The 72,089-nt window shown below is 32.9% G+C and overlaps 5 protein-coding genes and 1 non-coding gene across 6 annotated transcripts; 4 read left to right on the top strand and 2 right to left on the bottom strand.

Annotated features, from left to right (window-relative positions):
- The first annotated feature begins 7,552 nt into the window (after nucleotides 1-7,552).
- On the top strand, nucleotides 7,553-13,575 carry LOC132060813 (ferrochelatase-1, chloroplastic-like). The gene is given in 10 exon segments (XM_059453730.1): nucleotides 7,553-7,616; nucleotides 8,119-8,453; nucleotides 8,564-8,707; nucleotides 8,819-8,920; nucleotides 10,914-11,044; nucleotides 11,140-11,266; nucleotides 11,378-11,437; nucleotides 11,439-11,537; nucleotides 12,269-12,369; nucleotides 12,999-13,575. Coding segments are annotated over 10 exon segments (1,575 nt in total). The 3' UTR covers nucleotides 13,411-13,575.
- A 12,662-nt stretch (nucleotides 13,576-26,237) lies between these two features.
- Nucleotides 26,238-26,350, bottom strand: LOC132031788 (small nucleolar RNA snoR97). Its single transcript, XR_009408348.1, has one exon. It is a non-coding gene; the product is annotated as a small nucleolar RNA snoR97 (small nucleolar RNA).
- An 11,301-nt stretch (nucleotides 26,351-37,651) lies between these two features.
- On the top strand, nucleotides 37,652-39,510 carry LOC132052816 (UDP-glycosyltransferase 75C1-like). Its single transcript, XM_059444544.1, has 2 exons — nucleotides 37,652-38,039; nucleotides 38,337-39,510. Exons 1-2 carry the CDS (start codon nucleotides 37,667-37,669, stop codon nucleotides 39,407-39,409), a joined length of 1,446 nt encoding a protein of 481 aa, XP_059300527.1. The 5' UTR covers nucleotides 37,652-37,666; the 3' UTR covers nucleotides 39,410-39,510.
- Nucleotides 39,511-50,870: 11,360 nt separating this feature from the next.
- On the top strand, nucleotides 50,871-52,410 carry LOC132052726 (UDP-glycosyltransferase 75C1-like). The gene has a single exon (XM_059444431.1). The coding sequence runs from the start codon at nucleotides 50,934-50,936 to the stop codon at nucleotides 52,347-52,349; it is 1,416 nt and encodes a 471-aa protein (XP_059300414.1). The 5' UTR covers nucleotides 50,871-50,933; the 3' UTR covers nucleotides 52,350-52,410.
- An 8,377-nt stretch (nucleotides 52,411-60,787) lies between these two features.
- Nucleotides 60,788-62,466, top strand: LOC132052643 (UDP-glycosyltransferase 75C1). Its single transcript, XM_059444317.1, has one exon. The coding sequence runs from the start codon at nucleotides 60,979-60,981 to the stop codon at nucleotides 62,368-62,370; it is 1,392 nt and encodes a 463-aa protein (XP_059300300.1). The 5' UTR covers nucleotides 60,788-60,978; the 3' UTR covers nucleotides 62,371-62,466.
- A 1,793-nt stretch (nucleotides 62,467-64,259) lies between these two features.
- Nucleotides 64,260-65,929, bottom strand: LOC132052562 (UDP-glycosyltransferase 75C1-like). The gene has a single exon (XM_059444197.1). It carries the CDS (start codon nucleotides 65,744-65,746, stop codon nucleotides 64,334-64,336), a length of 1,413 nt encoding a protein of 470 aa, XP_059300180.1. The 5' UTR covers nucleotides 65,747-65,929; the 3' UTR covers nucleotides 64,260-64,333.
- Between the last annotated feature and the right edge of the window lie 6,160 nt (nucleotides 65,930-72,089).

Here is a 72,089-nt window from a genome sequence, read left to right as displayed (position 1 = left end):
AAGGGGACGGAAGTGGCCGGAATATGCTTTAAGGTATTTTACGACCTTATATTCCTCCGCCACATAATCAGTTACATTTTTGTCCATTCTTTCAAAGCACTTGACTGCATGAGAACATGGCATGTGGTACGTTTTCCACTTACCACAAGTGCATGATTGTGTACGCTCAGTAACGATATATTTGTTTCCTCCTTTACCGTCGCAATAATCCATTCTAACTTCATACACTTGTTGAACGACGTCATACTCGGTCATTTGGTGACCCTCTGCCTTTCTTCTATGGTGCTCCATCTTTTTGTAGGGCTTTGGCATCATGTTCTCTCGACAAGATTGGGGGCTAATATAGCCAAAGAGAGACCCTATTTTTATTAAAATAAAAAATTGTGATATATATGTTTATGTAAAGTCTATTTTTAAAGTTTTTTTAGATGCGAAATCATTAATTAATATTTTATAATCATCAAAAACAATACAAAGTTGTTAACAATTTTTTTCGAATCAATTTATTCTAAAAAATATTCTGACCAATATAGCCTCAATCACCATAAAAAATTCATTTTTTTAATTTTTTTTTTTATCAAAAACATATGCCTCTTCACTCAGTTTTGTGACACAATTTGAATTTTTAGGAGCCAAATTTTATTATTTGTATCCGTAATCGGACATACAATCTTTAAATTTTTTGAAATACAATTTACATATTTAAAACTACATATAAAAATATTATAAGTTTATAATTTTTTAAATAATTAGCAATAAAATATGATGTTTGCAAATTAGCCTTGGTGGCCTTGCCTTAAACATTTATATCGATGGTAAGCCGTATGGAAATCGCACCCTTCCAAAAGTTAGTCTTACCATATTGTGCATATATGCCTTTATGAGGATCCATTGAAAGACACATATGCCCGTATCTCCCGACACCCCATAAAACGTCCATTTTTTTGTAGACGAGTCACCAAACATATTCCCCATGTCTCCATTTTTGCGGCCCATTTTCTTTGTTGATCTTGCGAAAGTAATTTGAATATTGATTTCCCCATTGTTTCCATACCTAGCCTTTAAATTAAACAATATCATACAATAATCCTTCTACAAAGATTTAAAAATGGTTATAGGACACAATACACGACCCTTAATAAACATGAGTTTGTAGATGAGTCAAGAATAATAATGTCTCGTTGCTCTCGTTGGCATATTTACCAAGTTTGATTTAATTGACCAGGTTAGATTTCCATACCTCCGCAATTACCAATACATACAATAATCCCTACAAAGATTTAAAAAATACCCCGTAAGAACAATATAATAAAAATCTCCAAGTTTGATTTAATTGTTGGGTTAGATTTTCTTGCACGGTACTCGTTCTTATGGGACCTCTCGGGGTATCTTTTCAACATATATCTCAAGAACATTAAGGGCGACTAAATGTTTTAATTCTTCTGGTGCATTCAAATAATCTCTCAAAGAATCATCATCATTGATATAATGCCTACCATAAAGCACTATACCATTGGAAATCGATCATGATATGTGGATATCTGCTGTTATAGAGATTTCATACTCATCTATACTAACCTTCATTTTTTCATATATGTAAGTGACTAGTTATAAGACATTCAAGTAACATGAACGTTTGGTCTTTTATTGTAACGAACTGTAGTATTGTCATCAAGGATAATACCATCCCAATGTATTGAGACCTTAACTGGTGGAATATCTTGAGCCATTTTTTGTATGACTTAAGATAGGTTTTTTTGAATGACTTAAGAGACTTAAACTTATGAAATGGATGAGTTTTTACCTCGTACAACATTCTTCTTAAATAGATTCATACATGTTCTATTGCGCACAAGAACATTGCGTAATATGAATTAAATTCAAATAAACGGTCAAAAATGCAGTATTGTGTTGTCAAATCGATCCTTTACGTGTCATAAAAAAACTGAAATTGGCATGCATGATGTGTTGTCAAATCATGTTCTATTGCGCACAAGAACATTGCGTAATATGAATTAAATTCAAATAAACGGTAAAAAATGCAGCATTGTGTTGTCAAATCGGTCATTTACGTGTCATAAAAAAGCTGAAATTAGCATGCATGATGTGTTGTCAAATCATGTTCTCTTGCGCACAAGAACATTGCGTAATATGAATTAAATTCAAATAAACGGTCAAAAATGCAGCATTGTGTTGTCAAATCGGTGCTTTACGGGTCATAAAAAAGCATAAATTGGCATGCATGATGTGTTGTCAAATCATGTTCTATTGCGCACAAGAACATTGCGTAATATGGATTAAATTCAAATAAACGGTCAAAAAATGCAGTACTATATATAACATGATTGACAAACAACTAGTATTCACTTTAAAACGAGTTATCATGACATTCTACAACCAGTTTGGTAATCTTGATTCTATTACATGTTTTACCCCAGCAAAAATATAAGAAGCAATGGGTAGGACATGGGAACTAGATGATGATGATTTTCATTATTCAAATAACCCTAACAAAAGATTCAATCAAGAATATAATAAAACAATGAGAGAGAGTGGAATTGGCGTGTTAGGGAGGTCAAGCACCGGAGCAAAAGTTAGCTTCAATAGGGACTTAAACGCCCAAAAAATGTCTTATGTCAATGCCTCGCTTAAAACTCCACAAGAGTTTAATTTTGGCTCTTAATCGTTTTCACGAAGAGAATAATCGGATGCAAATACGTTACCATAGGGTAGAATATGGTATATATGGTAGCACAAGATTTAGATCCAAGTGGGATTCGGACTGTGAAATGTCCGATGAAGATTAATATTTTTCTTATAATAAGGTAAGTAGGTAGGGTCATAAAGACCCCCCCCCGCTCCCCAAGGGTACTTGGGGGTTTGCAACTATATAAGTAACTCTTTCTTTTGTTATTAGACTACAACATATTCAATGTCGAGTAGTAGAAATTCAGCTTGGTCTTTACTCTTCCAAAAGAACCAAATAGCGGTGATGATGAGAGTTCAAATCATAGCGGTTTTCGAGTGATACTAGTGATTTCAAACTAGACGAGCTAAATACGCACCTTCTTATAGAGCGTAATGATGATTTCTGCAGTGTCAAATATTCAGATCCGCGAGAATATTATTGTGGTTTACGCAAAGAATAGTCACATCGGATTGCCGAATCAGAACGTCTTGTTCGTGACTTGGAAAATCTCAATGCTCCAATCCCAACAAGGTACTCAATAACCATGCCTCGAGTAGATCCAGCAACTTGCGAGATGGCCGTACAAAGGATTAGAAAAGAAAACAACAGAATGTTGGCAAGACGTTGTAGATTTTACATGCTAAAGTTGGCTGAAGAACAAGCAACATCAACCGGTAGAGAACTAACATCTCGAAAAAAAGATATGTGTTAGAGACGACAATATCGTTCGAGGATGATATTGAGGACTTCTATTCGATGACGATTAGGGTTTATTTAGGCTCACTGTCTTAGATTATGAGTCATTTAAGTTTCGGACTAAGGTTGTTAATTTGTATTTTTATTTTATGATGAAGTCATAAATTTGAATTAGTTTGGCGTGTTTTTAATTCTTCAAAGTTTATTGTTAAAGTCTATTATTAATTGACAATTTCACAAAGAAACACAAATAAATTAGTACATAAAGGGTGCGGATTACATTATAGGGGAAAAGGTACGACTAGTAAAAACATAATCCATAGAAATATTAAACTTAATAAACAAAATACATATAAATAATGAACAACAACAAAATAGCACAAATAATCTTCCACAATTTAAGTTTTTCTTTCAAAGCTATTTTCTCGTGTTGAGCCCCTCTAAGTTTAGCCTTCAGCAAAATTTATTTTTTTCGGAATCGGTGAGCAACGCCTCCAAACGTTCAATTTTTTCTTCAGCTTCCACAAGCTTAAATTGCGAGTCCAACTTAGCGCTATCTCTATAGATACGTGAAGTTGCGGTATCTCTATCCAAAAGTGGATTTTTAAACTTCGCCGCCACCGTTTTATCCACGTGAATGGTATCTTCCCTCCGAAAGTGTTTGCAACCGCCCATATCCTATAAACATTACAAGAAAATTAATTTTTTAAAGTAAAATATATGGATAACGTGAAGAAACAAATTACTAAAAATGTAAAAACACTTAATTCGAGCACTTTACAACGCCAAAAACGGCGACTCGGATTATCTTGGGTCTTTGATGTTTTTCATTTACAGTAATAACTGCATTCACAAATATCGGGTTGTATAGCAAACGTTGAAGTTTCAAAACTTTGGGACTTGTTTTTGGAAGTGCAAAAATGTGTTGAAAGGGTGAAGATGGAGGAAGTGAAAGAGAAAAGCATGAATAAAGGTTGGGGTCGGGGGTTTTAGGTATGGGTTTCACGCACAGATTCTGTGCGTGAAGCCTAGTTTGGTTCTTTCTTTTTCTTTTTTTTTTAATGAGTTAGTTTGATTCCAAATTTTTTTTTTTTGGGTTACAAATGTGCCGGGCTCATCTTGGTCCAAAATATAGTTCTACCTTTTTATCCAAGTGAACCAACCGTGTTATAAATTAGATCCTGTTTATATGTAATGCGTTTCACCTCTCAACCAACACATATTTCCTTTCAATTAGTTCAATTTCATTAATTTCCTTTATTAGCTTTCTTTAGGTTCCTAATAATATCGGTAAAAACTCACCCAGGGTATTTTCACCAAACCATACTAATTACCATTCAGTAATAAATTGAGATGAAAATGGGTTGATATTAACAACGTTATAGTGATAACTATGTTTATGAAGACATGTGTCATGTATTTATACTTTACTTTGATGTAGACAACACAAGCACTCTCTTCCTTGATAATCTGAAGATAATTTATCCTCGAGCATTACAACAAAACAACACACAATTTTTCATCAATCACTCAATAATAGTACTTCTGTTATATCCTATGTTTTTGAACTGCATTTTGCTCCAAGTTATCCTCAAACGTTGACAGGTTTAACAAACAACTGGGTAATCTTGTGCGAATCAAAACTTTAAATGCTTATTCGATTTCTTAACGGTGAATTCGAAGAGAACATTAAAAGCATCCTATATTAACAATGTAAACAACGTAAGAGAAAGACAAATCCAAGAACTACATACTCCCTCCGTCCCATATTAATTGGTCACATTACTAAAAGTATATGTCTCGAATTATTTGTTCATTTACAAAATCAAGGTAAAATTAATTAAATCTTTCCCATCTTACCCTTAGTATTAAATGTTTTTGAAAATAGTCAATATTGATTTGAATGTATTTATTGGAGAGAGATAAGGGTAAAATAGTAAAATATATCTTTTATTTATAATTTCTTAAGGGATGTGTAAAAGAGAAAGCGGCCAAATAATATGGGATGGAGGGACGGAGGGAGTACTAATCATAAAACATCTATAATATCTAAGTACAAAGTTCATTAACAAAGTGATGCTCGTACCTCCCCATACCAGAATAGAAAAAGAAAGTCTACAAACCCGTTTGGCCATAAGAATTATTCACTTTTTTTGGGGAATTTTTTCTTTTTTTTCAAAAATTAGTGTTTGATCATAAAAATTTCAAATACAACTTAAATTTGTATTTGGAACTTGAGAAACAACGAAAATCTTGTTTTTCACGTTTTTCATTTTCTGTTTTGGTCCATTACGTTTGTTTTTCTGTTTTTAATTTTTACCATAAAAGTTTTATTTTTATAAAAAGGACCCTCATTTATATTAGCCAACAACCAGGTAAGTATACCCAACTACCGTATTTAGAGATGCTATATTTTCTATTCCCTTAAAGAAGCAGGTGAAATTTTGCAACAAACCCATAACTAGAGACGCTATATTTTTTGTATACACCAGTAAGTCTCTCAGTTGCTGTCTTTTGATAGAAGGAAACTATCAGTTTTGAGCCCTCCATAAGCTGATCTCGAATATCGTTACTATATTTCTGGCACTGGTTAACCTGCCCATGCCCCCTACTAGTATTTAGCTGAGTACCCCTCGCCCAAAACCCCTCCTCCGTGATACCATCGCAACATTTATATATATCATAATGGTATAATGGAGAATTAAGAGAAAGATTGAAGCAGTCATCCATGATAGCATCTCAGTATATTTATATACCATGATGGTATCATAGAGGACTAAGAGAGTGTCTCATTGAAGGACTGAAGCAGTCCTCCATGATACCATCTTAGTATATGGTGTATATTTTGATGGTTCATGGAAGACTGAGGAGTGTCTCATTGAAGGATTGAAGCAGTCCTCCGTGATGATACCATCCTAGTATGTGTATATAAGATGATAATATTATGGAGGTTTTTTTTTTTTTTTTCCAGAAAAGTGTGTATTCTTAATCATGTCAGTATATTACATATGTCTATGTGTTTCATAAAAGGTTGATGAGTGTTTTTGAAGAAATAAAAGCCCTCTCTAATACCATCATGTTGGTGTTATATTTTTTGGAAATTTCAGGTGAATAGTTTTGGGAGTATGAAAGTAAGGGAATATGGGCCAAAAGAATAATTTGGTTGAATTTCTTTATATGAGCTAACAGAGTAATTTATTTTTTGTTGAGAAAAAAAAAGGAAAAAAAAAATTGCCAAAATTTCATTTTGTTTTTGCACGGATTGTTCTTCAAAGGCACTGGTCTAACATGGGATCAACCCCATTCCAACTTCCAATTTCAGTTCTTACTCTTCCATGTAAGATTTTGCTTCATTTTCATATGCTCTTATATGGGCTGCCGTCTAAATTTTGATACTTAGAAGTTGATTACATGGAGCTGTCTAAATTTTGTTTCTTTAATTTTTGGTCCTCAAATTGCTCATCTTTAATTTTTGCCTTTACTCAAAAAAGTGACCGAAATATCTCGAGATTTTGGATTCGAATTCTTGCTCAATCAAAAAAAAAATTATAAGGTAGAGTTTGTCTTATGCGTTAAGACAAACTCTATCCTTATAAGGTAGAGTTTGAAACTATGCCTTAAGGTAGTTTCATTGCCCCTTCACCGTTCTAGTAGTTTTCTCTAAACCACAGTTCCTCTTCGATCTCTTCTTATACATTCTCGTTTGTAAAACGTTAAAATCTTCCTAGTATAAAACAAATTTATTTGAATTTTATTTTGTCAACTTTGACTCTCCTCTTTATTTAATACACGTTTCCAACCAATTATTTCCCATAAACCCTTACATTTCTTTGATTCTTGTCAATATAATACTAATATTTATTAACAACCCCCTTCTTTTCCTAACAAAAATTTCCCATAAACTAGACATTTTGCTTGAAAGGTTTGGCAAACTTTCAGACCCATAAAAAAAAAAACTACACTAGAGATCTCTTTGTGGAAAATTTGATAGAAGAATATGACATAGTACTAGATGATGGAAACAGGGACGATCTCTAGACTTCCAACTTCCAATTTCAGTTCTAACTCTTCCATGTAAGCTTTTATGTTTTTTCATATGGTCTTATATGGGCTGCTGTCCAAATTTTGATACTTAGAAGTTGATTATATGGGTTTGATCCCAGCGAAATGGGGTTGTCTTTTTTATGTCTGGTTAACATTGTCAATTTTGGTAGGAGATTGAGGTTATTTGGTATGAAGAAACTGCTGCTTCTTCTAATCAAATACTAAGTAGCTTATAAAATGTTTTGCTTAGGAAATTTAGGAAGTTACTCTTTACATTTATAACTTTGCAATGACAATCTAGTAAGGGGCCAGTGGCGGAGCCAGGATTTTCACTAAGGGGTTCAAAATATAAAGAAATAAACACATAAAGAAGCCAAGGGGATTCAACATTTTCTACATATACATCAAGAATAATTTTGATCTTGAACATACTGTGTAATTTTCCGCCCCTTGGCTCCGCCCTTGAAAGGGAGTGTATCAAGTATGAATCAATAGACATTCTTGTTGGGGGGAAAACCATAGACATTCTTGTTGGGGGGAAAACCCTTCTTTTTTTTTTTTTTTTTTTTTTTTGATGACATGTGAAAACCCTTTTAATGAAGAGATGTTTGTTTGAGAAAAGATTTTTCATTGCCGTGCTTTTTTGAATGCAAAAATGAATTACTGAAAGTGAATCTTTGTCTTGGCAGGTGTTGCTCAGACAAGGTTAAATCCTGCTTGCTATTCCTCACATGGTGCGCGAAAAACAAATAATGATGAGCAAACGAGTACAGTTTTATCTTCTGATCCCACTTTTAAGAAAATCAGTGTACTTGGGGGATTGTCTTTACATCGTCCAGTGCACAAGAGAGACATAGTCGGCAAAACGTTTTGCTCTGTTGGATTGTATACATATCCAGGGAGCACTGTTGAATCTTCTTCACAGACAACTCAAGAAAAAAATGGAGTGCTACTTTTGAATCTTGGAGGACCAGACACAGTTCATGATGTCCAGCCTTTTTTATTCAACTTATTTGCCGACCCTGTATGCCACCAATCGTCTAATTCCCTTTTTTCCCCTAATCTGAAGATTCTGAACAATTTAGTTCCATTGTTTGTATATATTAGGCTAATGGTATGAATTTCGCGTGGCAGGATATTATACGTCTGCCCAGATTGTTCCGCTTTCTCCAGCGCCCATTGGCACAACTCATTTCTGTCCTCCGAGCTCCGAAAAGTAAGGAAGGGTATGCTGCAATTGGAGGCGGTTCCCCTTTACAAAAAATAACAGATGAGCAGGTATAGAAAATCCTCTGTTTTATTTATGTGCTCCGTGCTAACAAGTTCTTTCTATTTCACTACGACGGTGTCATTTTCAACTTGTTAACCCTCTTAAGCTCATCATTACAGGCTAATGCGTTAAAAATGGCACTAGAAACAAAGGAAGTTCCAGCAAACGTCTATGTTGCGATGAGGTACTGGTACCCGTTCACTGAGGAAGCTGCTCACCAGGTAGACTTAAAATGCATCCTTTTGTTCCTTTTAGCAGTTAACATTTGTTTTTGTCCTGATCTATTCTTTGATCTTGTCTGCTTCTTCTTTCACGTGCTTACTATAATCTCAATAAGTCATTCAAGCACTAGTTCCATTTATACTTTCAAATAAGTCTAATTTGTTTTGAGAGCTTGAACATGGGCAGAATTCACAGAAGTACTAGCTAACAAGCACATATAAATATATTACTACGAATAAGAATAAAGAATCATAAGAATGGAGGAATAATTCTAAAAGGTAGAATAGAAAATGGTAGGACCATAAGATCCCACACATCTTACAACTATTTTGGCCATATAGTTTTTCTTGATTTCAGTTATTTTGTGTGACCTTATGTCAGAATATGTTATCCGTAGCTCATATGCTACAAATTCCTGCTTGTATAATATTGTATAATGAGTATAAATAATGGTATACCATATGCATTTTCATTCTACATTTATGTTTATATATAACCTGTTACATGTTTGGTGCAATTGTTCTATGTTCTGAGTTGCATTGTCTTATTTAGATATCGAGCTTTACATAGAGACTGGATTTTAATTTATCTCTACTATTCTTGCAGTTTCCAGGTATATATAAATAATATTTTTTTTTTCCTTTTCTGATTCTTAAAAGGTTCTTACGCTTTTACACTTTGTTTCACCCTAAAGCAATATTATCTAGGATCTTGATTGTAGAAATCTTCCTTTTCTACGTACTTCTGGAAAAAACTTTTCGTTGGGGAAAGAAGCAGATTAATAATACTGGGATTAAGTTAGCCACAATAATAACAGATGACGTTTCTACGTAATGGATTTTGAGACGTCTATTTTATTTGAATCTTCGCCTACCCGACAACCCCCCCCCCCCCCACCCACCGCACCCCCATCCCAAAAAAATACCTCCTCCCCTTCATAGAGTTTTAGGGAAGATAATGAGCTAAAGGTCTTGTTATCTATGTTTACCTCCTCCTCCTTTTTGATTGGTACCTCCTTTCTTCTTCTTTCTATAAATGATATTCATTTCATAAGTACGTAAAAGATCAGTTAGATTCTTAACTTGTCGAGGATTATGATGAGGACTGAATTTCAGGTAGGGGTAAGGTCTGTGTACACTCTACCCTATGGGTGTGTGACCCCACTTATGGGATTACACTGGTTATGTTGTTGTTGTAATTGAACTGATGCTTTGAGAGTACTTTCTCACTACCAACTGGTCTCTTTATATGCATGACTGATGGACACATGAAGTTTTAGGTAGTATGGCTAGAGGCCCCTGGAGGGGGGATAAATTTTGGACATTTATCATCTTTACCGATGGAAGCCATGAAAAATATACCGTCTTTTGTTAATCTTGACAGTAATTGAACTGGATTGGAGTTCATATCTAACTTTTGAATAGGCAAGTCAAATAGCTTCTTTGGGCTTGATTTGCTTTCAAATAAAGATCCATTAGCACTACCAACAGTTGAATTAAGGCTTAGTCTTCTTTGTACGTCTCCAATTTGCAATTTTGTGTCGTGTTCTGGTTACATTGTTTGGCAACATTAGCTGAAGAAAATTCAGTATGCTTTTTTGTCATTAATTTATCTGGCTTTGATAGTTTTGGCTTCTGGTTAGCGCAGTCTTCTTAATGTGCTCTGTTTTTCTTAGCAAGCTTGTAATACAACCTCACTGCTTTTATGTGCAGATATAGTCAAAAAGGTATATGCTGAGAATATTGATAAACTGCCAGCTGTTTATTTGAGATCCTTTATTTTTCTTTTTTATTTAAAAAGATTTCATGTGTTGAAATTTTGGGTGGAACATGTTTTCTGCCCCTAGTTGATCCCAGCCAGCAGTTACCTTTCAAGGACACCCAATTGAATAGTTGGGATTGAATGGGACCGAAGAATCACTCATCTCCTGTGAGCTTGAAATTTCATAAGTGTTAAGTTTGACCTGAATTTGAGTTCCCTGTTGTGCTGCAGATAAAAAGAGATGGGATCACAAAGCTTGTAGTACTGCCTTTGTATCCTCAATACTTGATCTCTACAACTGGTTCAAGCGTCCGTGCCCTTCAGAATATTTTCAAATAACTTCTTTTTTCCTTTTCAATTTGGTTATTGCATTACGGATTGTCATGTTCTTAACTTGAAGTGTATGCATATGCTTGTTCCCGACTCTAATTAATATCTTAACTTTGTGTACTCTCAGGGACGACTCTTATCTGTCCAGACTGCCAGTTGCTGTCATTGAATCCTGGTACCAACGACAAGGTTACATCAAGTCCATGGCAGACTTGATTGAGAAGGAATTATATAGTTTCTCTAAGCCTGAGGAGGTATCTTATCTTATTCCTTATGCTTTTTCGTTTGCTGATGAATCTTTCTTTATTATCACTAGGAGTTTGTTACTCTTCCTACTCAATCCTAAGTTTCTGGATGTATTTTAGGTCATGGTTTTCTTTAGTGCACATGGAGTGCCAGGTAGTTATGTTGAAGATGCTGGTCAGTGGTGATCCATATAGAGATCAGATGGAAGAGTGCATTTTCTTGATAATGAAAGAGCTCAAAGCTAGAGGAATCAACAATGATCATACCTTGGCTTACCACGTTTGTCCTAAAGCCTAAGTCCTCCAAATCACTTCTTTGTGTTACCCATAGTTGAAGACATTCTGCAATACCATGTACATTCAGCTCTTCCAAATGGCGCCCTCTAAGTAACTTATTATAGATGGAAATAAATGTATCTTTCCACGCTGCAATGACTAAAAGTTTAGTTTTGCCAAACTAAATGTGCTTATACTGCTTAGTTCTAGTCAAAGTGGAACTGTTCCATATTTTCTCCTCTTTTTCCTTGCTATTTTTTGGAACAATCTTTTCTTGTGAGAAGATTGGGATGGAGGAAGGGGGAAGAAGTAGGGTCTTTTGGGGGGGGGGGGGGGGGGGGTGGAGGGGGTTTGAGACAGAATATGACTCCCCTTTCCCCATTTTACCCCTATTTCGGTCTGTTCCATAAAATATGTCCTCTTACCTAAAATTGGCAAAGTTTATCCCTCAACAGCTTAGGTTAATATTAATTTTATTTATTATTTCAAATTTGATATGACATCTTTTCAACCAACTTTATACTTCTATACATTTCAGATTTTCTAAACTCTTCTGCTCCGAACTCGGTATAATAATCCTTCATAACGTTTTACTCTTATACTGTGTAAAATGAAGAAAAGTAATTTCATTAATGTGTGAAAATTCATGCATACAAGAATACCAAAAATTAAATATACTGGGATGAAGGTACTTTTCCCTCTATTTGGTGGTGAATTAACTTAGTATCATTCCAGAGCCGAGTTGGACCTGTACAATGGTTGAAACCATACACTGATGAAGTTCTTGTTGAGCTTGGACAGAAAGGTGTAAAATCTCTGTTGGCTGTTCCAGTAAGGTATGCGTTCTAGCACCTGAATTTTCTCTTCTCAATGAGTTGTTATGGTGTCATGGGATCAAAACTCAGTGCTATTAATTTATCGGGCGATATTTTGTTAGATCAACAACCTGTGTTAAACTTTCTATGGGCTGTCATGCAAGTTTAACATGACTACATTTTGTTGAAAACTATTTCAAGTCTACTATGGTCTCTCTAGCCACACCTGATTTGCTGGATAAGGTAACTGGAAGGCCGCACGACGCATGGGTCCTATTGGTCCAAATAGATAACTTGAATATATAGAAAGGATTGTCACTTGCGGATGCTAATATCTTGTGCTTGAGAGGTTGGAAAATGTAAGATAAGTCGACTAGTTATAGCAAGAAATCTCTTTGATTAGTCAAAAGAAGAGAAATAAAAGGGGTGAGATTGTATTGAAATTCTTGAGTGAATTGTATGATGAGATGACAACGAACCAAGAACTTAAAATGTCACTACCAGTTCAAGAGTGTTAGGCCTTTCTTGTTATGCTCTTCTCATGTGAATTGTCTGTAGGCTTAGTTTTCACTTGCCCGCAAGATAACATTATTTCTTGGGGTTATTCTTGATATCTCACCTTAAATGTATGCATGCTATTGGAATTTCAGCTTTGTGAGCGAGCATATAGAGACTCTTGAAGAGATTGATATGGAATACAAGGAATTAGCACTTGAATTGGGGATTGAAAATTGGGGTCGTGTTCCTGCTCTGAATTGCACCTCCTCTTTCATGACTGATCTGGCAGATGCAGTTATTGAAGCATTGCCTTCGACAATGGCGATGTCTGCGCCCACTGGTACAGAGGTTGACAATGATCCGATGCAATATTTTATAAAAATGCTTTTCGGATCATTATTAGCATTTGTTTTTCTGTTTTCACCAAGGATGGTATCGGCTTTTAAAAAGAACATCCTTCAGGGAGGACAAAAGATCCTTATCAGAAATAATACAGAGATCAACAAGCAACAGTTTACAAGTTATGTTCTTACTACTAAATATACTAGGTATCACTTTTGTTAGAGAGACTGGATACGGCAGTTTCGAACTGCTGGTATTCTGTTTTGGGGACAGGCATAGAACGAAAACAAATCAGAGATACAAGAGTCTTTGTGGCATTTGTTTTACATTCATTCCAGATCTTGTATTTTTGTAAATCTATGAAACTTCATTTTAGTGTACAGTGAATTCTTTTTGTCATCCATTCACAGAAACAATACTTCTAATAGGTTACGGGTGCAAGCTATGGAAACCTCTTACAGAAATACAAGTTAAACTTAATGTGGTGTAGTCTTTCTTAGACCCCAAGCACGTACATAGGGGAAGCTTGGTATTGTGATTTACCACCGATAGTATACATATTTTATGCATAACTAGTGTGTATGTATATATATATATATATATATATATATATATATATATATATATATATATATATATATATTTGGCTAGCGATTGTAATTATTTTTGGCGACCGGTCGGATGTGCAACTTTCCCCTAGTAAAGCATCTCTGCAACCCGCAAATGAGGTGACGATTATTAATGTGAATATGATCCTTAAAGGACAATTTGCTAACCAGCTTATGCCCTTAAAATGAAACTGTCATAAACCGAAGCATGCTTAAAGTAGTAATCCACTTCCGACCGATTAGTATCTCTAATCGGACTTATTTTAAGGGGAACATGTCGACTCAAGATACTCTTAAGCTATCCAAAGAATCTCAATTGGGTCCTTGCACTAGTGAAAACTCAGGAATAAAGTTCTGAAAAAAAAAAAAAAAATGGGGATCTTGGACCTAACTCAAACTCTAAAAACTAATTGGTGAGATAAGATTGACCAAGCTCATATAAAGAAATCATTTTTTTCACTTGCACGCCCAATACTCCATTTGGAATCTGGACAATATAAGATGACGACTCAACACTGGATAAACAATGAATTAGATGGATCTAGCTTTGATACCATAAAAAAAGATGGACCTTGAGCCTAATTTGAACCCAAAAAGGTAGTTTATAAGGTGGGGATTATCCTTTATCATATAAAGCGAACAATTTTCCTCTTTTCCACCGCTGTGGAGTCAACAGTTTCTAACCACCTCAATCCCAGCCTTCACTCTCTTTTTTAGGGAAAATCAAATTGCAATAGGCATACCAAGGAAACCAGAATTGCAATTATCTCATCCGTCAACCCAAACTTGGTAATATCATTCTCAGGATACAAGATCTAGTTCAATATGCAAGAAAATTCTTTTTTCAATTAAACAACTGTAAGACACTTCCAAAAACTATGGTGACTGCACTCATGGCGCTGCTTCGGCATGTATGATCCTTGGTCTTTGAAAGGGGTGAACAGGAACAGACAATAAAAGATAAACCAAAGCGGACATTACAACAACAACAACAACAAGAAGCCCAGTATAATCCCAATTTGAGAATGCAGGGAGGAGTAGAGTGTCTGAGTTCACAACCCCCACCTTGAAAGGTAGGGCTGTTTCCGAAAGACCCTCGGCTCAAGAGAGGAAAGAGAGAGAAAACAAAGAGAAAACAAGACAAAAGGTCGGATAGGGCCAAGCATCGAAAACAATATGATAAGAACGAATACCAAAAGCGAGAAAGTCATGGTAGAACAGTCCGGAAACCAAAGCAGACATTGCGAGAAAGAATCACCCAGTGGTTTAAAAAATTCACTAGTTTGGATTCATGTCAGAGAAACACATTAAGAGAGAGGCAAAATGCTCCCTCCTGAAAGATTATCCATGCCCAAAGCTCAATCTGAGACCTTTAGTTGAGGAAGAGCGATCCCTGCCATCACACACACCCCTCGAAGGTATAAGAATATTATAGTGATAATGTTATTGAAGGAGTAAACTTATACTGGTAATAGCCCTTCTCCGTAGATTAATCTACCAAGCCTCGCAGGACTGATTTTGTTTTCCAGGGAAATAAATGTAAGAAAGAGTGATCATGAATACAACATGCTCGAAGCTGCTTTATTGAAGCAAAAATATGGGGAGTCCTAACTCAGCCTTTGAGATCTATAGCAGAAAGGCTCATCCTCTCCGTAAATTGTACTAGCCAAACACGAAAATTTGAAAATTTGTATCTCGTTGATGCGTGTTATCCCGCACAAGTTAGAGATTGACAACTATCTTTTATCGACAGTGATATGACAACTATCTTTTATCGACAGTGATATAAGTCATTCCTTTGAAACCTAATATTTGGGAAGTTTAGACATAATAACCAGTAATCGTGAACCCTCGTCCTACAATCTCCCCTGCACAAAACCAAGCAAAACATTCTAGCCCAAATAGAGCAGCAATGCCTGCATCCTCAATTTTCAGCTCCTGTCTGTGCTTCCATAAGTTCTTGACATCATTCAATCGCGTGATTCTAAACATACTATATGAAATATTGAGATTAAAGATTTAAAAAAACATTTTTTTTGGAGACTAAAAAGAAAACGGAAAAGAATTGAAACAAATGGAATTGTAAAGATGACGTAGATTTATATCCGTCATTTTGCTTACGTCGATTTATGTCCGTCATTTTGTCGTGCTGTGTGAAATTGCTCAACGTACTCTTAATCTTCTAATCATGAAATCACTCAACTTCTAATTAGAAGATTCAGTTTTCTGACTACAATGTAGTACTTCTTGCTCTTCTAATCATGACTAGATGATGAAAGCCTGTGCTAGCACGGATCCAATATAAAAAATAGTATCACATTTTTCTTTTTAGTCTGTCTTAAAAAGAATGATATATTTTTATGTTTAAAAATCATTTAACTTGAAACTTTCCTTTTTACCTTTAATGAAATGATTTAAATCGACACAAATATCTATGACTTGTTTTAAACCACAAGTTTCAAAGATCTTTCCTTTCTTTTTTAAACTTCGTGTCTAGTCAAATTATGTCACATAAATTACGACAGAGAGAGTACCTTTTAGTAATATAATTATGGAATTTTTATTATAAAAAGTATTATAATTCAATTAATTAAAAATATCAATAAATTATTTTACTTAGTCCGCTTCTCCCATATATGACTTTCCTGGTTTGGTTCTCCAATTGAAAGATTTGAAATACACCTTCTCCTACCGAGTTTCATGCCATAAATCTCTTTCTAACAACAATTTGAAAAGTGTTTTCATGTGTTAGCATCTGTTGTAGTCTTAAATTTTTAAGTATAGACCAACTTCATCATTTTAAGAAAATATGTGTATACATTTTTTGACCGTTTATATTTCGTCTTCTTGATATTATTCCTCATTATTTGTGTGAGACATATGTGTCTAAACTTATACCCAAATGTATAAGTTTTAAATCTTTTGGTTTTATGACTTCTTTAGGGGTTTTTGTGTTCAATTTAAATCGTTATTTCTTTTTTCATGAATTTCTCTTCTTTAAATTTTCTCTAAGCGTACATTTACTATTTTTTGAACTTATTATCATTATTCAAATGTCATTTTTTTTTTTTTTGCAATTGTCTCCTAAGTGTTCACGTGGATCCCACCTTAATTTTTTTTTAACTTTATTAATACTATATTGTAGAACTGTGGCCCCTACCTTAATTTTTTTATTTTATTGTTAACTATGTTAGAAGAGTGGGTGGATGACGATCCAACCCGCTCTTCTAATATAGTAGAAAAATCACTCAATTTTCACTAATTTTCATAATAAATTATTTTGCCCATTTTCTGATGAAAATTTCCAGAAAAGTTCATATTCTCTAATTTAAAAAGCTATTTTAAATCTTAACAAGCTCCCATCCAAATAAACTGCATATGATTAAGTTGTAGCTTCATTTTAATCTCACGCAAGAAACAACATGTAGTTCTTCTTTTTTTTTTTTTTAAAAAAAAAAAAAAAAAAAAGGGTTCTCCATTGCGTATTATCAAATTCATTTCCTTATATATATATATATATATATATATATATATATATATATATATATATATATATATATATATATATATATATATATATATATATGAATTGTTACTAATTAAATTTATCCGAAAAAGTTATCTATACACCTTAATAATTTTACGGACTTACTTCTCATATTCTTGTTTGTACTTTGGAGTGTGGAATTATTAATATCCCAAGTGACGATGTGGCCAGAGGAATTTTCTACTATATATAAGTGGGAAAGGTGGACAAACATAGCAATGACTAATTGTACAAAAGTAGAATGCATTGTTCTATAAACTTGGCTGTATCTCATTGGCAAATAGTTTCTTCCCACTTCTCATGTCTACACTTAATAAGCCTTTTACCTCTAGTGGTTGACACATGTTTTAGCAATTTGGGATATCTGCTTCCTTTTCTATTTTTAATTCTCACATAATAATTCGGTCTTCGGATGGCTCTTTTTGTACATTTCAGAAGTTTAACATTAATTCTATCTCTTGTGTGTTTATTTTTTAGGTCCCCACGTGTTTGCAGTGTCTTAATTGTCCTTTCATTTTCTTCGTTTGGCATATACTCCCTCTGTCTTAATTTAAGTATCTAAGTTTGGCTAGACACGAAGTTTAAGAAATAAAGATAGACTTTTGAATATCGTGGTTCTAAACTATAAATGTGTATAATATAATAAAATATCCTTTGAATCTTGTAATTATAAACTTGACATGCAGGATATTTAAATTGTCAACTTATTAAATATAAAAAGAGGCAGACATAACCAAAATAAGAAAAATTTAACAACAATTGAAAAATTAAGGGGAAAAATGAGAGGAAAAGAAACAAAATATGGAGACTCATTAAGGAGAATTGTCGTATTCTTTGCAAAATATACAAACCATAAAGACTAACTAAAGTGAGTTACCAAATTAATTATCTTTGGGTCCCGTGCATCGCACGGGCAAATAAAGATAGAATTTTGAATCTTGTGTTCTAAATTAAAAATGTGTATAATATAATAAAATATCCTTTGAATCTTGTGATTATAAACTTGACATGTAGGATATTTGAATTGTCAACTTACTAAATATAAAAAGAGGCGGACATAACTAAAATAAGACAAATTTTAACAACGATTGAAAAATTAAGGGGAAAAAATAAGAGGAAAAGAAACAAAATACGGAGACTCACTAAGGAGAATCGCGATATCATTTGCAAAATATATAAACCATAAAGACTAACTAAAGTGAGTAACCAAACTAATCACAAAATATGGAGACTCACTAAGGAGAATCGCGATATCCTTTGCACAATATACAAATCATAAAAACTAACTAAAGTGAGTAACTAAATTTATCATGTTGGGCCTTATGCATCGCACGGGCATAGTTTGCTAGTATATTTTAATTCTAGAAAGCACCCAGAAATGGTGGGTACTTTCACGTGAAAAATGGTGAAAGTGGATTTGTACTCTTTTTGTTTTTTGCTAAGTAAGGAGATTTATTATTTGTAAAACAGAAAGCCCATATGAATGGCCTTTTTAGCTGATTTCTCCACGCCAGTTGCCCATTATGATATAAACTAGTTATATGAGGCCCGGGCTGGAGATATAAAAGCAATATTATTTTAATTAAAGAAATATTATTTGCTTCATAATTTCTTATCACATAATTAATATAATCCAGAATCATCTTAAAATGCATTGTTAATAAGTCTTCATAATTATTAAAGTTTAAAAGGACAGTTGGCAAGAGAATTATTAAATACCAAAGGAAAATAAGCGACTCGGCATTCTGCAAAGTAAGTTGATTTAAATAATTGCAACTCAGCGAAAAACTTAAAATAAAATTATTGGTTTTTTTTTAATGAATTTATAACTTCTTTATTTTATAGATCTGGATAGATTTCTTAAATATAATATTAGGAATTAATTTCGCTCATGATATTCTATGCTATAAGAATTTATGTTATTTGAATGTGCCGGTTTAAGCTTTGCTCTCCCACGTATGAATGCGTGACTTGAATGATTTTAGTTTTAGACGAAAAAAAGGAATATAACTAAATTTATTAAATAAAACTCAAGAACAATTTAGTTCCTCATATATGGTTTATGCTTAAAAATAAAATTGTAATTTATAGTACCTTTTGTATAATTTTTAAATATTTATATTTTAATTTAAAATATTTAAGTTTCTCTAATTTAATTTAACTTCAAAGTTTAATCAAATTGACTCTAGAAAAAAATGTCACATAAATTGATACTCCCTCCGTTCACATTTACTTGTCAAGTTTCGCTTCTCAAGAGTCAATTTGACTAATCTTCGGAGCTAAATTAAATAAGATTAATTCGGTATTTATAGACGTTCGGAAACTATACAAAAATATAAGTTGCAATTCTTCTTATATTAATATGATGGGAAAAAAAATCTTAAAATATTGGTCAAAGTTTATTCAGTTTGACTCTCGAGAAGCGCAATGTAACAAGTAAAAGTGGACGGAAGGGGTATGAAGGAAGAATAATTAGTACGATCTGATAAAAAGCTTTAGATGGAAACGAAAATGTGGCTCCAAAGTTGCTAAAATTTTACCATGTATAATGACAAATAATGCAAAGGGTAATCTAATACTCCATCCGGTACATATCAAAATGTGTTTTTAGTTCGGACATGCCCCTTAAAATATTACTAACCCTAAATATGTAAGAAGTGTTTTCACTGCATTATCCTTAATTAAATAGTACAAATTTAATATGATTTCTTGGTTATATTAAAATTTCACTTATCTAAATAACAATAATTTTTTAGACAAAAATATTAATATCTTCTTGGTTATATAATAACATATTTATTTTAAATTAAGTATAAAAACTAAAAATACCATGAAATATAAGTAAACAGAAGGGAGTAAGGACTAAGGACATGAAAAGATTACCACAATGTCAATATATGAATGACAGAGGCCCATAATGAATGGGCTTAAAGATTCTTTTTTCCTAGGGGCTTAAAGAAAAAGAGAGTGTGAAAAATGAAATAGACAAGGAAAAAGGCAGTAGGAGCTAACGGCAGAGGCCCACGTGTAGTAGCTTAATTGATCAAAGTATCAAAATTCTCAACTGTGAGGACGACAAAACTTATGTGTTCTCTCTTATATATAAGTACTAGTTGAAGCAGGCCCGTGCTAAGCCCGGGTCCAAACTTAAGATGTAAAAATAGTAAGCTTAATTATATTAAATAAGCAATATAATTTATGTCATGTTTTTCTATAACAAAATTAATCTAATGTATTTGCCCACTGATCATGCCTTGTTGATAAATTTTTATAATTATTAAAATTTCTTAGTCAAATAACTGGATAGAATACAAGTCACTTGATATTGTATAAACTACTGCGATAAAATATGAAATTGCAATTCGATACTTTTATGAAATTATGAGCATATGGTTTCTAGTTATAATAGAGAAATAGATTTCTTTTGATATCATTAACTTTTCACTCATTATTTATGTATCAAGGGTATATGCTATTAGATGTGGTTATTTAAGCTTAATTTTGGACAAAATTCAAGAAAAAACCTAAAATTTATTAAAATGAACCTAAAGAATAAATTTAGTTATTTCATATATACTTTATGTTTAAAAGAATTAATTCGCAGCTAACCAAACAAGAAATTTTAAAGAGACAACTCGATCTTCACGGATAATGCTAACTCTATTAATACCATATGACATCATTTAATAATTTACACTTTTAGTATTTATAATGTATCATAGATACTTTAAAGGCGACATCAAGTAAAATTGTCCATAAAGAATTCCATTCAGATAAGAAAAAATAAATTAGAAAAAGAACTAATTACATGAGGACCGTATTTTATTCAACACCTATGATATGTAACTTCATATAAATATAAATATACTAAAATTTAGGATGGACGTTAACCACCTCTGCTTTTTCCTCTTCTTCATTCCCCAATGTAATTGATTTTTTTTTAAAAAAAATTAAAGATTCTTGTGCTTTTTTATTCAAAATATGCCAATTTATTAAGTTTTAAACATATTTTGTGCTCTCTAGGTGAATCTACTAAAAGTCATTGCACCAGCCTCTTTCATAGACAAAACAAGATTTAATACATATTCTAGAAAGAAAAAAATATATATATAAGAAAATGGCTCGTGCATGCAAAAGAAAACCCAAGACCAAAATTGTGATATAATTTTATCCATGAAAAAAATATCTTAATTTAGTGATTTCAGATATTTTGTATCACTTATTTTTTATTAAATCTATAAAAGAGTAGATTTTGATTTTCGTTAAAAGAAACATGAATTAATGCGCATCAAGAGATTAATGGCGAATGAGATAAATATTTCAAAAACACATAAAGCAACAATCACACATAATAACTACAATTTCAATAAGTATATTTTTAATATATAAAAACATAATTTCTTTTTACTCCTTTAACATTTTAATTTTCACTATTGATTGAATTATTTACTTCAAACTCAATTATGCTTATTTTGAACTCATTTAAGATTTTAGTAATGTATTTTATGTCACATGCATTAATAAATACTCATATTTTTGTCTTCTAGAATCATCGATCTAAACTTTACAGTAAATTTTTCATTAACTTTAAATTTGTACATAATTTTCATAGCGTTAGTTTAGAGTCCTTACACAAACTAATTTAACAAACATATAAAGATATTACTAAATAATAATTCAAGTATGCTAATAAAGTTAAAGATTTCTAAAACTATATTTGAAAGTGAATCTAAGTCAAATCTAAGCACATATGAGCTCATTAAGAAAGTAGGTGTTCGGAGGTTTAAAACAAAGAGAGAGAAGAATACGGGAGGAACATATGACGTGAGACATATTTAAATGTAAAGTAAGACCTAGGGTGTGTTTGGCATGAAGAAACATATGACGTGAGACATATTTAAATGTAAAGTAAGACCTAGGGTGTGTTTGGCATGAAGAAAAATGTTTTCCATATAAAATATTTTTCTAGAAAATGTTTTCTTAGGAAATAAGTGATATTCTTATTATTTTCTAGTGCTTGGTAAGAAAACAAAAAGTATTGTCCAAAAATATTTATATATAATATAGAAAAATATTATGGACGTGGGTGGAGATTGGGGGTCGGGGTTGAAGTGGTCAAGGGGTAGGATTAGGGGCATTGATAGGTGTGGAAGCGATAAGTAATAAACTTAGAATGTCACTTATGAAATTTGTTTTCTCTATTCTCATTAGGATAAGGATCTTATTTCCTTGAAAAAATGCTTTTTAAAAATTTTAATCAATCAAATATGAAAAAGTTAAAAAACATTTTATGAAAAATACTCTCTCCATACAAACACACCCCCAATAAATGCTTCAATTGGAAGTAGGGGTGGGCGTTCGGTTTTTCGGTTCGGTTTTATCAAACTTCGGTTTGGCTATTTCGGGTTCGGTTTGCCCAACCAAACTAGTTCGGTTCGGTTCTTTCAGTTTCGGTTTTTTAAAGTTCGGTTCGATTTCGGTTTTTTCAATTCGGTTTTTTTAATATAATATTAGAAGCGATTCCATTGACACTAATTCATATTCTCAAAAGCAATAAAACATAAAGCTCGATAAATTGAAATCAAAATCAAACAAACAGGATACACAAGAATAAAAAACTATAATCATGACATAAGATTACTAGATGTTATATACATACCGTAAGAATAATTAAGAAAACACATAAAGGACATATATATATTAATCCTAAGAGACATCTTAGTTACCTTTCTTTGTTAAGGATATTTGATTTTTTCAATTGAAGTAGAAAATTAGGGATACAAATGCAAAAGAAGACTTATTACAATTGGGTTTTTTTTGCTTTAAACTTAATGGGTCTGGACTATTTTAATTTTTTTGGGTAATGTATTAAATTTCGGTGCGCGTTCGGTTTTATCAAACTTCGGTTCGGCTATTTCGGTTTCGGTTTTTTGACGATGGACACCAAACACCGAACCAAACTAGTTCGGTTCGGTTCGGTTTGTTGAAGTTTCGGTTCGGTTCGGTTCGATTTTTCGGTTTTCGGTATTTATGCCCAGCCCTAATTGGAAGGAAAAATAATAAAGGCAGGTAGTGATCTTAAGAAAAATGAATATAATAAGTGCAAAAGATGGGAATATGAAAAGTCAATTGCAGCAGTACGAAAATGGGAATATGAAAAAAGACAATTGCAACGCCACGTGGCAGCGGACTGAAATTCCATTAGTGCCCCTGTGAGGACGACAACTTTTTGTTGTTCTCACTTATATTAAGTAGTAATAATATGTGTACTTTTGGGGTATATATGTCTTTTGCTATTTTTTAAAATTCATATTTGGGGGTTATGAGAAGGATTTTGTCTAGGAAAAAAAAAAAAAGGAAAAGGTTGAAAAAGAATGTACCTGTTGCCGCATATACAAAGTTAGGATAATAACCTGTTTGACCAAGCTTCTTGAAAGTTAATAATGATTTTCTTTTAAAAAAATGTTTATTTTAGAAATTTGAGGTGTTTGATCAATTTTATAGGAAAAAAATACGCATTTTTGATTGGTAGGGGAAGCTTTAAAAAATAGTTTTTATTTTTTATTTTTTATTTTTTATCTATAAGCACTTTTGAAACATAGACCACTAGTGGAGCCACAATAGAGATTGTAGGTTCGACAAAACCCAAGAGCTTTGGTCCAGACATTGTATTTGTACTCAGAAATTCACTTAATTTGTATAAACAATTTATATAAAACCGAATAAACGAAAAGATCATGGTCCAGAATCCATAAACTTAAAACTATGGATTTGACCTTGGCGAACACAAGTTGCTGCTCTATAATATTAATAAAAAGAATTTGTCAAATTGATTAACCCAACACTAACACCTACTCTCTAAGAGTATTTTTTGGAGAAATATTTTTCAAATTCAAGAGATTTTAATAGTTTCACCGAACAACTATACATCCAATTAGGACATTTCAAGTGGGTTTTAGTTCAGAGGTAAAGGACCGCCCGTAGAATTTAAGTGTATAAGTAGTTATTCCGAACAAATTATGAGACTAACTAATTATGTATTTAACCTTTCTCATATATATACATGTGAATGGTCTTTCTTGTTGATTTCTCCAGTACGATATAATTGTGTGTATTTTTTAGGGGTATATATGTATTATTATTATTTTCGTTTAAAGTCTTTTGTTGGTGGTTGTGAGAAGGATTTTGTCTAGGCACAACAAGAATGTCCACTTAGCCATTTGCACACCCCTTAAGAAAATACTAACTCCTAGAAAGAAATAGGTAATTTTACTAAACTGTCCCTAATTAAATAGGTATTGAGATTTGATCACATAGCACTTATTAGGGACAAATCTGAAAAAATAAGGTTAATTCTTTCTTGATTTAATAAGTGGACACTCTTTTTGACCCAAGAAAAAAAGGCAAAGTGGATACTCTTTTTTATTCGGAGGGAGTACTTTATAGTTCATCTTTCAATGTAGTCATTTATTAGGTAAAATTTATGTTAAAAGAGTGCACACGTAAAATTAGATTAGTTAATTTTCGTACTTTGAAATCTTTTCTCAATTGATACGGTAGGACTAAGATTTAAATTTTTGATAACTTTTAAACTTAATAATATTATAAGTTATTTGTGTGTTTTTTAATTGAGAACTTATCTAAGTGAAATCTTTGTTGGTTACATGTGTTTGTCAACATATGCACATTGCAATATTATTACTAAACACAAAATTCAATCAATTCTTAAAGTATGACATAAAATTATAATTAAAAATATAAAAGTATCTAACTGTACCCCCAGTTCCAAAGTACTTATCGTATTTTCTTATAGAAGTAATTTAACTAATCTTCGAAGTTAAATATTTAATTAGATTATATCAATATTTTAAAATTAAAATTTAGATACTTGAAAATACGAAAAACACTATAAATTGTAATTCTCTCATATAAAAATGGATTTCTCTCTTATTAATAGTAGAATAATATTGCTTAGTTTACATAAAATCCACTTGAGGTAATAAATAACCAAATCTCTGTTTAAAAAAAAAAAATAGAACCAACTCATGTGCACAAAAAGAAAAGGTTTGAAAAGTCTTACCACTAGTATCACATGAATGGCTTTGTCCAATAGTCAAAGGAAAAAGTTATTTGCAACATCAAATAGGACAAAATCTTAAAGTACAAAAACGTAAAATACCTAAAACGCCCCCGTGAGGACTACAAAAATTTGATGTTCTCCCTTATATATATTAGTAATGTTGGATAGTTAGCCCTTCAAGATCGTTGAGCAGTAACCTGCATTTCATAAGAATGTGTGAGTATTTATCATTTACTTCATTAAGCATGGATCATAATACTTGGGGCTGGGAGTCAGACTCAATCTGCAAAGAATTTGCTTCACTGTCCCATACGTAATCACAATGACATAATAATAGATGATGATCTCTTTGAAAATGTTAGGATCCATCCAAATCATTACTGTACTTTTTACTTGGAAGCTCCCAAAGCAAACTTTGAATAAATAATCTTAAATCAGATGATAAAGTGACAACATAATGTACCTATATTGGTTCAATGGTTCTGATCAAGCTACTTGCACGGCCCCAACAATTTTGACACTCAATTTTTATTTTTATTTTTGATTTCTCACCCGACGTTTGATATCCGCTTTGGGATCCGTTTAATCTGTATTCATGTAAGAAAATCCCACTTTAGGAGTTAAAGTGGTCTTTGCTAAAGGGAATTCCATACCCAAAACTCAAACGTAAAACTTGTTATTAAGAATGAAGAGTACTTACTACTCCACATATAGCCTTTAATGAGTTTTGACAGATAGTGCTCTTTTTTTTTTCTTTTTTTTTTTTTTAAATAAGCAATACACATTTCAAATGAAATTTTGCATAGTAGATTAACAATTTAGTGCTATGATTTTACTCCATCTCGTTGGATATTCAAGAGAAGAAGCTGATAAACAGCATAACTTTACTGGATAGTGCTCTTTCTTTCTCCTTATCTTTTAATGTTATTTTAGCATAGGTGAATTTCAAATGCATATAGTCCATTATCCGCTACAAGCAGGCTTCTCATCGTAAAATAATTAGGAATTATTTGATTTATAACAAGTTATACATATATTAAAAATAAAATTAAGAATTTGTTGATTAACACTCTTTACGTTATTGTATTTATTATCATTGTTGTTTAGTCTGCATAAAAAGTTCAATTAATTATAGTATTCGTTGTATAATCATATATATATGTGATCCACATAATTAGCAATAGTTAAATTCAACCTATAATTATTGGCTAATTTCATTTATCACGAATAAAAATCAATTTTTAGCATAAGCTATATCAATCATGGATTTGTCTACCACACCAACGAAATTAAACTATGACAACATTAATGTGAAGATTATTACCCTTGGTGATGACGAAATACTCACAATATAATTAGTTTTGAAGTGTGACAGTAACTTATAGACCTTAACTCGATTTGTTTGTGATATCCTCTTATAGAACCGATGTTAATAGTTTTCTATCATTTTAATTTACTGAGTATCATCGAATGATCGTCTTCATGATTTAATTGCATGTTTATCGAAGTCAGAAGAACGATTCTGAATATTTGTGTGTACTTTCCATTTTGATAACAAGGAAAGTCATAGACTTGTAATTTCCCCAAGTTCTTTTGTTATTCATTTTGGATTTTTATTTGCTAAAAATTAAACCCTTTACGGTTAACTAATTGTTAGACTGATGGGAGCTCTTTCTGTTAGGGTATACATTACCTTGGATTTATTGTTTATAATATAAATAGTGTAATTCTTTGAAGCACACAATAAAAAAAAAAAAAAGAGTAAGGCATTTAAGAACAAAAATGAATCCTTTTGCAGAAAATAAAATAAAATTGACTATGTATAAAATTTTCATTATCATTTTAAAATAATAATTCTGTTCATGTGCTAATCTTCTTTGGATAAACTTTTTTACAATTTTTTTGATCAATTTTATTAAATTATAGATGAACGTTTCAAAAGATAACTTGATTTGGCTCAAACTTACGACTCCATATTAAATAAGTGAAGCTCCCTCACTCTCTAGCTTGGTCCTTCTATCATGCGAGGAATTAAGTTTGCATATATAATCATAAACAAGGCTAAATATATCTATTAAATATATCACATATATAGAGTGTTTTATATAATCCCTCTGGTTCATATTATATGGTGTTTTTAGCCTTTTCATTTAGTTCAAAATAAATAAAATTTTACATAATCAAAAAGATATTAATTGTTCTTTTGCAAATTTAGCCTTATATTTAGATAAATAAGTGAGTGTTTATAAATATTTACTATTTTATTAAGGATAATTTAGTGAAAGCACCTCTTACTATATAGAGGTGGGTGAATTCTTAAGGAATATGGACCGAAGGTAGTATTGCTATATTCTATGTCAAAAATTCATTATTCTATTATTAAGTGAAATCATTTTAAGTCAATTTTTTTATTTCCAAATATGCATATGTAGTTATAAGGTTTTACAAATTGTTTCATATATTTGTTGAATTTGGTTCTCTTATCAATTTTACATTATTTGTCGTATCATTTATTCATATAATTAATTCGAGTAAATAGTGAAATTATAGATTTCCAAAAATCTTGAGGTGAAAATATTTGAAAAATTACATACTACTAAAGCATTTTTTTAATTTGGGATATACTTGAGAGGGGGTGTAAAATTACCCCTAATAATGCAATAGACAAAACAAATTTAGCCACAAATTAATGGCGTGTGGAAATGAAACCTTCTATTGACATGTTAGATATTAGTACTATGGCAGGACATAAGCCAGCATTTAAGACGACTGACAGGAATTAAAAGATGAAAGAAGATGCTGACACGTGTCTTTTTATTGAAGCAAGCATGGGCTAGGATGAAATATCAATATTACCCTTGATCGTCCAACTCTTCACATTTCTATATGTAAATAAATAAATAAAATAATAATAAAATTTGTTAGCAAAAGCTCAAAAAATAAGCATCATATGTCAGATATCTCCATGTGCCAAGTAGGTGATTAAACTGTACGTGGTGATCAAAAGTTGGACTACACAAAAGGACTTAATTAAAATGACATATTTGACCCTGTGATGACGACCAAAAAGTCCATAAATAGTTGTTGTGACCCTAAGATAGTACCGGACATTTTGTGCACTAAATTTCTTCGCCTGGATTTCCAAATCTACCAAGACAAATACCTTTCGAAAGATGTCTTTATCAATAATAAAACAATGGGGAAGTAACGTTTTTGGTCCATGAGTTATTGCCTTATTCTGATTTTGATCCTTGTATTATTTTGTTAACCTAAACGTGTCTTTAAGCTAACGGATATAAAATAGTTAACAGAATTCAAATTTAAAAAATATATTTAAAGAAGAATTAAAAAAAAATACGGAAAGAGATATTTTAATACATTTTCTTTAAATATCTATATCTTCATGCACCATGGTTGATCGCTGGTTGTTCTTCCAACTTTTTTTGGTCTGGCTATAAAAAAAAAGTAATTAGGTTAATTATTAATTATAAGATTAAGGTTTCTTAAGAAAAAGAGTTATTTTCTTTCTTCATTTCTCTCTTCATGCTTCAAAGAAAGAGCATAACAGAGGCGAATTAGATGAATTTTTCTTCTTAGTTTATGCTTCTCAATGTCAGTCATGGTGGTGACCGGTGATGCTACAGTTAAAAAAAATGGATCTGAATCTCCCTTTCTGTTCTCTTTTTTTTTTTATTTTATTTTATTTTTTTTTATACGTGCCAACAAGTGTCATTTGACCCTGTGAGGACGACCAAAAAGTCCATATATGTGATATTTGTTAGCAAAAGCTCAAAAAATAAGCATCATATGTCAGATATCTCCACTTGCCAAGTAGGTGATAAACTTCAGTACATGGTGATCAAAAGTTGGACAACACAAAAAGACTTAATTAAAATGACACATTTGACCCTGTGAGGACGATCAAAAAGTCTGTATCAGCGTTTATAGCTAGTAGTAAAGTAAAGTAATGTGTATGTTGTACAAATTCTTGAAAGCACGTTGAATTGGTCGGTAGTTTCCGTGAAAAATTGGTTTGTACTTTCGTATACATGTGAATGGTCTTTCTTGCTGATTTCTCCAGTACGATATAATTGTGTGTACTTTTTGGGGGTACATATGTGTTTTTTTTTTTTTCGTTTAAATTCTTTTGTTGGTGGTTGTTAGAAGAATTTTGTCTAGACACAAGAAGGAAGAAAATGAAGAAAAAGTGTTCACATGACACGTGTTGGCACGTATATCCATAATTAAGATTAATAGCTTGTTTGGCGAAACTTACTGTGGGAAGGCAAAAGATGATTTTTCTTCAAAGAAAATGCTTACTTTTAGAGATTTAACGTGTCCGGTCAAGCTTATAGAAAAAAAGTGTTTTTGAGTGGTATTATATATAAGTTATCTTTTCAGAAAATGAAAAAAGTAATTTTTTTCCAAAAGCACTTTTAAACTTTGGCCAGCACTCGACGGAGCTACAATAGAGGTTACGGGCTAACCTAGTGCCTTTGGTTCGGACGTTGTATTTCTGTCAAGAATTTATTTAATATGTACAAATAATTTATTCAGAATTCAGTAAGCAAAATGGTTTGTAATTCAAAATTCATAAGCTTAAAATTCTAGATCTGCCTTTGATATTGGCCAAGCACAAATGAAGCATTTATGAAAAAAAAACACTTCTCAAAATAATTAAGTAAGTTTGATCAAATAGGCTGTAAGTTTAGTTGTGACATTTCAAGTGGGTTTTAGTTTGGAGATAAAAGAACGTCTTCAAAATTTAAAAAGTTTGTGAATTATTTTTGAGGACAAATTAGGTAGCAACTTATGTATTTACCTTTTCCCATATATGGTCGGAACAAATTAATTACATTGCATAACATGCATGCACTAGCAACACACGTTTTACATATTTATACTCCTTCAAAAAGAAGTATCCTTGATATTGAATTACGTATGATAATTTTCATAATAATTTCTTCAACTGAACTCTGCAGAAATCTTTAAGGACTTTTGTACTCTTAACTTGTGTAAAGTGTCACCATTTTCCTCATTGTTAATTTATCGTCTTTCCACACTTTATTTTTTTCGTTTCTATTTTCCTTTGCTTCTTCCCCCATATATGCATTATTGTGGTGACAAACTAAGGACTATTTTTCTTGCTACCCTTTCATTTTATTTTGCATTATAATTGTTTGTTCATGTTCACATCCAGCTTCATTGGTACTTGTTGTCTCTGCACAGTTAAGTGGACTATTTTTGCAAGCAATAATATTTTTTGGTTTTACTTTATAAAGTATGCAAAGCAACGGTTATACCACTTCCCTAGCATAAAGATGTGAGTAGATTTTCACATGATAACCAACGTAACACCAGAACCTTTATTAATAGAAGATATATTGGCATAGAAGAAAGAAAGTTCCTACAATCTTCCTATTCTAAGCTATAATGTACTAACATACAAGAAGGAAAAACAAATCAAAGGCCAAAGCCGCGAAACAACAAAGACACAATGGAGTTTAAAGGAGTTTGTATAATCCAAATAATACTCAACACCTTTAGCCTTTAGGCATAAGCTGCTAAATCCATTCATGATCAGTTGTTGCATTCAACCCCATTGATATCTTTCTCACGTTTGTGATGATTAGCAGGGACGAGAGATTAATCCCATTATTCACATCCTAAAGAAAATCGAAATATGGAAGGAAATATTGAAATAGAGAAACAACAGAAACACTAATAAAGAAAGTAGGGAGAAAGTAAAGGGAGAAAAAATTTAGAGTGAAAATTTTCAGAAATATTCCAAAGAAGCTAATAATATTTGCAATACGGATTTCATTTTCAATAATATCTTTAAGGAACGGAAATATAAAAAGTAGACTTGTGAGATTCTAACATATAGAAAAGATCATAAGCCAAGCTCTCGAGACAAATAAAAACTCTATAAACTTTGCGTCAACTAAAGAATTTAAAAAGGTGATTCTAAAAAGGAAATTAAACCAACTCACATATTTTGAAAACTTGAACATCCAGAATTTCATTTTTCCATGTCTCTTATATATATATATATAAAAAATATATCATGATTACAACCAATTTTTTAGAGCTTTGAGATATTCTTGGTGCGCCAAGAGCCAGTTATTTTAATAAGGACCAATGTGAAAGCAGTGGAAAACACCAATGGAGTATTTGGAATTAGAAAAAATAAATGAAAATCAATACTCAGTGTCATTATATGAATGTAACTCAGAAGCAACTAGTATAACAATTGGAGCAAGAGAGAAAAAATTTCCAAGCTTGAAAGTGAAATATTTCAGAAAACCTCGAGTAGCTCAATAAATGCAATGAGGTTTTTCTTTGAGATGGTAAATGCAATGAGGTTTTCATTTTCGGTTATACATTAGGAACACAAGGATAAAAGGTAGAATCAAGGGATTCTTAGATATAGGACAGAGAAAATCATTTCAACTCTAAGCCGGAGAATAGAAAAGTACTAACCTTTGTTCCCCGAAAGCTACAATTTCATGCTTGTAAGTTAATTACATCTAATAATATAAATTTAAATAAAAGATTATAATTTTTTTTAATCAGCCAGAGGGAAGAAAATTTACTTAGCCGAATTGAAGCAAGTTATGACTCTAGAGAGACTCTAAGTAGAATTAACGAACCTATTCGATGTTATAGAATATCCGGATTTCCATGAAGCGAAGCAAATGTAACTCCCCTAACTGGCAGAGAAAGGTATAAATTTTGTAACTAAGGTATAAATTTTGTAACTCCCCTAACTGGCAGAGAAAGGTATAAATGTATTCTCTCTGAATAATGACAACCCAAATTGCAAATAAAAAAAGAAGAACAGTTGAAAGAAAAACTCATGTTGTTGGATGATGAAATCGTCTAATTAGTTGAATCGACAACAGTTATATGCTCATAATTAGGGAAAATCATACCTAAAGATCGTAAAATTAGAAAAGGATACACAAATCACCAACAAAAAATTAAAAATGAAGAATCTCAACATCACCATTATTTTCAATGTATCAACAATAGTAGAGAATTTAAAATGACATAAGCTTCCTTGAAGAATTTATTACTACTTTATACGCCTATAATTATCACTACTAAGTGCACATTTACACTGTTGAGCATGTTTCTAGTGTCCATTTTAACCCGGGTGTCACCATCGCTTTTGCTACATGTAAGAGGATTACATGGAGAAATGTAAGTTTCTTCATTCTCAGTTAACCCAAAATAAAACAGAAATGAGCAAGAAAGGACATTATTTTCAGGTGCCAGCATATGTATTAGCACAAGTCGTGGGTGAAACTCTAACAATTGCCACTATAAGTTAATGTTCAAGAGAGAGCAACCTCAGATTTGCAGTCTCTTGAATTAGAATTCTTGATCACTTTATACCTCATGTTTGCTGTTGCAGGCATTGCAACGGATAATCGGGTTGTTAGTAATCACTGTTGTTTAACGGACACCTAACTGTTGTGCACAAACAAAAAAGAAATGACAACATTATTAAAGATATCAAACTGTAAGCATTTAAGACTGTTCGAATCGTGCCTCAATTTTAATCTTGGAATAAGAAGAGTTTTGCAGCAAAGAAGAGCGAAAAGGAATTCCATTGTAAAAAAACGCCATGATAACCTACACAAACAATGTCGTCTTACAATACCATAGCATTCAAGAGAAATACAACACAATTTTTTAAAAATCTTCTAACATTGTATCTGATAATATATCAAATTTGTGAATGTAAACAAAAAAATGACAGTACACAATTCTTTTTACCATAAAAAGAGAATCTGCCTTAAACTAATACATCATTTTGCTAAAGATCAATGACAGGTAGGAAATCATTACGGGTCTAAAAGAAGTCAAAGCACCAAGTTGTGCGCAAAGGCAGAAGGGATTGCAGAAACAAGTTCAATAAATATAAGCCCTGGGGTGGAAATTGAAAGAAGTTCGAATACCTTTTCAGATCGCCCCCTTTATCAGGACGTTTTATCAGCTTCAGTAGTTTACAATAACTCAATAAGCATTCTTGAGTCTTCCTGAGAAGGAGTTTTCAAAACTGGCAGTTTTGTTCGATGGTTTTTTTGTGCTTTTAGTAATAATGGCTTCACTAATAGTAGGCATAGATGTGTGCTGTGAAGAAAGGAGTAAAATGGAAGAGTAAACGTTAAAACTCGTTGGGAGACTGAAGAAGAAGAGGCGTAAGGCATTAGGCAAGGACGCGCCTTTTCGCTTCTTTTGTTTCCTTGGACAGAGGGCATAAATCGGGATAATTAAGTGGAAAATAGAAGATTATGCTAAAGGAGGGGGAACTAAAACTTGTAGAACTTCACATTTGCTTGTTCGGTTTATAAAGCATAAACAGAAGGAAATTAATTTTCCTAATGGACAAAGTTTAACATCTTAGTGGAAAAAAACATCTTAGTGACATAAATGCATGCATTTTGTTTTTATTAAAACGTAACCTAGGACGTTTTCTCGTGCAGTGAAACAGAAAAGCAAATAATACCTATGAACGTACATAGGCTACAAAGATCTAATTGTGTTAGTTATTTGTAAATAATTTCGCATCATCTAAATTCTAATAGAATCTGCGGAAAATTGTTTAAAAATGCACTTAAATTATGTCAAATTGAATAAAAATGCCTTCCGTTAATAGTTTGCTCCAAAAATGCCCATGCCATTAATAGTTTGGTCTAAAAATGTCCTTATTGTTACCTAATTGGGCCAAAAATCACCTAATCATGTCTGTTTGTTGAAAGAGTTCATTTATGGACTTAAACAATCATCCAGACAATGGTATTATTCAAAACTCACATCAACTCTCAATTTCAAAGATTTTAAACATTCACTCAATGATTATCCCTTGCTTGTTAAAAAGTTGGATGATTCAATCTCTATTGTGGAAGTATATGTAGATGACATATTATTGACAGGCAACAATGAAGGTGAACTACATTCTCTTAAGTTGTTTCTGGATAAGGAATTCAGGATTAAAGATCTTGGGAAGAAGTTACATTATATTTTTTTCTGGGTATTGAGGTCATTCGAGAACCTCATGGATCGATTCTTTCTTAGAGGAAATTTATTTTAGATTTATTGCATGAATTTGATTTCTTCCATTTATCTCCCGTGTCTGTTCCATTAGATCCTACAACAAAATTATTGGCTCAAGAAGGTACTCTTGCTAAAGATCCTACTTTGTTCCATCAGATCTCTCCTTCACGGTCCAACATTTAAGCAATATACGCAGGACCCTCGAGAACCAAATCTTGCTACAGCTTTGCGAGTACTCAGGCATCTTTTGAAAGATCCAGGTCTTGGATTGTTTATGTCGTCTGCTTCCTCTTTCATTGACTCGGATTGGAGTACATGTCCAGATTCACGCAAATCAGTTAGTGGGTTTTATATTTCTCTCGGATCTTCACCTATAAGTCTAAAAATCAGACCTTCATTTCACTTAGTTCTGCAGAAGCTGATGAGTATCAGTCAATGAGAAGGGTTGTAGCAAAGCTTACCTGGTTAGTGTGTCTATTCGAAGATCTCTCTGTTCCCATTTCTCTCCCAGTTCCTCTTCATTCGGATAATCTTGTTGCGATTCACATTAAAAAAAATCTGTTTTTCATGAGCGGACGAAGCACATTGAAATTGACTACCACTTTAACAATATCTCGCCGGTCTAATTTCTCTCTCATATGTTAAATCGGATTTTCAACTCGCCAATTTGTTCACGAAATCCCTTACTGGCCTGATTCATCACAAACTTTTAGCTAAGTTGGGTGTTTCTTCCTGCCCTCCAACTTCGGGGGGTGGGTGTATGGATTATATGGAGTTCATGCAGCTAGTTATTCAGGGCTATTTCTCAACAACCTTCGAAGAAGAGGGAAATGCGTATATGTTTCTAAGAAAGTAAATTTATAGGCCACATTTGGGCTTTGAGGTTTGGGCCACAATAAACTACACATGAACTGCATGTAAGTTGTAGCTTCTTTTTAATCTCACGCAAAAATAATGTGCAGCTTCCTCTTTTTGTCTGCGGTCCTCCATTGCGCCTTATCAAGTTTATTTTTTATACGGAAAATAGAAAAATTATCACCTAACTTAATTCGAAAAAATTATTTATGCACCTTAATTTTACGGGGCGATCCTTTACTTCTCATATTCTTGTTTGGACTTTGGAGGGTGAAATTAGAGGGTGATTGGCTAAACTTCTAAGCTAATCAAACTGACTTATAAGCACTTTTTAGCTTATCTACGCGTTGGGTAAACACCAAAGTACTTGTGAGCCAAGTGTTTATAAGCCAAATCAAAATTCTGCTTTGCGAATCCAAACATCAACCTTGTGAATTTTTTTTAAATTTTTGACTGGTTCGAACCCGACACCAAGAGTTAAAGACCACCAATTTGAGGGGCAAAAATTAAAGACCACCCCCAGCGAAGGGCAATCCTGCTCTCTAGTCTTATATTCTGTTAAAAATAAGACTACAAAGGTTGTTTATATTTACTTGGTATCCAACTAGAAGATCAAAGTTACTTCTCACATGTGTCTTATGATCTTCTTTGAGATGATGAATAATTTTCTTGTGTCTCTTTCAGCGGACATCTTGCTGGTGTGTTTATAGTGGCTTTCCAACCTACTGTTAGTTCATCCATCGCCTTCCAGTTTTTTGTGGCTTGATCTAGCATTCTGCCGATTGCCTTCTTTGTCTACATGATAGTTTAAATTTGTCATGCTGTACTCTGACTTATTGGCATCTGTACACGCCCTTCCAGTTAATTCATGATAGTTCAAGTCGTCGTGTTGTACGCTGATTTATTGGAATACGTATATGCCTTTCCAGTTTATTCGGATGATTACTGTTGCAGCCTTCTGTAACGTTTTGTAGTTCAATTTTTCATGCTGTACTCTGTGATTCATTGGGATACACACATGTCCTTCAAGTTAATTCATCATAGTTTAAGTCGCCGTGCTAGGCTGCACCGCGTATTTCCCTGTCTTAGCCCACTACATTCAAAGAGCGTATGATATTTGTTGGAAAGACGTATTGCTGGGATTAGTAATGCAAGTTTTTGTTTATATGGCGGTCGATTTGAAGGTGTCAATTAGCAGAGTCCTCATGTGTTACAAGAATATATTAAGTTTAATCTATCACTCAGAATCATTACGAGTAGATGTACGTTGCATTTAATATTTCTATGTTCTGGAACAAATATATATTGGGCCCGTTTGGCTTAGCTTAAAAAAAGCGAAGCAGTTGAAAATGAACTATAAGCAAAATAAGTTGGGCTACCCCAACTTATTTTTGTAGCTTATTTTAAGCACAAATGCTTATAAGTAAGCCAACAAACAAAAAAAAACGAAAAAGCTACGTTTTCAAGAACTTTATAAGCCAATCCAAACGGGCTCATTGTTTGCTTAAAATACACTTGATAATAATCATTTCTTAATATGACAAACGTTGATTCCTGAGTACTATAAGTCTATAACGGAGAGATTTAATTTTGTGTTCATCTTTTCATGCATTTGTTATTTGGGACTCACTGATTCGATTAATTCATATTCTGCCACGTAAGACTCAATTACGGGCGAAGCGTTTCCTATTATAAATTTCTCTATTTTCAGGTTCGAACTATAGATTTCTAGTTAAGAGTAGTGAGATCACATTCATCCACCATATCCCTTGGTGGTAGTGGTAGGAATTTAATTTCTTGAATTTTAGAATATCTAAAAAATAGTTGAAAAATAAGTTAATCTAAACCCTTTAGATTCTTGCGTGTTGTTTCGTACCCGGACGCCATTTTGATCACTCTCACTTTGTGGTTTTTTTTCTTTTTTCGACGCAATAAAGTTTCAAACACATAACTTAATTATTGTACGTAATTGTTTTTATCTAGTGTTTCAACTTTCACCATCTTGGTTTAAATATTAAGTGATATGCACTTCCTCTTTGGGTATTCTTTTCCTTTTAAATTCTAGACATTGAGCATGATCTATACAACCCTTTCATGGCTATCTTTGTCTAAAAGGACATATTTTGACATATTTCTTTGGCAAATTCTTATTGTTTTATTCAACAAGAATTCTTATCCTACATGAATTGGTGGCCTACGTGTCTTTGAAAGGATCGAAGATATAATCTGTACAAAATACATGTTGTCAGCACAAACGTCATGAATCGTTCACATTTCAAGAATTTTCCCTTATGTATAAACAAACTCCAAAACCTTATACAAATGTACATAAAAACTACCAGAAAATTCTATCTTAATAAACACCAAAGAATTATGGAAAACTTGACGAATGATTGCCATGTTCTTCTTGTAACATTTCCAGGTCAAGGTCATATTAATCCATCTCTTCAATTTGCCAAAAGATTAGTTAACTTAGGAGTTAAAGTCACTTTTTCCACTAGCCTATCAGCATTTAATCGAATCTCCAAGCTTCCAAATATAGAAGGATTAAGCTTTGCTCCTTTTTCTGATGGCTATGATGGAAAATTTAAAGGATCGATGAATGAGTTCGATTCATTCTATTCTTCCCTGATGAGTCACGGGTCGGAATTCGTGACTCAAATCATAAAATCCAGGGTGGCCGGCTCGTCTCGCCGTGACCTTCTCTTGAATTCTCAAAAAAACTTCTGTCGCTCCATCCCCGCAGGGGCGAGAACCCGTCGCTGCAGTTGTTCGAATTCCTTATGATATGCAAAAACAGGTTCTTGCTAATGGTAAAAAGGGGGGGTTGAACGTGGGGGCTGTGCTTGTTCCCCCCTTCTTCCTTACCCTGGCAAGTCTTTGTGAAATAACTCCGATGAGAAGAAAAAAGAAGGCGTTAAGAGACCCTCCTGGATTTGTTTATTTTCTATTTAAATATGTTATATATATAATGTCATTTTTTTCCTCACAGATATCTACACGACCATTATGGCATGGGTCGGTATAGTGGCCAAGAGCATTAATGTCCCCTCAACATTTTTTTGGATCCAACCGGCCACGGTCTTGGACATTTACTATTATTGCTTCACTGACTATGCTGATTATTTCAAGAATTGTTCTCAGGATCAAGTAGTCGAGCTTCCGGGATTGCCTCGGCTAAGTCCTCGCGATTTTCCCTCATTAGTGCTCAGCGATGTGAATTCTGCCTATGGTTGGGTAGTTAAATCTATCATAGACCAAGTTGAGTTATTGAACAGTGAAGAAAATCCAAGAGTACTTGTGAATACTTTTGATGATTTGGAACATGATGCTTTGAGGGCTTTGAAGAATTTAACTATGGTTGGAATTGGCCCTTCAATTCCTTCAGCTTTTCTTGATGAAAATGATCCTTTTGATAAGGCATTTGGAGCTGATTTGATACGAAGTTCGGAAGATTACATGGAGTGGTTGGACAAAAGGACTAAAGATTCAGTTATTTACATAGCATTTGGTAGTTACTCTGAAATATCAAGTCAATTGATGGAGGAGATAGGTCAAGGATTAGTAAAATGTGGAAGACCATTTTTGTGGGTGATTAGAGAAGGGCAAAATGGGGAAAATCCAGAGGAAAATTTTACTTGTAAAGAGGAATTAGAAAAACATGGGAAAATTGTGCGTTGGTGTTCACAAGTGGAAGTGTTACAGCACCTTTCTTTAGGCTGTTTCTTGACTCATTGTGGATGGAATTCGACTTTGGAGAGCCTGTGTTCTGGAGTGCCGGTTGTGGCGTGTCCGCTCTGGACCGATCAAGGTTGCAATGCTAAGCTCGTTCAAGATGTTTGGAAGACTGGGGTCAGAGTGAATGCCAATGAAGACGGTATCGTGGAACGAGATGAGTTCAAGAGGTGTATAGAGATCGTGATGGAAGATGGAGAGAAAAGGGAGGAGCTTAAGAAGAATGCCAAGAAATGGAAGGATTTGGCTAAGGAAGCTATGAAGGAAAATGGTTCATCAAATGTAAATCTCAGAGCTTATGTTAATGAGATTTTACTCAATCATTGTTAAAAATAAAAAAATAAATTGAGTATCGTTCTTGTAATACCTTGGCTTATGTTGCACGTATTATGAATAATTTCAGAAATTGTGAAAAGAGGAATGAAGCATCATATTTTGGTTAATGACATTAGTTAAGTTTTTTTATTGTATTTGAATTGTTTGTACTTTTGAGAATGATGGCCACATGATAATGTCTATAGATATGTGTTTAGGTGTAGAAAACTCCTCAACTGAGAAACATCAGAGTCACACCAGTTCAGACCACATTGAGTGAATTCACACTAGGCCATTATCTCTTAAGTATTTTTAAGTTAAAAGAGTAATTTCCTCTCTGGCTTTTTGTGTAATTTCTCTGGTCTATTTTTTCCTGTTCTGACTTGGTCCAAAATATTAGATCTACTCAAATAGTTAGGAGGTCATCTTGTGCTTGTACCGTTGTATACGGCTTCTTGAAGATATATAGTAGCCAATATAAAAAGAACGAATAAATACAAGAAAAGAGAAGTGAAAGTGTTCACCTGCACAAAATAAAATACGTTCACACATGAACAAGAGGGAATTTCTGAACATGACTCGCGTACATAATATGATGCATAGTCATCTTATTTTTCGTTGTTGCTCCAATGTCCTCAACTACCCCCCAAATCTTGAGGGTACATGAAAATGATGCACTCTGTCTGGTGCATTATTTCTTCCGATGTTCATACACAACGAAATGACAAATTTCATGTTTTGCGTCTTTATACTCTAGCAATTTTCCCAATAGGCATCTTTTGTTAGTAACTTTAAGAACGCAGTTACTAGTACTTCTTAACCTAGCTATGATATAGAATGTGTTTAGCTGATTGATTTTTTCAAACTTTGTATGATTCTGGGTTTCGATATGAATGCTCGTGAGAAATACGGTCGGGTGCCTCATCTCGGCCACTTATGTCTGACCAGATGGAATATTTGGGCGGTTGATTTACCCAGTGATCATTCAGTTATGCTTTACAACATTTGCTGTTCCATTTTTAATAGCTATAATTATAAAGTAACCAGGTATGCGTGCTAAATATTTGCAAGTTGTTCGTGTCTTTTAATATCTTGAACCTCGGACAAGAAATCGATCTTGCTATCAGCTCAACTAAGAGTTATGAAATCCAAATTACTAGTTTAAATGCAATAGGAGTTTTTATTTCTTGTGTCTGACAATCTTCAGTAGCTGAAAGATTGTTAATTGGATTCTTCTTGCAAATGAATTGACAAAGGTCTGTCAGTGTTAAACAAATTAGAACTTTTATACTATTATTCCAAACGTATTCAAGTGAAAAAGGGCAGGGGCGGACCCGTTATCAGGGTAGCCAGAGGGTAAAGCACGTAAAGTACCTGATTTAGGCCCAAAAACGTTGGAGGCCCAATTTTTGGTAATAGTACCCTTAATAGTTATAGGTCATAATAGGTTACGTTTCGTTTTAAAATGGGCAATTTGCAGGATTGTCCTTCGCTGGGGGTGGTCTTTAATTTTTACCCCTCAAAATGGTGGTCTTTAAATTTTGCCCTTCCGGAAGGCAGAATTGACAAGCAGATTTGCAAAATTCTGCCTTGCGATTTTTTTTTTTTGTACTGAGCTGAGGTTCGAACCCACAACCTCGGAGTGTTAGGCGAGGGGTAAAACTTAAAGACCAACCCAAATGAAGGGCAATCCGGGCAAAAAAAAAGTTTTAAAATACATTGAGTAAACTTTTTATTACAGAAAGGGATGATCTTTGACGTTGATTTAGTAAGCATATGCCCTTCCAGGTATTTGGTGCCAAAGGGAAACTTATGATTGAGTTCGTTTTGTATTTCTTTGTCTTTGCCGATTACATGCATTGAGCGTATGATATTTTTCGGAAAGATGTATTGCTGGGATTAGTAATGCAAGTTTTGGTTTATATGGCGGAGGGGACTACTGGGAAAAAACAAGCAATAACCAAATTGCACCACGAGGTAACAGTGGAAGAAATACCCAAGTCAAAACCTTCCACACTATTTGAACCAAGAGAAGATAATAAACACTAGCACAAATGAAAATTCGGACAGCAACTATACCAACAATAAAATAGCAAAACAAGCAAAAATAAGTCAATGCAAGAGTTATATGGTAAAACCCCTTCAAGGTGAATAGAAAACATCCACGGGACCTCTGGCCCACAAAAGCTCCACTATAATCAACAAGAGTTACAATATTGTTCTCCAAATGGCTACAATATCAACGCCAAAGACGGAGCAACAATACATAAAAGATAACACCAAAACTAGTGAAGAAAGGAGAGAAATCACCCCAAGAACGAGCTACTGTTCATACTCATGTTCTAGAGCTAAAGACCACAAAATCCAGAGCTAAAGACCACAAAATCCAATCTCCACCTTTGAAATCGAAGAACCAGATCTTGAGAACCCCAGTTCAAATTTGAGAACGATCCAACGGTTAACGAATCGGGAAACTCAGTTTGAAGCGGACTGCTATAGCAGAAATTTCTGGATGAAAATTTGCTCTTTTCTCTCACTTTTTCTCTCTATATGGCTGTTATGAATTCACTCTTGTGTTATTGAAATAAGACCTAAGTTGATCCTATATATAGAGGATTTTAGGACAAAAGTGGCCTGGTTCAAATTGGATTGGGTTTTATTAATCCAATTCCACATAGGAAGGGAAAACCCAAAAACCCAACAATTCACCCCCTCCCGACTATGTGGAGGAGACCGCCATTCCGGCGATGATGCAACACTCTTCAAACTTCCCTCTTGGTAAAGCTTTACTTAACATATCCGAACCATTATCATCGGTGTGAATCTTCTCAAGTTCAAGCAACTTAGAATCTAACACATCTCTAATCCAATGATATCTCACTTCAATATGTTATGACCTACCATGAAATGTCGAGTTCTTGCCAAGATGAATAGCACTTTGACTGTCGCAATGAAGCACATACCTCTTTTAAGTAAAGCGAAGTTCCTCCATAAATCTCTTCATCCAGAAGAACTCTTTATAAGCTTCAACAGCAGCAATAAGCTCAGCTTCTGTAGTAGATAGAGCAACACATTTTGCAACCTAGATTTCCAAGACACAGCTCCCCCTGAATAAGTAATTAAGTAGCCTAAAGTAGAGTTGCGAGTATCAACATCACCGGTGATATCTGAATCAGTGTAACTACAAAGAATAGGCTTCTCTATCCCAAAACACAAACTCAGACTAGAAGTGCCACAAAGATATCTCATAATCTACTTCATAGCATTCCAATACTCTCTTCCTGGATTAGAAAGAAAACGGCCAACAACACCAACAGCATGAGCAATATCTGGTCTTGTACAAATCATCTCATACATCAGACTACCAACAGCTTAAGCATAAGGAACTTTCTTCATCCTTCCTTCTCATCATCAATAGAAGGACACTGTAACCGTGCTCAATTTGAAGTGCATAGCTAAAGGTATACAGACAACCTTAGCTTTATCCATATTGAACTGCGAAGTACTTTTCGAATATTCTCTTGTGATAACCACAACTTCTTTGGCCTTTCTATCACGAACAATCGTATGCCAGCGTAACCGTTTTCGGTCCCAAGTCTTTCATAGCAAAAGGCTTATTCAACTCTTGCTTTAACTTCTGAACTCTGCAAGCATTATGACCAACAACAAGCATGTCATCAACATAAAGCAACAGAATGATAAAGTCACTATCATAGAATCTTTGTACAAAAATACAATGATCTGAAGAAGTCTTCTTGAAGCCCTGTTGACTCGTAAAAGAACCAAACTTCATGTACCACTGCCTGGGAGGTTATTTCAAACCATGCATACAAGCTCTTCTTCAATTTGCAAACATAATTCTCTTTACCCTTCACTTCAAAACCTTCTGACTGCTCTATATAAATTTCTTCATCTAAGTCACCATGCAGAAAAGCAATTTTAACATCCATTGCTCAACCTCTAAATCTAGACTTGCAGCCAAGCCCAGAACAACCTAAATGGATGACATCTTCACAACTGGGAAAAAGATTTCATCAAAATCAACTCCCTTCTTCTAACTAAATCCCTTGACAACCAATCTAGCCTTGTACCGTGGAACTGGATTATCATCTTCATGTTTCACCCTGAAAACCCACCTATTTTTCAAAGCTTTTATGTCTCTAGGAAGCTTAACCAGATCAAATGTATGATTATCATGAAAGGATTTAATCTCATCTTGCATAGCATCAAACCACTTTTCTTCTTCACTATCCATGGCCTCATTAAAACTTTCAGGTTCACCCCCATCACCAAGAGTACAAACTCATTGCGGGAGAATAACGAGATGAAGGTACTTTCTCTCTAGTAGATCTTCCGAGAGAACTGCGGAGCATCAATAAGAGTTAGTTGCGACGTCAACCACATCATCTTTGACTGGAGCATCAACAATATCGTGCTCGTCATTCTGAATATGATCACTATCTTCAACTTGATCTTCATCATTTTGAAGATTTTCTTCGAGTGCAATTAGTCACAGAAGCGGATCAACATCAACTAAGCTCTCGGCTGTTTCCGAGAATCAACCTTCTCAGCTTTGTCAAAATCTTCAATTGTCTGGTCTTCAAAGAACACAACATCACGGCTTCTAACAAATTTTTTCTCAATTGGATCATAGAAACGATAGCCAAATTCTTCTTGACCATAACCAATGAAGATACATTGCCTAGTTTTAACTTCCAGCTTTGACTTCTCATCCTTAGGAACATGCACAAAGTCCTTACACTCGAAGGCTCTCATATGAGCATAAGAGACATTCTTACCAAACCAAACTCTGTCAGGGACATCACCATCCAAAGCAGCAGTAGGAGATAAATTGATAACATAAGCAGCAGTATTAAGTGCTTCTTCCCAAAATGAATGCAACTTAGCACGAAAGCAAACATTTAACCCTCTCAACTAGAGTTTAGCCATCCTCGGTTAAACCGTTTTAAGCGAGGAGTCTTGGGAGGAGTTTTTCGATGCCAAATACTTCTTTGTCTACAATAATTATCAAAAGGACCAATGTATTCACCACTATTTTACGAGCGGATGCATTTTAGTTTCTTCCGACTCTCAACCAAGGCACCGAAAAGTCTTGAACACATCAAGTACTTGATCATTGGACTTCAAAGGAAATACCCAGAGTTTTTGAGAATGATCATCAATAAAAGTCACAAAGTAAAGTGCACCACCACGAGAGCTTACTTTAAAAGGACCACACATATCAGAATGTAACAACTACGGCAAATCGAAGCTTTCTTGAAGGTGAATGACTGCGGAAAATAAACTTTTCTCATTTGCTTGGCTACAATGAACACATCTCTTTAACTTTGCTTGTTTTATTCCGGTAAAGCAAATTCTTTCAGCCAAGTTATCAATCCCTTCGCTCATATGACTTGGCATTCTATGCCATAACTCTAAGTATCATTCTCCGCCCAAATTTACTGAGTCACCACAAATGGAGCCCTGAAATAAGTACAAGTCAGATATCTTGTTACCTCAAGCCACAATCATTGAACCTCTAAGAAGCTTCCACTGGCCATCACTAACGGTTTGATTATAACGCTCATCATCAAGCTTTCCTACAGAAATTAAATTCAAACGAATATCTGGAGCATGCTTGACATTGTTAAGAACCAACCTCGAACCATTCTTACCTTTCAAGCAAACTGTGCCAATACCAAATACCTCAAGTCACTATCATTGCCCATTCGTAACATTCCAAAATTACCTGGAGTATAAGAAGAAAATAATTCCTTCTTTGGCGTGACATGAGAAGTGGCACCTGAATCCACAAACCAGGTAGACTCATCACAAACAAGATTGATATCATTTTTACCACAAGCAAGAAAGATCATTTTCGGAAACAAAGTAACACGATTTTCATTATCCACTTCTTCTTTGCTTTTTAGTCTCTTTAAACTGTAGCAATGTTTATTGATATACCCTTTCAAGTGACAATAGTTACATGTAAGATTCTTGTACCTTGAGGATCTTGACTCGCTTCTACTTTTGCCTCTGCCATCTTGACCTCTAATATTACTTCTCCCCCTGTTTTTAGTAACCAAAACATTGGAGTGTGAAGTTGAAGAAAACAAAGCTTGAGATCTTCTTCTCATCTCTTCATTCAAAACACCACTCTTAGCATATTCCATAATTACACCATCACTGGGAGCAGAATTAGTCAAAGAAACTTGAAGAGCTTCCCAAGAGTCTGACAGAGTATTGAGAAGCCAAAGTCCATGTATTTCTTCATCAAACTTGACACCCAATCTAGAAAGTTGATCTAGGACCCCCTGAAAATCATTTCTATGATCAGAAATAGGACTGCCCTCTTTGTATCTAATATTCATCAATTGTTTCAATATTGCCAGTTTTCGAAGCATAAACTATCTCGAGCTTTTCCCACAAGCTTTTAGCATTTATCTCATTCATAATATGATTTCAAACATTATCTTCAACCCATTGCCTAATATAGCCACAAACATATAAGTGCTCAAGTTCCCAATCCTCATCTTCAATAGACTCGGGTTTCTTAGAAGCAAACACAGGTAAATGTAATTTCTTAACAAATAGAAGATCTTTCATCTTGCTTTTCTAAATATGGTAATTACTGCCATTTAAATAAACTATCTTGCTCATATTTGCCTCCATTATTCAAATAGACGATCAACACAGCCAAATACAACCACAAGCTCTAATACCACTCTGTTGAGAAGAAACAAGCAATAACGAAATTGCACGACGAGAATGACGGAAGAAATACCTGCAGTCAAAACTTCCACACTATTTGAACCTAGAGAAGACAATAAACACTAGCACAAATGGAAATACGAACAGCAACCATACCAACAATAAAATAGCAGAAAGCAAGCAAAAATAAAGTCGATAAGAGTTACGTGGCAAAAACCCTTCAAAGTGAAGAGAAACATTCACGGACCTCCTACCACATAAAGCTCCACTATATTCAACAAGAGTTACAATATTTTTCTCCAAAATGGATACAATATCAACGCCAAAGATGGAGCAACAATACATAAAAGATAACACCAAAACTAATGAAAAAAAGGAGAGAAATCACCCCAAAAATGAGCTACTGTTCGTACTCGAAAACTGGAGTTAAAGACCACAAAATTCAATCTCCACCGTTGAAATTAAAGAACCAGATGTTGAGAACTCCCAGTTCAAATTTGAGAACGATCCAATGGTTAACGAATCAGGAAACGCTATTTGAAGAGGACTGCTGTAGCAGAAAATTTCTGGACGAAAATCTGCTCCTCTCACTTTTTCTCTCTATATGGCTACTATGAATTCACTTTTGTGTTATTGAAATAAGACCTAAGTTGATTCTAAATATAGAGGATTTTAGGACAAAAGTGGTCTGGTCCAATGAAGACGGTATCGTCAAAAGAGATGAGTTTGGGAGGTGTATAGATATGGTGATGGAAGATGGAGAGACAAGGGAAGAGTTTAAGAAGAATGCCAAGAAATGGAAGGATTTAGCTAAGGAAGCTATGAAGGAAAATGATTCATCAAATGTAAATCTGAAAGCTTATGTTAATGAGATTTCTTGAGTCATTGTTAAAATAGAAAATAAATTGAGTAGCGTTCTTATAATACCTTGGCCTATGTTAGATCGAATTATGCATAATTTCAAAATTTGTGCAAAGAGTAATTAAGCATCATATTTTGGTTAACGACATTAATTAAGTTTTTGTTTGTATTTGAATGTTTGTACTTTTGAGAATGGGGCGAACATGATACTTTTTTATACATTGTAGAAATGTGCGGAGGATTAAAAACTCCTCAATTGAGAAACATGCGTCGCGTCACACCAGTTTAGACCACAAAAAAAGGTGAAAAATTGGCGCGTGAGAGAGTCATTTTTTGTCCACAACCCCCCAACGGTTAAAAACTTAAAATAACCATTTTCCTTTAATATTTTTTCCCCAACGTCCTCTCATCTATGCCTATGAATACCATTACCCAACTCCTAAAACTATATATTAGAAATTTCAAGAATTCCTCCATTAAATTTCTTCGGATTGCACAGGACATTTTCTTCCTTTCATTAATCTTTGAACCAATGATTTATAATACTAGACTAATTATGGGTTGAAATATTGAGTCTTAATGGTTAAACACCACGGAGGCACCAACCCATTGTCCTTAACGTGAGATACTAACTACTATTCGTCGTCTGCAACAATTTACGTTATGTCATAATATATATACGAGGATCCCACGAATAAATATTGATTTGTGAATACTTTGGGATATAAAATTGAAATTAATTGGACATCAAGTTTTATGGTTACTTTAAATTTAATGTGTGTTTTGTTTTCCCGGTGGTTAGTGTTTCCTCCAGCTCTTGTCTACTCGAACACTTTTTTGTTTAAGGTCCTTGTTAAGCTTAACTTAGTGAACAATATCCAAAATTAAAATGGCATACTTTACATAAAAATAGAAAAAATATATTTGTTATGCGGAACTAGAGACTTTTAGTTGTGAAAATATCGTATACTAAAAGTTATGTTTAGTTATATCTAAAAAGCGAGCTTTTAGTTATGTTTAGTTAAATCAGGCGGGCTTTTAGTTGTGTTTAACTAAAAATTACCCGGAGAAAAGAAAGTTATGTTTAGTTATGCTGTACCATCGTATGATTTCTAACCTGGTTATTAGTATTAGGAAAACTTAATACATTGAACGTGTGGTCTTCGAAGGAGTTGGTATTTTAAACAACGATAGAGGAAATAACAAAAGAAAATATGAAAATGCAGTTAGCCGGATATCCTTGAATGCTTATTGTTTGCTGTAATTCACACGCAAAGTTAATTATTTATTAGATTAGCTCATTGGTGGAGGAGAAATGAATCTAGCTTATACTTAAAAGAAAAAAAAAAAAAAAGGATTTAGAACATATGAAAGACAAAAAGGGTTGAAAAAAAAAGGTTTAAAAAATGTTTAGTTTAAAGTTAAAATAAATGGGTAACTTGGGTCGTTGTAATTATCTACGTGGATATCTACGTGGACAACCACATCTCTCTTTTTCTGTACCCGCGTGTTTACAAATTGTGGACAAATAAAATGAGAACAAAGTTGTAAAAATCGGGGGTTTTGATCTTATGGTTTCGTGTGGACTATATGATTATTGAGGTTCTACAAATGCTATTTGAATTGTTTGCTGAGAATGATGGGCACATGATAATGTCTGTAGAAATGTGTTTAGGTGTAGAAAAATCTTGAGAAAATCAGAGAACACACAAAAAAAAAAGGAAGTAGAGAGACAAAAAGTTGTGTTTGGATTGAAGAATATTTACATTTAAATATTAAATATGTTTGCAAAACATTATCAAAGGACTATTACCCAACTTTAAAACTATTTATGTGCTCTAACTGAACAAATGAGCGGATTGCACAGGACATGAATTTCCAGACTAATCCTCAAAACGATCAAATAAAAGAGTAAACTGAATGGGGAAAATATTGAGTCTTCATGGTAGTAAAGAGCTGAGCTCACCAACAATCTTTCTCCTCTAGCTTGTTATGCCGTCGTCTGCAAAACCTACGTATACATGTCATAATCAATGTAGGTTCCCACAAAGAGAAGGTGAATACTTGCTCTTAAAATTGAAATTAATTGGCATCACCATGTAATTTTCTTTTGTGTGTTTTGTTTTCCCGGTGGCGGTGTTTCCTCCAGCTCTTGCTACTCGAACACTTTTTTGTTTAAGGTCCTTGTTAAGCTTAACTTAGTGTCCAAAATTTACGGCATTTTACATAAAAATAGAAAAAAATTATGTTTAAAAAAGGTAACTACAGAGCATAGGAAAATATCGTATACTAAAAAGAAGTTTAATATACAAAAAGGATTAATCTGAGCATCAGCTGGAACCTTGTCTTGGATCCTAAAAACTTTTCTCGTGACATTAGTTGTTAGATTCCCTTTTTTTCCCTATAAATTTAGTTGTCAGTTTTGATTCAAACAAATAAAAGAAACTCAATTCACTGTATTATTTTATTGTTTCTGCACTTTTTCTGCAGATTCTTGGTTCAAAATCATGTGCTGTATACTTTCTCTCTCCCACCTTTTCTAAAAAATATTCTTCTTAAATTTAAATGTTGATCATATTTATACAAACACCATATTTAGAAATATACATTAAAAGAAATTCAAATATTACAGGAAAATTCATTTTGACCTTTGGTTAAGGGTGGCACAGACACCTTAATTCATTTGCTAAGAGAGTTGGTGGAACGGATGAGATCAGTATGACTTATGAGCCACCTTTAATCAGAGATATTTGATTCAAGCACTGTGAATCGAGAAATCTTTGATAGGGAATAATTTTTCCTTCATTCAATTAGGTGGTGTCATCCGTCACTGCCTTTGCAAAAAAATTAATTCTACGCATGTATATGTATATTCTATAAAGAATGTGTATATACAAAGGTTGACATAGAGCCCGTTTTGAGCGCATGCAAAAAAAAATATAGTCCAACTTTATTTTTGTATATTCTAAATAAAGAATTTGTGTATATACAAAAGGTTGACATAGCTCATAATCTAAAAAGGTAAAACTTATTTGCTCAAGTGTTTTTATCTCTAGTCAATTCAATTTATCAAGGTTAAGTGACTTAATGAAATGAATATACGTAAAATAACCATTATTAACTGATAGTTATGTATATTCAAACATATGTCATGCATATATTAGTTAGGTGTAAACACTATAAACTTTTATCAAAATAAAATAATAGAAATGTACACACTAATTAGTGATAAAAATAAGCCTTCGAATTCTCCAAAGCAAAACTCGTATACAAATTGAATTATAATAGAAGTCTATGATAGGATGTCCACATCAAGGGTGCAGCCCTTTTGCAGTACCTACTAATATGGAATGGTTTGTACATCGGCTGCCTTGTAATGCTTGTGCAAAATTTGTGCACGCCACTAGGAGCCTGTTTGGACAGACTTACATGCCTTTTGCATAGTTGTTTTATAAAAATTTAAAAAATAAGTTGGGGTAACTTATTTTTTTTGGCTTATAAAATTGTTTTACTTATAATTTGCTTTAGATAAACTAAGTCAAATAGGTTTAATTATTTTTTTGAGCTTATTTTAAGACAATGACTTTAAGGAAATGGCACCAAACACTCAAAAAATCAAAACAGCTTATGCGAATTTCTATAAGCCAATCCAAACGGGCTCTAGGACAATTTCGCCCGCATGGCATAACTAGTGGAGAAATTAATGTGACAAAAAATACCAGAGACAGAGACTGCCCGAGCTAATAATAGAGGCTATGTACCTGAATTCTTATCCTATACGAATTGATGACGTAACAACATAAATGAATTCGTACAATATTGTATGTTGTCAGCGCAAATGTCATCAGTCACTAGTGTCCCAAAATTACTCTTATATAAATAAACTCTAAAATTATGTTCTCCATACCAATGCAAACACTTCATTAATTAGCTACTTGAAAAATTCTCTCTTTCACCACCCAAGAAAATGGAAAATTTGAAGAATGAAAAATCCCATGTTCTTATTGCAATATTCCCAGGCCAAGGTCACATTAATCCATCTCTTCAACTTTCCAAACAATTAATCAAATTAGGTGTTGAAGTCACTTTATCCTCTAGCCTATCAGCTTTCAATAAAATTAAAAAACTCCCAAATATTCAAGGACTAAGGTTTGCTCCTTTCTCTGATGGCTATGATGGCAAATTCAAAGGTTCATTTGATGAGTACCATTTGTTATATTCTTCAATAATGTCTCATGGGTCAGAATTTATTTTAAATTTAATCAAATCAAATTCAAAAAATGGTCCCCCTTTTTCACATGTTATTTACACTCCGATTATGGATTGGGCTGGTTCAGTAGCAAAAAAATTTAATATCCCATCGACATTATTTTGGATTCAACCAGCCACAGTTTTTGATATTTACTACTATAGATTTACTGATTATTCTGATTATTTCAAGAATTGTGATTCTCAGGATAAAATCATAGAGTTACCAGGATTGCCACCACTTAGTCCCATTGATTTTCCTTCTTTTGTGTTTGATGATGTGGAGTGTAACAATTGGGCTGTTGAGTCTATTAAAAAGCAAATTCAGATATTGAATAGTGAAGAAAATCCAAGAATTCTTGTTAATACTTTTGATGATTTGGAATTTGATGCTTTGAGGATTTTGAAAAATGTGACTATGGTGGCAATTGGCCCTACAATTCCTTCAAATTTTCTTGATGATGAGAAGAATCTTTGTGATAATTCATTTGGAGCTGATATGATTGAGATTAGTTCAAAAAATTACATGGAGTGGCTGGATTTAAGGCCAAATGAATCAGTTATTTACATAGCATTTGGTAGCTATACTGAGATATCAAGTCAACTGATGGAGGAGATTGGTCAAGGATTGTTGGAATGTGGGAGGCCATTTTTGTGGGTGATTAGGGAAGGACAAAACGGGGAAAAACCGGAGGAAAAGTTGAGTTGCAAAGACGCATTGGAAAAGAAGGGGAAAATAGTACGTTGGTGCTCGCAAGTAAAAGTCCTGAAACACCCTTCTATAGGTTGTTTCCTGACTCACTGCGGGTGGAACTCAACTCTAGAGAGCATAGCTTCTGGCGTGCCTGTCGTGGCGTGTCCCATTTGGAATGATCAAATTTGTAATGCGAAGCTCGTTCAAGATGTGTGGAAGAATGGCGTCAGAGTGAATGTTGGTGAAGGAAGTATCGCTCAAAGAAATGAGTTCGAGAGGTGTATAGAGATCGCGATGGGAGGTAGCAAGGAAGGGGAGGAATTGAGAAAGAATGCCAAGAAATGGAGGGATTTGGCTAAGGCAGCTATGAAGGAAAATGGTTCATCAAATGTGAATCTCAAAGCTTATGTTAATGAGTTTTTACTTGGTCGTCATTGTTAAGATAAGAAAATGAAGTGTTTTATTATTCCTCTGTCATAGTAGATTGTCTATTTTTCATCTAGAGAGTGAAGATTATTAGTCACTCTATTGATGACCTTAATAAATCTATATATAATATAAAGCTAGGCATAAGAGAGGTGATGTGGCACCCCTAGATGATCAAGAAAACCATTTATCTTTTTTCTCATTTTTTTGCCTTTTATCTTCATTTTTCCTATTAAAAAATTGCCTCTTCCTAAAGAAAAAATGTAATGGTTATAACGGCTGTAACAATTTTATACAAATGGGTGTAACTCTTCCTTTCATTAGCTCATATCATAAATGAACGCAATAAAGAACCAGACCACGACAGACTCATTATATCTTTCACTATATACGATAATGAGTCTTAAATAATGAAGAGGAAGAGATTCAATTTAATTGGATATAAGAAGCAGCTTTAATGACAAAGAAAGGTATAAAATAAAGCTCTTTGTATCATTTTTGCAGCCGTTTATGGAAGTAATTATAAAATCATGAGTATTAATCGTATCTAATTTGTTAGTATTTATTTTTTGTTCTTCACAATTCTCTACTTGACCGTTCAATTTCCATCAAACTATATATAGTGGTCTATGGTTTCATCCCAACTACAGTGTGGTGAGTTTCCAAATCCTTTTCTTAACAGTACTTATTATATGTTGAAATTAGAGTAAAAACCAAATGTTTCAACAAATATTCATGTATCCACACTTGTACATAAGCAGACTATATTTGTGTATGGAGGAGACTTAGATGATGATGATATTATAATAATTATCTTTATATTGAATTCCCGAGATAGCTTGGCAAGCTTTTATCTAACAAAATTGATCCGGTATTACTTTGTAGTTCATACACACCTTTCACTTCCAAGTCATTTTTTTTTTTTTTTTTTGTGTGTGTGTGTTGTATATGGACAAAGCCAAAAACCCATGCATCAGAAAATAATAACTATGATTCTTTATCCCATGAGAAAGTTTTGCCAGGTATAGAGTATTCTTTGGCTATCCATCATTCATGCTGAATTAGAGAAAATTTCTTTTCTGGTTTTTCTTTGTGTGATATATATAGGGTTCTTAAACTAAACGTTCGTGCAAATTTTGTAGTGGTTTAAATTAGGGATTGCTCAATTTCTTGATTCGGTTGACTTTTTTTATACAGGATGATAATTTATATTAATGATTTGTGTTATTGAGTCTTTCTATAGTGATCCCTCTCTAATCTCTCCATTCACTTCAAAATGAGAATAATCATGGGAGTGGGGTTTGGAAATTTTGTTTTGCGTGTCACGTGCACTGTGAAAGAAAATAATGGCTCTTTGGAGTGCATATTTAATAATTTCGATTCCTATGAATATATATAGTACCTCTTTCCAGCGTAAATGATGCTCTATACTATTAAATTGGTTTACCTTTGGTACAATCATAAAACCCAACGTAACTCTGCCTTCAATTCGCTTGATTGATGTTAAGACTCCTAACTCTTCTCTGGTAAAATTTCATATTCCTTAATTTTTACTTTGAAGAAAGATGTAAAGCAACAACAAAATAAGGAGAAGGTAACGCCTGTGACATTGGGAGATTATAAGGTGAAAGCGGCAGTTACCGCCAACTTTCTAGAACATATATACTACTAATTAATTTCAGTTTTTTCGTACATATAAAATTGGAGGAATTCTTTGTAATGGAAGCAAATCAGATAGATATTCTAATTGTAAGTATATGTATGTTCCATTTTCCTTAGTTTGCCCTTTGACTTTATAGGGAGAAGAAATAAGAGTCTAAATGGTAGCATATTAGCATTACCTTTGGAGAATAGGACATAGATTTTGAGATTTTATATGCAATAAGTTATGATGCGGAAAAGAAGGAACATTTTTTATTTGAGTAGAATTAGGAAAAAAGAATGTTAAGATACGGATATGGGAGAAAGACATTGAAAGAAAAAATGTACATCTATATAAAGCTGGTCGTAGCCAAAGTGAGGTGACACTTTTACACTGAAAATATATATTCGTATTATTAATTTTTTTGTAGAATCTGAAATTATATCATCGCATAAGAGTATCATTTGTACTTGTGAATTCGCTCGAACATATTAAAAGGGCCTGACTAAGGATTCTTTTTAAAATAGATGGCCTAAGCACTATTAAGTGCAAATTAGTAACTTTCGCTTTTTCCTCTTTCACTTTAAGAAATGATGGGGTTATGTAATTTGCTTTGAAATATAATGTAGATCTTATGAACGAATATAAAATTAATTGTTTGAACTTGTGTTGAATTTTCTGATATTTATTATTCTTGAATTAATATTGTAAGTACCACAAGATCATTAAAAATTACAATAATACATTACAAAAAATTATATGTTGTGTGGGATTTTTCATTCAGTATCTTATATGAAATATAGTAGTATTTATTTTAAAGTTCAATTTTTCTATAAATTGAATTGTTTATCATGCAATTTTGACAAATGTAACAAGAAGGTAACAACAGTTAAGTGAGGCTTAAGGATATGAAAGAAGAGCAATCAAACCTGAGAATACAATTATATCAAGGAACAATCAACATTATTTCTATTGTGGTATGTAGAGAGATAAACTGATCAAAAGTAAAGATAGATATTTTTAATATAAGACTCACAAAAATAATTCTTTAGTCACATATATTAAATTTTCTTTAATAACCGCGCGAAACGCGGCCATATTCACTAGTTAGTATAGGAGAGTGAATCTCAACCACTCAACTGATTACTTCAAAATATTAGCTAATCAATTGCAGCTTGCAGAGATGGTTCCTGTTTCTTAAATATTTGATTAGTAATCTTTTTATTAATATGTATAAATAAGTTATTAAAAACTTAATAAGTTGTGTTTTTTAAAATTTAAAATTCATAAATTTAAAATTCATAAATTTAAAATTCTAGCTCCGTCTAAAATGTGTGTTACTGTCTGTGTTTTAAGTGTCGGTTGTTGGTGAAACATCCTTTTTGTTGTTTATTGAGCTAGCATGGCATATTGGCAAACAAAGAATTTACCGCGGTTTATATATTCTTATCCATTCTTGAGGTCACACCTACTCTTGTCAGTTTAGCAGGTTTTCAAATGTCCAAAGTAAAAAATTAATTTATATATGTGTGTTAGGTATGATGCACTTATTTACATTAAAAAAATAGTTTTATAAAAATAATGTTATTGGTGAGTAAAGATATATTTTAAATAAGTTAATAGTATTATTGATAGATTGAAAACTGTTTCGACATAACTTTTCTATGCTAAAAGTGAATAATATTTGTTAAATATTAAATGGAGAGAATAATTAAAGTTAAAACTAAGACAGATGCAAGCAGAATCGATTTAATCGATTAGTAAGATTGATGAAAGTCACTTTTCTCATTTTGGTGAAAAATGTTCGGTGATCAAACAACAAAAGGGCATAGCATAATAATTTGAGAAAGAAAATGCCCGTTCATCATTATGTTCAAGCGTTCAATATTATCCCTTACTGAAAAAGATCAGAATTATCTCTGATCTAGTGAATTTAGTTTTAAAATGCCTGTTTTTTAGCTATTGGATCCTAATTATTCCTATCGTCATTTTATGATTTAAATGTCCCTCTAAATAATTAAAGGGGTCCAAATATGCTTCTCACACTATCAGTAAAAGTCACATCAGAATATATCTAAACCTTTTAAATTGCTTGGGGATACATTCTAATGGTTGAAAAGTATCATAAAGTATGAGTTGAAAGAGTAATATTAGCATGTCATGTCATTTTAAAAGAAAATTATTACCTCTAATAAGATTACAATAGTAAGACCCGAGATATAATCATAGACTGATTGGATTTAATTAACTGTAGCTTTACTCACAATTGCATGCGTGCATATAAATTATAATTATTCCTTCAAGCCTTTGAGCGAAATGCAGCAAAAGAAAAAAAAAAAATCATAGACCAACCCCGTCATCTCAACCACATAAAAACTATATATGAGATCACCCAATGATGCCTTCAACATGCCGGGCTCACGGAGAAACAATAAAATCATGTAAAACGCATTAGTTGTCTGCTCTCATAATTGATTTGACCTAACTCGATAATTAGAAGCTAATAGAGGATAAATTCGAAAAAGGACAAAATAACCCTCTATGACTATTTAGGAAACATAATTAGCCAAAATAGCTCATGTTCGTAAAATTACCCGAAATGACCCCATTTCTACCCCTAACTTCAAAAGCATGTTGTATATTTGTACCCTCACTACAATTGAAAAATATTGTATCTTTGTTGTATACGATTGAATTTTCTTGGATATAAACACCTCTTATACATTATTAGACACTCTATATATTATTATACACTTTATACAAGATTGATACATTGTTTACTCCAAATATATAAAGTTGTATATTGTTGTATAACGTTGTATATTGCGAAAAAGTGGCTAAGCGGGGTGTAATTTAAAAATATGGCTACACAAATGTAAGTTTGTATGCTAGATTATACATTATTGAAATTTTCTTATAAAATATGCTCCCTGCACTTATGGCGGAGCCACATCGAATATGTATTTGAACCTTCTTAGCTGCTTAAGAATATACTTAAACCATTTCTATTATTCAGGGCATGTTTGGAATTAGGTCATAGTTATTATACATGAAGCTAATATCTTGGTTTGTGCTTAGCTGTTTTCTTACCTGAGCCGAGGGTCTATCCGAAATCGCCTCCTATCTATCAAGGTAGGAATAAGATCTGCGTCTTTCTATTTTCTTCAGACCCCACTTATGGAATTACACTGGCCCTATGTGTTCTTGTTATTGTTGCTTAGCTATTTTTTAACAAATTTTCCTAGTTATAATGTTCTTATTTATCGCTTCCTTTTCTCTAATCTTTTAATTATTAGGTATTTATTGAATCATAAAATAATAATAATAATAATAATAATAATAATAATAGTAGTAGCAGCAGCAGCAGCAGTAGGGTCCTATAGGTTAACACGACATTTTAAAACCAAATTCAATATGTCAATGACAATTTTAACCCTTTTTCGTATTTCTTGTCATGATGAATCTTATTTGAATCAAGTAAATTAAGTAATGGATAAACATGTTCTAATATTAACATTATACGTCTCTACCTTTTACAAGTGTTACAAATCCACAAGTTTTAAATTGAAACAATACACGTAAAACACTATTAAAAAAATTGAAATATTAGTAGCGGATAAATTCTGTAGCTAAATAATAAAATTCATCACTAATTATATTTAGCGACGGATTAATGACGAAGTTCATAGCTAATTTTAAAATAAATTATTCCTAGAAATACTTTAATAAAGAATTACAAAATCATGTGTTAGTTAGGCTGTTAGAGGCTAAAAATTTTCTTGACTATTCCAACATCATCGTGCCAAGTGTCAACATCGTCGACGCAACTTAAATTTATAGTGGTATCGAAAAGGATAATGATTTTATTTATGATAATGACGGCTACTTATAACACAAAAAAAAAAACAGATTGGGTTTTGTCAGCACAGACGTAGTTAGTCATCACGCTAAATTGTGTTCTGTTATTAAATACAAAACAAAAAATCCTGCACTAGATACTCTAGCAAGTACTATGCAGTATTATCAACTAGGATTGTTGTCGGCTGAACATGAATCTTCCGGACTTCATCCTTAATTAAAAAATTTGAATTCAAACTCTAAGTATGAAAAAAGAATCTTAATAAAAAAATATTTTCCTCTTACATGCAATTTATATCTGAGTTAATTAGGGCCTCAATATAAATACTGAACACTAAGAAAAAACTAAATAAAGTACTGTATATCATTGACCATGCAATCGCAAAATGATACGAGAGAAACGAAGAAACTTTTCTCTTCCTTTACCCCCTACGAACAGTAGAGCCGAATCCAAAATTGAAATTAATGGATTAGAAAGTTTAGCCCTTTTAAATTAGTAGGTTATAAATTAATAATGTGTACCCTATTGAATCAAATTTTCAAGATAAATATATGGTTTAGGCTTTATATGCGAAATTTGATTTAGCAAGAAATTTAAGAAAATCAGGACACTAGCAAAAACTCAAACTGTCAAACGATTACCAAGAACAAGGCACTAATTAAAATTGTATAACGTAATTACGTAAAGTAACCAATAACTAATTAAGATCAGATGATGAAATAAAGAATGAAAGTTGCAAATAATACGCTAGCTCAACCTATATATTAATACTATTGGTCTATTTAAATGAGGGAAACTCTCAGCCTATCAAATATTATTAGTCCTATTAGTGTATTTCTGCTCATGCACATTGCGCAGACAATATATATTTAATTAAACATTGGGGTCATTACTACTAATAATGAAGAACTAGTAGAAATTATTAAAATGGGGAGTATACAGTATATTATGTCACAGTAGCACAATCAGGGTCGGGCGCGGAGCCACTGTACGCGTTACAAGCGTTTGACAGGATTCAGTAACTTTTGGCTCTAATTTTATATTTGTATTTAATATGTATAAATAATCGATTCAGAATTCAGTAAGTAAAAAGAATTTTGGTTCAGAATTCATAAACTAAAAATCTTGACTCCAACTTTACTTAAGAGTCATGGTCGAATATAGTACTTGTTGATGGGCTTATTAAGAAATAAAGTTATATTCTCGCTATATCTTCTGCATAATGATAAGCATTTGATCCTAACAAGTGATGTTAGGGTCAGGTTCATGGGTTCGATTCTCAAAAATAACATAGGGAAAAGGACATATATTGCCACTCGGCTATAAATAATCCCATCCTCTAGCCCAATTTTTTTCAAATCCAAAGTGTAGCAATTAAACAAATCCCATTCATTAGTCAAAATTTAAATAAGACAATTTTCAAATAAAAACCCAAACCCAAACATGTTTGAGGCGATGTTTATATATAATATGTGTCATTTGTGTATAAAATATGTATCAGTAGCTATCTGTAATGTATAGAAATTGTATAAAATATGAATCACTAAAGTATGTATCATTTTTGTTTATAATGTATCATTTGTGTATATAATGTGTATCAGCACAGTGCAACTGCCCTGTATAGAATAGAAATTGTATCATTTTTGTATATAATATGTATCATTTTTTTATAGAAAGTGTATATATAATCCCAGCATGTGTATATAAACTGTATCAGTCTTGTATAGAAAGTGTACCATACGTATAAAAAAATGTATTATAGAAACCGTATCATTGTGGTATATAATATGTATCACTATTGTATATGTAAAAAAAAAATCATATCATTATTGTATAATACGTGTATAATAAATGTATAATTAACGTATAGTTTATGTATAATAAATGTATGATTAATTACAGCATATGTATATAAACGGTATCATTCTTGTATATAAAGTGTATATATAATTTCAATATATGTATATATGTTATAGTAACCCTTTAGTGGCGACGTTTTTATGGCGACTAAAAGTCTTTTTTTTTTTTAAACCGTCTAGACTGTTGGGCCGGCCAGCCTTGATATTAATTTGGGCCGACCGATCTCCTGATGGGATTAAGCCCAAATAGTGATTAAATGCCTTTTCCCAATAACATATTGCATGTGGCAGGTGATGATAAGTGCGTGATCTTAAAGTTACATTCTCGTTATATCTTTTGCATTATTAATTTAACGTAATATTTGGCCTATGACGACGCTCAGGTGATGCGTGGGGTATAGCCCGGGTGACTAATAGCCCAGGTGTTGATCCTAACACATGACTCCTCGAATCTTTACATTGTATCTGGCTATTATTGAACCTCCAAGATTAAGCAGTAGCCACAAGTTTTTATAATCAAATAAAACAAACAAACAAACAAACAAACAAAAAAATCCAAGACAACTCATGTCATGCATGACAAGTCCTGATATTGGATCTTACAGTTACAGGCTACTTGCATGAATGGTATAGCTCACTGTCAAATAATGTACTTTCTCTGTCTCAAAAGATTATTCTTTTTTCTTTTTTAATCTTTTTTAAAAAATAAATTTTTTTATATTTAAAAATAATTTAATTTTATGAGACGATTTACAGTTACATAAATATTTAAAATTTATTTTAAATTATATATTTTAAAAGTCTTCTTTTATTTTTTAAATTTTATGTTAAATCAAAAGAGAATAATATTTTTTCGACTGAGGAAGTAGTTTTTTTTTTTTTTAAAGGAAAGACAGATACCTAAACAAACTTCAAGATCCAGTCACTGTCTATTTTAATTTGTGCACCTGATGTTTCTTGAATAAACCAAAAACTAAGTGCACTAGCTAGCAAGACTTATCTTCTTATAAATTTCGTCACCTCAAACGTCATGCGTCTAAATTTCGTCCTCAATCATTTACTCCCCCCTTATATATATCAGACTCAAATTATCATCATAGTACACAATTGTTAAGTCACTTAAGTCAAGATTTCTTCCCATCCCTTGACCTCAGCCTCCCGCATAATCTCGCTCTTTTAATTTTTAGACTTAAAATCTCTAGCTTCTAATTTTAAAATACGCAAATTTGCCTGTATTTGTGTTTTTATTTATAATCTTTGTATCAATTAAGTCTGAGCGTAACAATGGTGCAACCCCATGTCCTCTTGGTGACATTTCCAGCACAAGGCCATATTAATCCATCTCTCCAATTTGCCAAAAGGCTAATCAAATTGGGCATTGAGGTAACATTTGCCACGAGCGTTTTCGCACATCGCCGTATGACGAAAACTGCGGCGTCCACCGCACCCGAGGGCTTGAACTTTGTGGCATTCTCTGACGGATTTGACGATGGTTTCAAGCTTGACACGGATGATGCTAAACGTTACATGTCGGAGATAAGAAGTCGCGGTTCTCAAACCTTAAAAGATATCATACTGAAGAGCTCGGACGAGGGACGTCCTGTCACGTCCCTCGTCTACACTCTTCTGCTTCCTTGGGCTGCTGAGGTGGCGCGCGAACATCACATCCCGTGCGCGTTGCTATGGATTCAACCAGCAACTGTGCTAGACATATACTACTATTACTTCAATGGATATGAGGATGAAATGAAGTCTAGCACCAATGATCCAAATTGGTGTATCCAATTGCCAAGGCTTCCATTACTAAAAAGCGAAGATCTTCCATCCTTTTTAGTTGCTTCTAGCTCTAAATTAGATGATGGAAAATATGGCTCTGCTCTACCAACATTTAAAGAGCAATTAGACACATTAGATGGTGAAGAAAATCCTAAGGTGCTTGTGAATACATTTGATGCATTAGAGCCAGAGGCCCTCAAAGCTATTGAAAAGTACAATTTAATTGGGATTGGACCATTGGTTCCTTCATCATTCTTTGATGGAAAAGATCCTTTGGATTCTGCTTTTGGTGGTGATCTTTTTCAAAAGTCTAATGACTACATGGAGTGGTTGGATTCACAGCCAAAATCATCAATTGTTTATATATCATTTGGGAGTCTCTTGAATTTATCAAGAAACCAAAAGGAGGAGATTGCAAAAGGGTTGATAGAGATTAAAAGGCCATTCTTGTGGGTAATAAGAGATCAAGAAAATGTGAAAGAAGCAGAGGAATTAAGTTGCATGATGGAATTGGAGAAGCAAGGGAAAATAGTGCCATGGTGCTCACAACTTGAGGTCCTAACACATCCATCTTTAGGATGTTTTGTTTCGCACTGTGGATGGAATTCAACTCTGGAAAGTCTATCGTCAGGCGTGCCTGTGGTGGCATTTCCTCATTGGACAGATCAAGGGACGAACGCTAAGTTAATCGAAGATGTTTGGAAGACAGGTGTCAGGGTGAAAGCGAATGAAGATGGTGTGGTTGAGAGTGAAGAGATAAAAAGGTGCATAGAGATTGTAATGGATGGTGGAGAGGAAGGAGAAGAGATGAGAAAGAATGCTAAAAAATGGAAAGAATTGGCAGGGGAAGCTCTGAAAGAAGGTGGATCTTCAGAAATGAATCTGAAAGCTTTTGTTTAAGTTGGCAAAGGTTGTTGAGATTCTTTTTGATGAGGCAATTGGTTTACTATTCTGTAATTTGCTTTCTTCCCCTAATAAAATTAATTAGCATGTTTACACATTGTTTATTTAAAAGAATTACTACAAGTATAATTAGTAATCCGGAAAGCAAGCTATGCAACATGTTATTAGATTAAATTACGAGTATATATAAGTTCTATTCGCTGACAGTATAAAAAGGTTTGCGCAATCAAGTCACTTAAAAAACAATTACAGAAATTTCATTACACACATATTCATTAAAAAATAGAAAACAATCTTTTATAATAAGCCAAAATATATCAGTAGCGTAAGAAATATGTATATTATCAATGCATATAACTTGAAATTTGAAATTATATTATTCGTGTTACATGTCATTAATTACATTGACAGTGTACCTAGAGTTTTATTCTAAATTAAATTTATGGGAGAAAGAATTCCCCTTCTTTTTTTAAAAAGATGCTCAATTAATAACTATACATCCTTCTGTCTAGATCTCCCCTTATTTTTGTCATTGCAATGTTCTTTTTAGATTTAACTTATGGTTGTTTTATATGGATGAGTGTCACGTCCTTAGTCTTCAACTAAGCGCACGAGCGGCACTTGACAACTCGCTCACGTTCTTGCACAACTTACTCACGATCTTGCTTTGCCAAGTCGGCCTAAATTACTACGCTCAAGATCGCTAAGGGAATAGTAATTGAAAAACCGAGAAATCTGCTTAAAAGGAAGAACTTTTTATTATAGATGACTTGTTGGATTTTAACTCGATGATTCTGAATGAATGACCCTCCTATTTATACTTTTTTGGGAAACTAGTATGTAAATAATAATTATTGTACAAGTCCTACATATTTACAAATAAGCCCCTATTCTAGAAATCTCTACACATTTAGAGTATTCCAAGGACTTTCCATGCAAATCATGAAATTCTAGGGTCTTCCAAGAAAGTCTTTCAGATATTTTCATAAGAATCTAGAGCTTCCAGGAAGCTCTCCATTGGGCTCTAGAATGTTTTCACGAAATCTTGCCTCCTTTCCATGTAAGCATCCACATAAGCTTTCTACATGGCAAAAATAGTTTCACGTGATGCCTAGGTGGCATGATGATGTGGCGGGTTATCACATGAGGGTGTACTTCAACACGCACTGTCGTTGGTCTAGAAAATACAAAACAAGAAAGTAATTTCCTTTTTGTCACTTTCTGATTAATTGAAGAGAGAGTACACCACAAAACAAGAAAATGAAACCTTGTGAGTTGAGATGTTAAAGATCATGGGGTCGATTCTGGATGCCCTTATACTTGTTTAGACGGAATGTGACTGTGAGACGGGTCTTTCATTCGCATATCGTTAGTTGTAAATATCAATAAGATTTTACATGAAATTACTAACAGATATAATTAGAGATGGTAAAATTAGTCGATAAAAACATGACACATCCAACTCGATCAAGTTTGGGCAGTCATAAACCTACTTATTTACAAATTTAATTCATTTTCATATATGTTCAATTTAATTTAATATGTGCTCAAATTGATCCATAAGAAACCTTATCAAGATATTTTTAAAAAGACATTTTTTTTGTTTGATATGTTGGCTATAAAATATTAGAAATTGAGTTTATTAGGTAATTGGTTCAAATTGGACGGGTTGGGATATGACTTATTGTTTAGTCCATTTCAATACAACTATTTCAGCCCAAATAACTTTTGAATGAGTCATTCATCTATTTCCCGTCCAAATTCAATTCAACCCGCCTATTTGATACTATAAATTCAGAGTAAGCGAAAACAAATTCAAATTCGTGTTCATCAGCCCGTGGTAACTGAGGTGCCAGATTATGTAAATTGGATTAGTTAGTACAATATGCATAAACACTAAATTTTATTAGGAAAGAGATAATTGCATATAGGAAAACAATTGTTCACTAAAAATGTAATCTCAACAACCTTTGCCAACTTCTTGAACAAAAGCTTTTAGATTCATTTCTGAAGATCCACCTTCTTTCACAGCTTCCCTTGCCGATTCTTTCCATTTTTTAGCGTTCTTTCTCATCTCTTCTCCTTTCTCTCCACCATCCATTACAATCTCTATGCACCTTTTTATCTCTTCACTCTCAACCACACCATCTTCATTCGCTTTCACCCTGACACCTGTCTTCCAAACATCTTCGATTAACTTAGCGTTCGTCCCTTGATCTGTCCACTGAGGAAATGCCACCACAGGCACGCCTGACGATAGACTTTCCAGAGTCGAATTCCATCCACAGTGCGAGACGAAACATCCTAGAGATGGATGTGTTAGGACTTCAACTTGTGAACACCATGGCACTATTTTCCCTTGCTTCTCCAATTCGATCATGCAACTTAATTTCTCTTCGTCTTCTTTCACATTTTCTTGATCTCTTATTACCCACAAGAATGGCCTTTTAATTTCTATCAACCCTTTTGCAATCTCCTCCTTTTGGTTTCTTGATAAATTTAAGATACTCCCAAATGAAATATAAACAATTGATGACTTAGGCTTTGAGTTCAACCATTCCATGTAGTCATCATTTGACTTTTGAAAAAGATCACCACCAAAGGAAGAATCCAAGGGGTCTTTTCCATCCAAGAATGCTGAAGGAACCAATGGTCCAATCGCAATTAGATTGTACTTTTCAATAGCTTTAAGTGCCTCTGGCTCTAACGCATCAAATGTATTCACAAGTACCTTTGGATTTTCTTCACGATCTAATGTGTCTAATTGCTCTTTAAATGCTGGTAGAACAAAGCCATATTTTCCATCTTTCGAGCTAGAAGCAACTAAAAAAGATGGAAGATCTTGGCTTTTAAATAATGGAAGCCTTGACAATTGGATACACCAATTCGGATCTTTGGTGCTACACTTCATTTCTTCCTCATAACCATTGAAGTAAAAATAATATATGTCTAGCACAGTTGCTGGTTGAATCCATAGTAACGCGGACGGGATGTGGAGTTCATGCGCTACCTCAGCGGCCCAAGGAAGCATAAGAGTGTAGACGAGGGACGTGATAGGACGTCCTTCGTCTGAGCTCTTCAGAATGATATCTCTTATTGCTTGAGAACCGCGATTTCTTATTTCCGACAAGTAACGTCTAGGATCATCCACGTCAGGTTTCAAACCATCGTCGTATCCATCAGAGAATGGCACGAAGTTTAAGCCCTTGGGAACAGTAAAAGTCGCAGTTTTCGACATACGACGATGGGCGAAAACGCTCGTGGCAAAGGTTACCTCAATGCCCAATTTGATTAGCCTCTTGGCAAATTGGAGAGATGGATTTATATGGCCTTGTGCTGGAAATGTCACCAAGAGGACATGGGGTTGTACCATTGTTACGATCAGACTTAATTGATAGTACAAGTTTATGAAAACAAAAACGAACGAGTTCTAAAAATAGAAGCTAAAGAATCTAAGTTCGAAGAAGAGTGTGATGGGGTCAGGGCGAAGGCAAGTAGACTTTAATATTGTGTTGGGAAAAATTGGATGGATAAATCTTGACTAGTATGGCTCTTAATAATTCCGCGCTATGATGATAATTCGAGTATGATATTACTACTATATATAAGTGAGGATAGTGAGTCTTTGTAGTCCTCACATCCTCACAACACTAATAAGATGCTTACATGTGCCTTCTCTTATTGACTTTTTTTTGCATATTTTCATTTTTCATTTTTTGCTCTCATTCATTTTATTTTTTTTTGAAACCACTCCACATGGATTTTGATATTACCAACTTTTTGTAGTCCTCAAATAAATTTATTTTATATTTTTACCCCTAATTAAAGTTTTTATGACTTTGTGAATCCTCAAACATTTTGGTAAATTTTGAAAATTTTAGGGACTTTTTTTATGCCACTAAAAATAATGATGTCATGAAAAAGATTATAGTGGACCCCACAAAGCATACTCATATATATTTGAGTCTTTTGGGGAAATATTATTAAACTTGTTTTAAAATATATTCTTAACCTTAAGAATTTATTATCTGTAAAGAATTCAAATTCTATCTTAATGTAGGCTTAATTATTGAATTAACATATTATTCTTATAATACTATTTAGTATTTGTTGATATTGTTTATTGATTATCATTTGCTATTTTTAGTTTTTATTCGTCTAGTTAGACGTAAAGTTGTTTTATTTTCTCCTGTAATTTTGTGTCGTACATGCTGGCAAAATAAGTAATTAGCAAAGATTTCACTTAAGGTAAAATTAAGTTTAAAATTAATCTAATAAATACATATAAACTTATATTGATGTTAAATACTTTTAAAATGTAAATTATAGTCCTTTCGTTTCAATCGAAAAATGAACTTCGAAGTACAATAATAATTAATCAAAATTTACATGCGCACACTTTTAACATAAAACTTATCTAATACTATAATATCTTATGGTAAAAAATAAGTTAGCCACTATGGGTTCAATTCGAAGAATCAAATGAAATTAATATAACATATGAAAAGCTCAATTTGGATCATCGGAGACTTTAATCTCAAAATATTTAAGTAAAATATAAATTAGAAGAGCTTTCTATTGCTTGATTTTTTTAAAAAAAGAGTCTAATACAACTAAGAAAAATATTTTCTCAACTTTCATATACGTTTTTTTACTTTGAAATTTTAGAAGTCTTTTTAAAGTGTCAAATTAATGTTACAAAAATAAAGAAGCAAGAGCAAAAGAAAATTAAAAATATCTACATATTAAATTTTTATGCCGGTTTGGACCCGGGCTTAGCATGGGCCAAATGACACTAGTATATACTCCCCCTCTCTGTTTCAAAATGTCGTACAAAATGAATTCTTTCCTAATTTGGAAACAAATTCACTTTATGAATGATTTACGGCCACACAAATTTTCAAGGCTTATTTTGAACCACAAGTTTCAAAAGATCACATATAAATTGAAATATATATATAAGAGTAAAAAGTTTAAGGACAAAATTTGGACGCATGACGTTTGAGCTGACGAAAAATTGATGAGAAGACAAGTTGCTACTTAGGGTGTGGTTGGCACGAAGGAAATTGTAATTTCATAGAAATGATTTTTTTTTTTTTTAAAAAAAAACAAATACTCCGTAGTATTTTGTAAGTAAGCAAAAATTACTGCCCTAAGAGTATTTAGGAGATGATGAGCTGGGAATGATACTTATAAAACTTGTTTATTCTATTTTTGTTAGGCAAATCATTTTCTTCATTCTTAAGGAACACGTTTTTCAAGAAAAAATATTTTGACCAACACACATGAAAAAATTAAAATTCATACCAAACACACCCTTAATAAGTTTTTGTTTTTATTCATTTAAGAACCATCGCGTCGACAAAGTAGAGAGTGCCCAGTCATTCTTGAAAAATATTCCATCCTCGTTCATATTTACTTGTCCATATTTGACTTGCATATAGTACAAGAAAGTATAGAAATCGCAACAAAAATTTTTATATTTGGCAACAACTTAGTTTTATTATTGGAAAATAATTTTTTTGTTGCCAAAGAATTTAATTTTGTTGCCACAGTATTGATTATTGTTGCAAAAAGTACTTTTGGCAATAAAAAAAAAATTATTGCACGTTGTTGCAATAACAGTAGATTGGGAAAAGTTCATGCAACAAAAAAAATTTTTGTTGCCAAAAGTACTTTTTGTAACAATAATCAATCTATGATAACAAAAAAAATTATTGCCAAATATAATTTTTCTTGTAGTGATATCCTTTAAAAAATAATATAAAATGATAATTTTATTAAATCACCCCTAATTATTATAAGTCATCTAGTGTTGACAAAGAATTGGAAGTTATTAAAGCATTACTTATTGATAAAAAAAATATGAATAATATAGTAAATTATTTTTTGATTTTTCAAACGGTATATTTATTTTCCGTATGTATAGTGAACGAGTAAAAAATGTACAAGAATACTAATGATCGTGATTTGACAGTGAGCTATACCTGTCATGCAGTAGCCAGCAATTAAGCCCAATTTCAGTTGTCATGCATGCCATGAGTTGTCTCGGATAGGCTATTGTTTTTTGGAATATTCAATTATAAAAAGTTGTGGCTACGGCTTAGTTAATCTAAGACGGTTAATCGATAGCCAGATACAATGAACAGATTGAAGTGGGCATGAATTTTAGTGTATGTCCTCTCCATTTTAATAACAGAAAAGGGCCAAAATTACCCCTGAATTTTGAGACATAATTTATTCATACCCTTTATTATATTTTAGCAATTATCTATATCATTTTATATTATAGGGTTGATTATATCCAATTATGAAGTAACGAGTAATCGCCACGTGTCAAGAATACTAAAATTATTTTAATAATTTTTTAAAAAATAACCCAACTCAAATCGAATTTTTTTTCCAACCAAACTGATACGGACCCAACCTATTACCCCTTGGCTGAAAAAAAAAAAAAATTCGGATCGGGTTCTATTTTTTTATGTGTAAAAAATATTATTTGATAAAATAGTTTTTGAACGGCTAGATGTTAATCTGCGTAAGAATGTTAAATCGATAAGCATAATAATATATACATTGTGATAATTTATCTTAAAGTATAACGAAGGGTATGAATAAACTATTTTTTAAAATTCAGGGGTAATTTTAGCCCTTTTCCGTTTTAGTAATAACTTCTTCAAGTACTTCATAATAAATGGTATCGCCGACAATGTTGATCAATATTGTGTGCTTAAATGCGCATGAGCAGACTGTACCAATAATATTGATAGGCTGAGAATTTTCCTCATTTAATAAATAGACCAACAGTATTAATTCTTTATTTCATTGTCTCATTTTATATCACTACTTAAAAATCTCTATTTTCTCATTAATTTTTCACTGAAAAATATTCAGTGACTATTTTTCACTGAATGCCAGTGAAAAAAATTTAAATAGTAGTATTTTCACACGAAAAAATATGAAAGCTTTTTCGTGCGTTTTGATTTAACTTATTTCCCATCATGCGTTTTTTAAGGGAAATTTGGATCTGTAAGAATGAGGTAAGAAAATCATATTTTACTGCCCCAAATTTTCATTGAATGTCGTGGGAAAACATTTATTTCTAGTAGTGATATATTGTTTACCTTACGTATTGTTAGTGCCCTGTTCTTCGTAATTGTTTGACAGTTATGAGTGTTTACTAGTCTCTTATTTTTAAAAAAAAAAAATATCGTGCTAAATTAAACTTTGCATCAAATACTGCTTTTATTTACGTACTCGATGTTCTTGGAGATCAAATACACATCATACGGAGGTCTTTCTATGTTCGAGAAATAAGCTACTAACGGCCCTCGAAATATGAAGAAATATTAAGAAAGAAGAATCAAGGAATAAACAGATTTGTACCCACAATATTAATCATAAAATTTATGTTTCAAAAAAAAAATAACTCAGTATATAAAGTGGAATTGAAGAAGTACGTATTTTTTATGAGTAAACTCTTTTAGGCGAAGGTGCATTCGGCGCCCATGTTGGAAATGTTACATGAAGCACATGCAGTGGCGAAGCTGAGGTTTTCATTAAAATGATTCTGTTTGAGTCAAAAATCGTATATTGCCCAAATAATTAAATTTATATTAAAAGTTAAATAAGGTTAACCACAGTTGGTAGTAATTTGATGAAGATGATTTAATTCGGTCAAGCTAAATAATATGAATAGATGAATATTTGAACTACATAATAAAAGGTAATGGAAACTTATGCTGCTTTCGGATGAAACGTAATCAAATACCCTTTAGTGATGATCTTCTGGGAATATAATATTATGATAATGTGAGTAAGAACAGTGAGCAAGAATATAAGTAAAAATAGTGTATTTCTCAATATATATTCGATGCCTATACAATACAATTGATTTGGCATTTATAGGCCATTGGGTGAGTCTTCCCGTTAGGGTGTAACGGTCGTCATTAAATGTGCAATTAATGAGGGGTAGTAAATGCCTCGATTCCCGCTGTCTGTTTTGGTAATAATTAGCATTTATTCCATCTTTTCGTGTATCGTTGGAATCTTCTGACTTGACTTCTTCTCGTCACGGCATCATATTAACGCCATTCTATCAGCTTTGCGCTGTTATGTTTTGTCGGCATCACCGTTAATCTTGATTTACCAGACTTATTTTTGCAACTTAGATTTTTACCCATACAGATTCAAAATATGAAAAAAGTAAACAGACGAAAAAGCTGATGGGGGCTCAACATCTACAATGTATACATTAACAAAAAAATATATATATATATATGTACTAGTTACGGGAGGCCCGTGCTAAGCTCGGGCCCAAACTCAATATATATTTGCACTTTCGACCCTATTTTATGTTAGTCTTTAATTTTTACCCTCATAACAAATATGGTGTCATGTTTTTCGCGGGACATAAGTTTATATTTTTCACATCATAAAATCCTACAAATTATGCCTTTTTTCCTTAAAGAGCTTACGTCGTTAGGCCTAAATTCGATTGCTAAAGGGCAAAAATTAAAGACCATCCCATTTGAAGGGCAAAACTTAATTAAAGACCAACGCATTTGAAGGACAAATCGTGTTATTTCTTCAAAAACAGTACGTAATTTTTATTAAATAAGTATAATTTGTGTCACATTTTTCTACTACTTAATGAATTTAATATAATTGCAAGTTAATCATATCTTATTGATAAGTTTTCATAATTAATAAAGTTTCTTTAACATATAATTGAATAATCTTAAAAGAAAAATTTATCTATGAGGAAACAAGTTTAGCAGGAAAATTAGCAAATATCAAACAGACGCAAGTGATTTCATATTCTATAAACTAACATGATAAAGTATGAAAATTACAACTTGGAGAAGATCATAAATTGAAGTTTTTATTTTTTTATTTTTTGTATTTTTATGAATTGATGAGAATATGATTTTTTTTTTAATTAATAGGATAGACTTCTTTGATATTTATTAAATTTTCACTCATTATTTTATGTGTCAAGGATTTATGCTAGTTAAATGTGGTTTTTAGCCTTAGTTTTAGACGAAATTCAAGGTATAACCTAAATTCATTAAAATGATCCTCAAGAATCAATTTAATTTTTTATATATATTTTATGCTTAAAAGGATTAACCCTTAATTAACCAAACAAGATATTTTAAAGATAATCTGATCTTAATTGATAACACTACTTTTATTTTCAACACTATATGGTACCATTTAATAACTTATAATTTTTTATGTTTGTAAGCATATATGAGCTTATTAAAAAAGCAAAATTTTGGAGATGTAAAACAAATAGAGAGAATAATATGACCACCAAAAGATGTGTTGCAGCGGATGAGTTGCTTATAATCCCTTAATCAGATGTTTCAGGTTCGAGCCCCGGGTACAGAAAAATTCCTGATAGGGAGAGCTTCCCCCAAATGGGCCTAAGCGGCACGAATACGGGTTTAGTCGAGCTCCAATGCAGGGTCGGACCGGACCTTTGGATGAGAAACTAAAAAAGAAAAAGAGAAAAAATAATATGGAGAGGAATATATGACATGGGACATGTTTAAATGTAAAGTAAATGCTAATAAATGTTTCAATTAAAAAAAGAAAATGTTGCTCCAAAGTTACCTAAATTAATCTATAAGGTACCCCGTCCTATCCATATTGTAGGTGTTTTTAGCGTGTGCACATCCCTTAAGAAATCACTTACCCCTAGAAAGTAA

Source organism: Lycium ferocissimum, chromosome 1, assembly GCF_029784015.1.
Source record: "Lycium ferocissimum isolate CSIRO_LF1 chromosome 1, AGI_CSIRO_Lferr_CH_V1, whole genome shotgun sequence".
Classification (NCBI taxonomy): domain Eukaryota; kingdom Viridiplantae; phylum Streptophyta; class Magnoliopsida; order Solanales; family Solanaceae; genus Lycium; species Lycium ferocissimum.
Note: the sequence above shows the minus strand (reverse complement) of the source record. Positions and strands in the feature narration are given on the sequence as shown.

Coding starts and splice junctions, on each gene's coding strand:
- LOC132052562 (XM_059444197.1), bottom strand. CDS start 65,746: ATGGTACAACCCCATGTCCTCTTGGTGACATTTCCAGCACAAGGCCAT.
- LOC132052726 (XM_059444431.1), top strand. CDS start 50,934: ATGGAAAATTTGAAGAATGAAAAATCCCATGTTCTTATTGCAATATTC.
- LOC132052643 (XM_059444317.1), top strand. CDS start 60,979: ATGGTGCAACCCCATGTCCTCTTGGTGACATTTCCAGCACAAGGCCAT.
- LOC132052816 (XM_059444544.1), top strand. CDS start 37,667: ATGTACATAAAAACTACCAGAAAATTCTATCTTAATAAACACCAAAGA. Junction 38,040..38,336: donor GGTGGCCGGCTCGTCTCGCC/GTGACCTTCTCT, acceptor TTTTCCTCACAG/ATATCTACACGACCATTATG.